Raw genomic sequence first — 72089 nt, forward strand, 5'->3', positions numbered from 1 at the left:
GTCCGGAGAGAGCTTGCTCAGGGACCGGAACTACAGGCATTGGTGGTGGGGCTGAGGATGAATTCTCATTTCCTGCCTCACAATCCCTGGTAACCCGGGAATGACCTTCCTGGGCAATGTTAGAAACACGAACGTATGAAATGGAGAAGTTAGACTGCAGTCCCCTGGACCGCATCCAGGACACTGAAATGATTGTCCTGCTCCTATGAAATGCATTAGGAAAATTATCTGCTGTTCTGAACGTAATTCGAGGTGAAGCAGGTCTTCCGTGGAGGGTCCGAGAGAATCCCAGCCCCCTGGACCGTGACTTGCAGTCAATGTCAACAAAGTTTCAATCACTGCAATGCGCAGGGATGGAAGCTGTATAAAAGAACCAAGATAAGACGAAATTTCACTTGGAGGAACAGCATGGGGATGGCTCCAGAGATAAAATTTCAGCCCCCAACCTGGCGTGAAGCAGCCCGTGTGCATGTCCCACATTCCGGCTGGCATCTCAGGAAGCCCGAGAGCTGTCCAGTCACCTGCGGCAGCTACGGGAGCCTCCCTGCCTCGTTCTGGAGCTGCTCCCACCCCTCCCCAATTTCAAATGGCTCCTCCTTTCAGGCTCCTTCTTCTGCCCTGGGACCTGGGGTTGGTGTGTGTGGTGTGGTTTCCCTGCTTTTTGTTCTCAAGGATTTGGGTATGGACTCAACCCCAGGCACATGCATGCTCTCTCTCTGTCTCTCTCTCTGTCTCTCTCTCTCTCTCTCTCTCTCTCTCTCTCTCTCTCTCTCAGGAATCTGCTTCTTCATTTCCCTCTTTCATGACCATGCCCCAGCACTGAGTCCCTTGCCTGGGTGCCTGAGGCATGTGTGGGGCAGGAGAGGGACAAGGGACTCCCAAGCTCTTGAGTGAGTGCAGCGTCCTGGTAAGATGGTGGGTGACTCCCTCCTGGACTCAAGAGGCTCTGTAGAAGTGGCTCCAGCCCTCTAGCTGACCTCTTACTTATCTCCCTGACTCAAGGTCCCACTAGTCCCTGAACATCCCTGAGCCCCCTCAGTGCTCCCCTGGGGGTGGCTGTGCTCCCACCAAGTCCAGGTGTGGGCCTGCACAGGTCTCAGAGCCTCCCAGCCCCAGGGGGAGCCCTGTTCCCTCTCGCCAACTATACCGCCTGAGGTGTAGATGCGTAACTTTTCTGGGATTGCATTTTGGGGGTGGTAGATCAGCAATCCCTTCTACATGTGGGTGTACTGAGAATCCAGCCATGTGCTGAAGCCTTTCCCACATTCTCTTTCACACTCACGCAAAGCCTGTGTGCTGGGCCCATTTCCTACTTGCTGAATGAGAAAACTGGGTGGCTCATGGAGGTTATGGAAAACCGAACTCATGTAACTAAGTGATGGACTAGCAACTGAGAGACTAGGATGAAAATCCAGATAAGCTGCATATCCAGAGGGTGCCGGGGGTGGGGGGGCTCAGTGGGTTGAGTATCTGACTTCAGTTCAGGTCATGATCTCATGGTTCATGAGTTCGAGCCCCGCATCAGGCTCTGGGCTGACAGCTTGGAGCCTGGCACCTGCTTGGGATTCTGGGTCTCCCTCTCTCTGCCCCTCCCCAGCTCATGCTCTGTCTCTCTCTGTCTCTCAATAATAAATAAATGTTAAAAAAAAATAGAAGCTGCATATCATTCATTCAAAAACAAGGATGATGTTGTTGTCATTTTCGAAGAATTTATGATTTACCAGAGAGGATGAGAGAATTGATTGGGTTTCTCCAAAAAAGGAGAAAGAAGGAAAAAGAAAGAAAGAAAGAAAGAAAGAAAGAAAGAAAGAAAGAAAGAAAGAAGGAAGGAAATAAGGAAGGAAGGAAGGAAGGGGGAAGAAAAGAAAAAGAAAAAAACCTCTTTATCATATGCATACTAGAAAATGCAGAAGCTTGCACACGTTCTTTCTATAAAAGACTGTATTGGTCGAAGGTGGATGTAAAGTTGTGGTAAGTTTTGATGGATTTTAGTTCCATGGTGGAGGAAATGAAAATGTATATAGATGAGAATAAATGTTTGCTTGCCTTTCTAATGTAGCAGACAGAAAGCTCTATAAACAGGCTTCGCCTAGGGCAGATGGGAGGGAACCAACCGTGGAGAAACAGAGGATTTATAAGGATATTTGTATTAGTCAGTTCAGGTTGCTATAACAAAATACCACAGACGGGGTGGCTTAAACCACAGAAATTTATTTTCTCACAGTTCTAGAGTCTGGAAGTCTGAGATCGACGTGCCAGCCTGGTCAGTTTCTGGTGAGATCTCTCTTCCTGGCTTGTAGATGGCTGCCTTCTCACTGTATCCTCACAAGAGGGAGAGAGAAAGAGAGAGAGAGATTGATTGATTGTAGATGACCTCATCTACACCTAATTGTCTCCCAAAGGCCCCCATCTCCAAATACTATAACACTGAGGGTTAGGGCTTCAACATATGAATTTCGGCAGGATGCAATTAGGTCCATAGCAAGTATATAAAATTATTTTGTCAAATATCAGATCACAGCTAAGTTTCTCCAACTTTGCCTAAGGGTCTGCTATTTGTTATTGAAATCTCATTTGATACAGCTTTACACCCCAGAAACGCACAGGACTATTCTCCTTGTGAATTGCCTATTTATGTTGGCTTCATTACCAGCCATTGTTTCAGTGTCTATAATCACTTGAGAAATCTCATCAGGATGTCTGGAAGGACAGTTAACTTTTCTCTTCCCACTTCATTTGCGTGACCTTCAATAGTAAGATAATTTAACTGTGTGGAGGACTGGGGGGAAATGATAGTTGAGATTTTAATGGGCTTTCCAGATACTAAACCACTTTCAGAAACATTACCTAACAATTTTTGTCACAACCTTGAGAGGGAAGTATTAGGGTCCTGTTCTCTTTTGAAATGGGAAACCTTGGCGCAAAGGGATTAAGTGCTCAAGATCACCTAACAATGAAGAGGCAGTGTCTGGACTCCACCCAGGTCATCTCAGGTCAAAACCAATGCTCTTCTCCTTAATCCACAGTTGCCTTTTAGAGCCAACAAAACTCTTCAGGACTACTGAACAGCATGCTCCCCATTAGAACAAACATCAACCAGACACACGGGCAGTGACAGGAAACTGAGTGTGGGACGGCACATCTAGTACTAATGGACGTGTTCTCCCATGCATATCCTCCTATACATTGTTCATTTGTACCCTCAGTAGCTTCCATAATCCAAACACTGCGGGAACAGGGAGCAAGGACACCAGACCCCTTGGCTTCAGAAAGATTTATCCAGGCATAAGACAGAAAATATATGAAAGAAGCTGTGAGCAGGCAGCACCCATTTCTTCCACTTCTGAGCCAACAGAGGAGCCTCTAAGCTGAGTAGAAAGAGGAGAGCTGATGACAAAATAGGAGGGCAGGTGCAGCATAGAAGTTGTGCATCCTTCCAATCTGTCCACTCCCATAGCCAAATCACAGGTGTGGCTGTGTCTGGTAGGGACACACAAAAAAACCCTTTCTAAATCAGGGATCTGAGAATGGAGAAGACCCGTGTCTTGCTAGCTGCATGAAGTCTAGGGAGACTACAAGCACGATCCATTGTTACGTAGCAACGGTGGAGTAGAAGTGGTGGCCAAGTACAATGGAGACAAATGCTACCCTGAGTTTTTTTGTATCCCCAAAGGGCTGTGGATGGCCATCTGAAAATACCCAAGGCTCCTGTGTGAGACACGAAAGATGGGAGACAGCAAGCCTGTGGAGACTTGGGACCAGAGCAAGAGAACACATGAGAAGTGAGAAGCCCATGTACAGGACCGCTGGAGTTCTGGAAGGATGCAGCTGTATCTCAGAGGATGGCTGGTGTGGGGGAGAGTATCTTGGGTGGATACAGGACAGAGCTCATCTGAAGCAGCAGGTCATAAGGGCGCCAGAGCAAACCACTGAGAATACATAGGTTACCCAGCCCACAACACCAAGTTGGCAAGTGTAACAGTGGCCAGTCAGTGTGACAGCCCTCTCCCTAGTGGAACAAAGACCAACCAGGGACAAGAAGAAAGAGGGAGAAGGAACTCTTGACTGTGACTCACTTATAGCGGATGATAGCTGGGAGATCACTGAATTTAACTGTGTTTACCCCCCAAAATAATTACATTAACTTTTCTGTATCTTTTTGAATGAGGACTCAAGATAGGAAGTCAGGCTAGAAACAGGAAAAATAAAGAAAGGTATTTTTTTGTCCACCCGAGTCTGTGTTTTATGAAATGAACAGGCGTTAGTTACATTAGCTTTTATTTGTGATTATTGAGTATTAATATTATGCCAACTACTTTACACATATCATCTCATTTAATCGTAACAGCTCTGTGATGTTTGGAATTGGAGGGAAGAATTTATCCAGGATAACATTTGTACCTTTGAATTTTAAGCCCTGTGACTATATTGATACCTATGTAACAATAAATATAATTAAAATAATAAAAACTGAAATTCACATGTTTTTTTCTGACACAACTTTCCAGTCTCTATGTCTTTCCTGCACAAAAGTACACTGATGTTCACCAATCATTGAATTCCTTTCACAGCTCTTTGTTATAATTGTCCATAAGGCACTGACCCCTGAGAACCAGACTCCAGCTGGGCAGAGCTGTCCTTTCCCTTTTCAAACAGGGGTGAGCCGGCAGTGTGGGCTGGGATGGCCTCATGCCCTGGTGAGCAAACAAGACCATTAAACTTTGGATACACGGACCCCATCAAAGGTCTGATGGGCTTGAAATTTTTCCTTGCTGGTTAAAAATGTTGCTCATTAACCTATGTGACCCCAGACTTTGGACAGGGTGGGGCATGGAAGAGGTACCCCGGAAGACCCCATGCACTGGGGAAGGGAGGGCGGTGCAGGCAGAAGAATATCCTTTCCTATCCTTTTCTCCTCTAGACACATAGCCAGCCAGCATCACCGGGTTCCTGTCAGCTTGCTCATGGCCTTGTAGAAAGAACAGAGTCTTCATTTGAACAAGGAGCAGGAAACAAAACCATTGCCCTATTTGAACGAAGACTTCAGGGCTAGATTTTTCATTACATATTTGACTGTGGGCTATCCAGGAGATTATCCTAAAACTGATTTTAGGAAGGGGAGGGAACACAATGATACTTCTAATTTCTCTCATCCACAACACTGATCATTTTCCAAATAGGAATCATGACCCCTTCCTCAATATCTGTAACTATCTATAAACTTTGGAAAATTAGGAAGAAAATAAGAAAGTGCAGGGAGGAAGAGGAGAATGGCAGATGGATAAGGCAGATCCATGTGTGAGTGGTTTTCTTTTGTACATGAAATTATCTGCATCATCAACTCAGTGTACATTCATGGCCATATCTCTATTAATTTTCCAGAAGCTGTTGCATATTGTGTTACCGGGGAGCCCAGAATATTATTTTTCAATCCTTCCCCCAATAGCTCACCCACAAGAGTTCCAGGTGCTCACACAGTTGCAAAAAGGTTTGTAATTATTTTCTGGGATGAGAACCTGGCATCCACCACAATCACTGGTGGCTCTTCATGACTTGACAGCTACTTGTCCTCTATGTAAAGATTACAACTCTTTTGAGCTCACATTGCCTTGTTCATCCATCAGTCTCCAGATCACAAACATTGGTGCCGGAGCACTGTGTCTGGAGGTGCTCCCAGTATGAACCTTACCAGGATGTGCCCAAATCACCCCCCAACATGGATAGACAGCATCATTGGTCCCAAGTCTCCACCTCTCCCTACATTCATATTCATGTCCTTTGCCATGTATCTTGGGAGTTTTCCTCACTAAAGGGCAGAGTCTATTAAATTTGCCTCTTAAATTTGGATTTGTCCATGTGACTTGCCTTGGCCAATAAATAAAGAGCAAGTGATAGTGTACCAATTCTGAGACTAAGCCATAAGAAACCTCATGCGTTTATGTTTTTGTGGAACTGAGTTGAGCCACGTCATCCAAGACCAGTCTAGGTTAGCTGAGCTCCAACAAACCAGTATATACTTGAACAAGCCTACTGGGGATCAGCAGAACCACACAGCTGAGCCCAGTATAGATCATTAGCCCCTAATCAACCAGCAGACTCCTGACCTAAATGGGGCTTATTGGTTTTTCCACCAATATTTTGGGGTTGTTAGATAGAATTAGTCTTGTCCTTGTTTACTGACCCATGGATCACTGGCTTTATGTTGAGTTCAGGCAATCAACCTCATTCCTCCTTTCCTCAATATAGTTTCATTTTGAGGGACTTCACAGACCTTCCCTATCCCTGGCTCTGGTTATGGCTAATTGGTCCACCTCTGGTAGATCACTATAACTTTGATCCTTGGGACACAGGGTTGAGATCTCAGGCCTTGTTTTCTCAGAAGGCCCCTGAGATCCTTTTGCAAATAATTCTAGACCCTTGCCAGAGTTTCCATTTCCAAGGAGATAGGCAGTTTTATGAAGGCTCAAAAGAGGTCCAATTATATCCTCTCAGAAAATGATAACCTGATCAGCCATCTGTTATGTAACTAACAGAGACATTCCTCAGGATCTGCCTGTACAGAGCCCTGGAAGCTTCTCTGGCTGGAAAAAAGTCTCTTATTATATAAACATAAGCCTTGGATTGGCATCCAATTACACATATAATTATGAGGTCATGATTTTATGAGCTGGTTTCACATTCAATAAGACTGAAGCAGTGTAAGGTTATAGATCTGCCCAATTTCAAACATGTAAGGAAAGACAGAGCCAGGATCAGAACTAAATGTTCAAGTTCTCATTCATGTTTCTGGACATTTAAGCCATGCTGGGGTATCTGAGGGAGCCCAATATAGAGCACCCTCTTTTCTGTCCATGCTCTGTACAGATTAACTGGCAAATGGAGATAAAAATACCCTTTGTTTCTAATAGGGTCCAGGTCTGCAGGATGTGGCAGATCAAATGGATCTGCCAACACCGGACCCAGTGAGGAAAATAATCCCTCCCCTAGAAGAGCAGAATAAAATGCTTCCTCTGTGTGAACAACTCAGTCCAAGAGGAACATGGGTGGCACTGAGCTGAGCACGCCCAGATATATCAGGCAGTTAAGAGACTCCATCCCCCCTGGGGGAAGTATGAGTAATGAACTGAAAGAACCCAGGAGTTACACTAAATGAGCTCCCTTTAACAAATGGAAACACCATGAGCTGAGCAAAAATGTTCCTGTACATCAGATTTATCTGATATCAGTCTAAGTTAGGTTTCATTAGCAGGGCCTATATCTTACCCCACATCCATAAAGCCAGAATGATATGCCCTCTGTCTCTATGTTAACAAAGACAGTAGTAATATTTCAAACCTAGAACAAACCCTGAGGTACCGTAGAGTGGGGTAAGATGGAGTATCTACTGAACCATCGTGAAATCCCACCACTATATTCAACCATCAGTTCTGCTTCCGTGTAAAGTAGACCTGGCTAAGTCTGTCTGACACAGGAAAACCTTCTGTGTTTCATCAATTTGTTAGCTAACAAGACACTATTTTAACTCTAGTAAAGTTGTCACTTTCCGTCCCAACCCCACCTTCAAATGTAGTAATGTTTTGTTTTTAGTTAGCCAACATAGAGTTGGCAATATTGGTTTCAGGAGTAGAAGATGGGTGATGAGTAGTAGCGTTCTTTTAGGCCCAAACTGGTTCATCTTCTTCTAGAAAAACCATCCGTGAGAAGAATCTTGATCTTAAATAACTTGCCATCTCTGCATATTCACAGTACATTACCTATTCTGGCTGCTTATTAGCTCCTTGCATCCAATTCATAATGCACAATGAATGTTGAAAGAATAAGAATTGAGAGATAGATTCCCCAAACCATGGCAGCAAAGATTACCAATTGCCAAAGGCTTTTATAAAGTAGGTGAAGAGCAGGGATGGTTCTCATCATATCCTGTCTCCACCATCTTGATTCATCTGCAGTGAAAAAGGAGGAGGGTATGGTGTGGAAATGTGTGTGTGTGTGTGTGTGTGTGTGTGTGTGTGTGTGTGTGTGAGGGGGGGAGAGAGAGAGAGGGAAAGAGAGAGAGAGAGAGAAAGAAAGGGATTCAAATTGCATTTTTTGGCTACATCTTGAGTAAGATGATTAAAGAACTTTAGCTCTTTGCAACCATCCCAGCCAAAAGTTTGACTATGCTTTGCTTTACAAATATGGTTCTCATTTGCTTTCAACCTCACTCATTTCTTATTTGTCTTTTAGAGAAAAAGCCAGCAAGAAAAATTAACCTTGAGCTTCGTTAATTAAGGCTTGCATTCTTGCTAGTGTGTTTCAGAAAAACAATCGGTTCCTTTTGTCCCCACTCTCTGGAGAACCTTATAATGTGGTTCTATTCATTTATCAGGGCTCCGTATAGCTCTGGGGCCTGTCCAGGTTTGGTGGTCCCTAAATTCATTTTCGTGTGGAGTTGTAGACATTGTATCAGTTTATAAAATTAGTATTTCTCTCTGCAGCGCTCCAGCAAACAACCCCTAGGATAACCTCATAAATCTTCACTGGGAAGAAGCAGAAACAAGGATTTTTATCTGACCGTGTGATTTCCATAATTAAGAAAAAGAAGAACGGTAAGTATTAGCGCTTTCACTCCCTACCCCTAGCTGGTCCAAATACCAAGCATTCTAGTTCTGATTCCCTGTTTACTTGTTATATGAGGTCCTGGTTCATTGCAAGCTCGGTCTCATTTAAAAAAAATTTTTTAATGTTTATTTTTGAGAGAGAGGGTGTGAATGGAATTGGGGCAGAGAGAGAGGGAGACACAGAATCTGAGCTGTCAGCACAGAGCCTGATGTGGGGCTTGAACTCACGAACCATAAGATCATGACCTGAGCTGAAGTTGGACGCTTAACCGACTGAGCCACCCAGGTGCCCCACTCAGTCTCATTTTACATGATAAACAAACCCCCAAAAAGACAGGGAACTTTGGGGGTATCTTCCAGAATGTGGAACCAGACAGAGTCAGGGAGAGAAGCCATATGTCTACATTCTCAAATCTCTTTTCTCTTCACATTAATGCTTTCTGGAAAGAAGGCTGATGTGGTTCAGTCGTTTTACCCAAGCCCCTTTGTCATTTACACCAGAATAAAACTTTCAGCCTGGATTCAGACTAAAGATAAAAATGGGTCCTTAAAGAAAGTTCTGTCTGTTTAATCAACAGACACTATTCTGCTCAAGACAGTGGTATGAGTATTACGGGGAATCAGAGATGAACTCACTGTGCATACTAAGGGGTCCATAAAAAGGACAGATATGGAACAGAGAAAGGAGAAGTCAAAGGGATGAGGGGGAGGGCAGGTGAAACACGCCCCCTTGTGAACTTGAATCTCACTGTCCTTGGTTTAGTTGACTCTGCACACATCATCATAATTCTAAACTGCTTCTCCTCTAGTTCAGAATTCTTCTACACTGCCTCATTGCTTCCTAGGAACAGGGAAGCAAAATCAGCAAGAAAAAAAAAATCACAAACCCAACTGGCTGAAAACAAATGAGCCAAGAAAATCAGTTTTGTAAAATCATTAATTTGTTAAAAGATCAATTTACCAAACTAGTAATTACCAAAAAATGTTTTTATTTTCCATTAGCTTCTCAGAGAGTTTATTGCAATTCACATTGCTTCAACAGGCTTCGTGGACTTTTCCTAAATTTGCTTTCTGAGACTTTTCCACAGCCAAGGCCACTAGGTATTCATAGAAGATTTCTACATATATGAGAGCTTTGTACATGTGTACCCTTGATGAAGGAGTGGTCCCCCACTTTCTGGGGTGTTTGAGTGCACAGCTGCAAGAAGGATGCCTAGGAGGCAATGAGGGGTGGCCATGTAGCCAAGTAGCAAAGCCAAACCGGCCAGGATCATGCTTCTAGGGACAGATGTGGTGGCCCTCACTGGCAAGTCCGGGCTGGACACGAAGAATCCTAAATGTCAAGTGAGTAAGTGTGAAATTCCCAGGAGGCTCAGATGGATGTCTGAGTACTAGAATGACAAGAATGTAGATGACACCTACAACACTACAGGCCACACAAAGGCACTCAGGACGCACCTGTTGAATGAACAGCTCACCTTAAGATACTCCATTTTCCTTTGCTTCAGCTTGAGCAACGAGGCTATAGGCAACCCCCTCTTTAAAACAAAAGCCAATGGCACTGGGGCGCCTGGGTGGCTAAGTCAGTTAAGCCTCTGACTTTGTCTCAGGTCATGATCTCACAGCCCGTGAATTCAAGCCCCACATGGGGCTCTGTGCTGACAGCTCAGAGCCCAGAACCTACTTCAGATTCTGTGTCTCCCTCTCTCTCAGCCCCTCCCCTGCTTTCAGTCTGTCTCTGTCTCTCTCTCTCAAAAATAAACAAACATTAAAAAAAAAAAAAGCCAGTTGCACTGATAATAGTTCTGCTTTGGTTAGGTAGGGGCATAGCTGTATCTTTCTCATTGGAATATGGGACTGTCAATGGTTGTGATATTGTAATTTAATTAACATCATCATTATCATTTGATAAATAGCCACGCTGTAGAATGGAGCATGGAAGGTGCTGGGCCCATGACTCAGAGGATGACCGCTCAAACTATTCCCTACTACTACTATTTAAAACCTAGGGGGAGGGGAGGGTTCAAGATGGCAATGTAGAAGGATCCTGAACTTACCTCATCCCAAGAACACAACAAATCTAGAGGTACATATGCGACAGTTCCCTCAGAAAAGGACCTGAAATATAGCTGAACAGTGTCTCCACAACAAAGGATAAAAGGGCTACAATGAGACAGGTAGAAGAGGTGGAGACACGGTTTTGCAAGAAACTCCACCCCAGGAATGGCCACCCTCAGTTGGGAGGGATCTCATAACAAAGAGTTCATCTCTGAGGAGTGAGTGTTTTGTGTCCCACGTGAGGCACCCCAACCCTTGGGAGCCACACGGGAGAGATAAGCCCCCAAAGTGTCTGGCCTTGAAAGCCAGTGGAGCTTACTTTCAGGAGTATAGGAAACAGGAAATCTGCTCTTAAAGGGCTCATGAACAGACTCATTCACCCCAGAAGCCCAGTGCAAAAGAAAGAGTTTGAAAGGCAACTACACCATATGCAAAGGACACTCATTTGCTTAACTGAAAGCATCTGCAAGACAGACAGTAACCTACTGGGACTTTCTCCAAGGACTTAGGCACTGATGGATGCCAATTTTGCATTCACCTCTGCCTTTTTGATGCTGGTGCTGGTAGGTACCATTTTCATACTCCTCACATCCACCCAGCCTGCCAGCTCCAGTGGTAGTGCCCAGCCCCCCATGCATCACAGCCACTGCTGGTCCCACCGCAGGGACCAGCTGAGATCCCCTCCCCCATGCTGCCACAGCCAGCAAGCACACACAGCCCACCATAAGTCTGGTGGCCAGGGGGATTGCATTTCTGGGCCCCAGGGGTCTGAAACAATCAGAGAGACAATTTTTGGCAGGCTACCATGCCCTAAGCACTGCACAAACAGCAGACTGAAATACACCCTCATTCTTCATGTGAAAAAGGCCTATTCCTTGTCTTAGTGCTCAGCCTGAGGGGCAGTTTCAGGTTTGCCTTCAGACTACAGAGGTGCTCCCAGGGAATGTAACTAGAAAGACACCATATTAGCACCCTCCCCTGGCCTCACAACAGCTCGCCGATACTTCCCAAAAGGAGCTTAGACATATGTGTAAAGCCATGATTTTTGCAACTGTCACCCAGGGGACACCTTCAGTTATCCTGGTCTGGAGGTCAGCACAGTGTTTAATTGCCAGCCCACAGGGCATACATACTTTAAAAGCTTCTGCCTGAGGATCTGGTTTATGATTAACCTGAAACTAGGCACTGTCTGTGATCCTTCCCTTTGGAACACTGACAGATCTTGGCACATCTTCAACAACTGCAACCTCTCAAGGACAAATAAGGTGACTTAGATAATCACAAAAGTTCAAGAAACAAACAAAAGCTAGGAAATGGTTGAATGGTAAGTTTCATCTCCGACACAAGGCCACTCCTTCAAGACTAGAAGAGACAATTGTTTTGCCTGATATGTGGAAACATAGAGTCAAGCAAAATCAGTAAACAGAAAAATATGTTCCAAATTAAAACAAGACAAAATCTCAGAAAAAAGACAGAAAATAAGAAACAGAAATAAGTAATCTACCTGATAGAGATCAAAGTAATGGTCATAACAATGCTCACTGAACTCAGGGAAAGAAAGAATGAACATAGAACATCAACAAAGAAATAGAAAACATTAAACAAGTACCAAACAGAAATCACAGAACTGAAAACTGTTCTACAGCAGATTGTTGTTGGATGAAATAGAAGAATGGATAAGTGACCTGGAAAACAGGGCAGTGGAAATCAGCCAAAACAGGACAGCAAAAATAAAAAAGAATTTTAAAAAGTGAAGACACTTAAGGGACCTGTGGGACAATGTCAAGCAGTGTAACATCTGCATTATAAGGGTCCCAAAGGAGAAGAAAGAAAAGGGGTAAGAAACTTATTTGAAGAAATAATGGCTAAGAACTTCCCTAACTTGGGCAAGAAAACAGACATTTTACTCTAGGAAGCACAGAAAGTTCCAAATAAGATGAACCCAAAAGATCTACACCAAGACACATTATAATTAAAATGTCAAAAGTTAAAGACAGGATAGTAAAAGCCCCCCCCACCCCCCACCCCCACACACACAAGACTACCAGTTCATTTTTCAGCAGAAACGTTGCAGGCCAGAAGGTATTGGCCTGATATATTCAAAAGACTGAAAGGAAAAAACTTCCAACTAAGAATATTCTACCTGGTAAGGTCATTCAGAATGATCTCACAGTTTGTGGGATCGAGCCTCATGTTGGGCTCTGGGCTGACAGAGCCTGCTTAGGATTCTTTCCTTCTCTCTCTGCCCCTCCCCCCACTCTCTCTCAAAATAAATAAATAAGCTTTAAAAAAAAACTATTGTATAAGAGTTTTCCAAACAAGAAAAACTAAAGATATTCATCACTACACCAAAGCAGCTTTAGAAATGTTAAAAGGACTTGTTTAAGCTTAAAATACAAGGTACTAACTAATAACAAGAAAACATATGAAAGTAAAAATCTCACTGGTAAAGGTGAATATATAATAAAGGTAGTGGATTAACCACTACAAAGTGACTAAGAAGATTAAAAACAAAAGTGATAAAATTAACTATATTTAAAAGATAAACAAAATAAAACAATGTAAAATATGACATCAAAAATAAAACAAGGGGTGAGGAGAGTAAAAAAAAATTTGGAATGCATTCAAACTTAAGGTGCTATCAACTTAAAATGGATACATATATAATATTATATAATGTTATATGTGAACCTCATGGTAACCACAAAACAAAAACCCATAGTAGACACACAAAAGACAATGAGAATGAAATATAAACATAACACTAAAGGAAATCACCAAACCACAAGGGAAGAGAGCAAAAGAAGGGAACAGAGAGGAACTACAATAACAACCAGAAAACAAACAAATGACCATAAGTATATATCTATCAAAAATTACTTTAAAATGTAAATGAACTAAATTCTCCAACCAAAAGACATAAAAGTGGCTAAATGGATAAAAACAAACAAACAGGGGTGCCTGCATGGCTTGGTTGGTCGGTTGGGCATCCAACTTCAGCTCAGGTCATGATCTTGCTCGTGGGTTCGAGCCCTGTGTCAGGTTCTATGCTGATGGCTCAGAGGCTGGAGCCTGCTTCAGATTCTATGTCTCCCTCTCTCTCTGCCCCTCTCCTCCTCACACTCTGTCTCTCTCTCTCTCAAAATAAATAAACATTAAAAAAACTTTTTAAAAAACAAACAAACAAAACAAAAAAACAAGACTGATCTATATGTTGCCTGCAAGAGACTCACTTCAGACCCAAGGACACACACAGACTGAAAGAAAAGGGATGAAAAAAGATACTCCATGCAAATGGAAGTGAAAAGAAAGCTACAATTATATCAAACAAAATAAACTTCAAAATAAAGACTGTAAGAATAAATTAAGGACATTATATAATGATAAAACTGTCAATCCAAAAAGTGTATATAACACTTGTAAATATTTATGTACCCAACGTAAAAGCACCTAAATATATAAAGTGAATATTAACAGACCTAAAGGAAGAAACTGAGAGCAATACAGTAATAGTAGGGGACCTTAATACCCTCCTTTCATCAATAGATGGATCATACAGAGAGAAAATCAATAATTAAACATCAGCCATCTGACACATTATACCAGATGGACCTGATAGATATATACAGAAAATCTAATCCCAAAGCAGCAGACTACACATTCTTTTCAAGCTCACATAGAACATTCTCCAGGATAGATCACGTTAGGTCATAAAACACAACTCAATAAATTCAAGAAGATTAAAATCATATCAAGCATCAATTACAGAAAGAAAAACTGGAAAAAATGACAAATGTGTGAAGATTAAAGACTATGCTATTGAACAACCATTAGGTCAACAAAAAAAATCGAAGGAGAATTTTTTAAAATATTTATTTTATTTTTGAGTGAGAGACAGAGACAGAGTGCGAGCAGGGAGGGGCAGAGAGAGGGAGACACAGAATCTGAAGCAGGCTCCAAGCTTTGAGCTATTAGCACAGAGACTCATGCGGGGCTCAAACCCATGAACCACAAGATCATGATCTGATCATGATCATGATCATCTAATCATGCTCAACTGACTAAGCCACCCAGGCACCCCTCAAAGGAGATATTTTTTAAAACACTCAGAGACAAATGAAAATGGAAATTTAGCAGTACAAAGTTTATCAGATACAGCAAAAGCAGTTTTAAGAGGGAAGTTTATAGCAATATGAGTCTACCTCAAGAAACAGGAAAAATCTCAAATAAACAATCTAACTCTATGCCTAAAGGAACTAAAAAGAGAAGAAAAAACGAAGTCCAAAATTAATAGGAGAAAGAAAATAATAAAGATCAGAGTAGAGATAAATGAAATAGAGACTAAAAGAAAGCGAAACTAAGAGCTGGTTCTCTGAAAAGATAAAGCTTTTCTCTGGAAAGCAAAATTGACCAACTTTTAGCTACACTCACTAAGCAAAAAAGAGAGAGGATTCAAATAAAGAAAATCAGAAATGAAAGAGGAGAAGTTACAATACCAAAGAAATACAAAGGCTACTACAAACAATTATATACCAACAAATTGGACAACTAGAAGAAATGGATACATTCCTAAAAACATACAATCGCCAAGACCGAATCAGAAAGAAATAGAAAATCTGAATAGACTGATTACTAGTAAGGAGATTGAATCAGTAATCAAAAACATCCCAAAAAACCAAAGTCAAGGACCAGATGGCTTCACCGGTGAATTCTAACAAACATTCAAAGAAGATTTAATATCTATCTTTCTCAAGCTCTTCCAAAAATTTAAAGAGGAAGGAATGCTTCCAAAACTCAGTTTACAAGGCCAGCATTACCCTGATATCAAAACCAGACAAGGAGAGAAAAAAAAAAAAAAATTACAGGCCAATATTCCTGATGAATATAGACTGAAAAATCCTCAACAACAACAAAATACCCCCCACAACATTAAAAAGATATGCCATTATCAAGTGACATTTATTCCAGAAAGGTAAGGATGGTTCAACGCCCACAAACTGATCAACATGATACACCACATTAACAAAATGAAGGATAAAAATCAAATGGTCATCTCAATAGATGCAGAAAATGCATTTGACAAAACTCAACATCCATTCATGATAAAAACTCTCAACAAAGTGCATATAAAGGGAAATGTTCCTTAATATAATAAAGGCCATATATGACAAACCCACAACTAACATCGTACTCAATGGTGAAAAGCTGAAAGCTTTTCCTCTAAGATCAGGAACAGGACAAGAATGCCCACTCTCACCATTTTTTATTTAACATTTATATTTAAACATATTTAAATATTTAAATATAAATATTTATTTAGTATTGAAGTCCTATCCATAGCAATTAGGCAAGAAAAATAATAAAAGTCATCTAAATCAGAAAAGAAGAAGTAGGGGCGCCTGGGTGGCGCAGTCGGTTAAGCGTCCGACTTCAGCCAGGTCACGATCTCGAGGTCCGTGAGTTCGAGCCCCGCGTCAGGCTCTGGGCTGATGGCTCAGAGCCTGGAGCCTGCTTCCGATTCTGTGTCTCCCTCTCTCTCTGCCCCTCGCCCGTTCATGCTCTGTCTCTCTCTGTCCCAAAAATAAATAAAAAAACGTTGAAAAAAAATTAAAAAAAAAAAGAAAAGAAGAAGTAAAATTGTCACTATTTGCAGATGACATGATACTATACATAGAAAATCTTAAAGACTCCACCAAAAACTGATTAGAACTAATCAATGAATTCAGTAAAGTTGCAGGATACAAAATCAATATACAGAAATTTGTTGCATTTCTATACACTAATAATGAACTATCAGAAAGAGAAATTAAGAAAATAATCCCATTTACAATTCCATCAAAAAGAATAAAATACCTTGGAACAAATTTAACCAAAGAGGTAAAAGACCTGTCCACTGAAAACTATAAAGCATTGATGAAATTGAAGAAGACATAAATAAGTGGAAGGAGCTCCCATGTTCATGGATTAAAAGAATTAACATTGTTAAAATGTCTGTCCTACCCAAAGCAATCTACAGATTCAATGCAACTCCAATCAATATCCTAATGGCATTTTTCAAAAAATTAGAAGAAATAACTCTAAAATTTCTATGGAACAACAGAAGACCCCAAATAGCCAAATCAATCTTAAGAAAGAACAAAGCTAGAAGTATTATGCTCCCAAATTTCCAACATACTATGAAGCTATAGTAATCAAAGCACTGGCACTGGCATAGAAACAGACACATAGATCATGGGAACAGAATAGTGGTCCCAGAAACAAACTCACACAAATACTGTAAATTAATTTACCGAGCCAAGTACTTGCAATGGGGAAAGAACAATCTCTTCAGTAAATGATGTTGAGAAAACTGGACAGCTACATGCAAAAGAATTAAAACAAACCACTACCTATACACCATACACAAAAATTAACTCAAAATGGATTAAAGAGTTGAAGGTAAGACCTCAAACTATAAAAATTGTAGAAGAAAACATAAGTAGTAAGCTCCTTGTCATTGGTCTGAGCAATGTTTTTTGTTTTTTGTTTTTGTTTTTTTTTTGGATCTGACCCCAAAGACAAAGGAAACAAAAGCAAAAAATTTTTAAATAAGACTATAAAAAAATTCAAAAGCTTCTGCACAGTGAAGGAAAATATCAACAAAACAAAAGGCAGCCTACTGAAAGAAGATATTTGCAAATTATATATCTAATTAGGGGATAATATCCAAAATATATAAATAACTCATATAGCTCAATAACAAAAACAAACAACCTGATCTTAAAATGGGTAGAGGATCTGAAGAGACATGTTTCCAAAGAAGACATACAGATGGCCCACAGGCACATGAAAAGATGTTCAACATCACTATCAGGGAAATGTGAATTGAAACTACAATGAGATATTGCCTCAATTTGTTAAAAGGACTATCACCAAAAAGACAAGAAATAAGTGTTGGAGGGGACATGGACAAAAGGGAACCCTTAGATACCTTTGGTGGGAATGTAAATTGGTACAGCCACCATGGAAAACAGTACAGAGATTCCTCAAAAAATTAGGAATAGGAATACCATATGATCTAATTATCTCACCTCTGGGTATTTATCTGAAGAATATGAAAACATTAATTAAAAAAATATATGCACCCCCATATTCATTGCTGCATTATTTACAATAGCCAAGATATGGAAACAACCTAAGTGTCCCTCAATGGATGAATGGATAAAGAAGTTATGATATATATACAATGGAATACTACTCAGCCATAAAAAAGAAAGAAATCTTGCCATTTGCAACACTATAGATGGACCTTGAGAGTTTTATGCTAAGCAAAATAAGTCAGAAAGACAAATACTGTATGATTTCACTTATATGTGGAATCTAAAAAACAAAACAAATGAACAAACAAAACAAAACAAAGATAAACTCACAGAGAATAGATTGGTGGTTAGCAGAGGGGAAGGGGATTGAGGGGGAGTGAAACTGGTGAAAGGGCTCAATTATATAGTGATGGATGGTAACTACAATTACGGTGATCACTTGGTAGTGTATATATATATCAAATCATATTTTTGAACACCTGAAACTTATGTTATATACCAACTTTATTTCAATAAAAGTAATTTAAATATAAAACAAAACCTAGGGGGAAAAACTATTTGATATCTAAAAGTTACTCAAGGGGGTTGTAAAAAACAACGTCTATAAACATTGTATGTCAATTACACCTCGATAAACAAACAAAAGAAAAAAAACCCAATGTCTATAAGATCTTAATTTCATATTCTTCTCCAATCATGTGACTATTTGTTTATTATAAGCAAGAATGTGCAAATGTTTAGAATGTGTTTAATTCCACTGAATGTGAACACTAGACACAAAATACTAAGATCTTGGTATAAAACTGAGGTCTGCTTCTTCCTAGTTGCATGCTCTTGAGTAAGCTTCTTATCTTTTCCGAGCCTCAGTTTCCTCAGCTGTGAAACCCATAACACCCACTACAGAATGTTGTTCTGGAGATCCAATGGCACAATCCATGTGACTTTTGAATGAGGTGCTTCTTCTCTGACCTCACCGATGGATTCCCTCCCAGAGTACCCTGTATATTACTTGGAATCAGTATGGTCCGACTGCCTTTCTTACTCTCCTAATAAGAATTATAAGGAACTTACATGGGAGATGTATTAAACCAGTAGATTTCAATGGTCTTTGAAAATTCCTCTTGCTGCCCAGTTCTGCATGCCTTGAGTCTCACTCAGGTGCTGAAGGAGTGAACACGCAGGCAGCAGCTTCCACTGATGTCTGTCCCAGCTGCCCCCACGGCACCCACCTTCCCACCAGAAGGAGGGCTTCCTTCTTTTTCCTTTCCTGGACTGCCTGCCCCAGCTCTTTTTGCTGTATTTTTGCCCCTCCACTTATCCCTGAAATCCACCATCCTTACAGAGAGGAGGGGCCTTGATAACCTCAGTTGTCTTTCTTTGGTCACCTCCTTTTGTTCCTTCTCTGGCACTTACATCCTGACTTCTCTCTTTCTGGTGGGGAGGGACTCCTTTCAATCTCTGTGTCTTAAGAAACTCCTGGCCCCAACCAGTTGGCTCATCATATTCTTTACGGCAGATTCTCCTTCCCTCGTTGTCAGCCTATCCATTCCCAATGACATTGTGGCTTCTAGTTCCAGGTCCAACTTCAACCACCTCTCTGAGGGTCGGGTTCTCACTTACATATATTTAAATTACATGCAAATCACACATATGCGAGTTACGTATGTATTATATAAAATACATACACATAGGCATCTACACATCCAGTATAGCATTTGACACTGTGGAGTCCTGTGATTTTTGCCTTTATCTCATATCTACATGCTCAATACAGTAGCCACCAGTCACAGATGGCTATTTAAATTTTAATTAGTTAATATTGAGTAAAACATAAAATTCAGTTCTCAGTCACACGAGCTACCCTTCAGGTGCTCACTCACCACCTATGGCCGGTGGCTCCTATAGGAGCATCACTAAAGTTCTCTCAGACAGCACTCCTCCATATCATTTGTCCGTGTCCTCTGGGTCTCTGGGTCATATTATCATCACATCCTTAGGAACCCAGAGGGAAGTATTCTTACTTCTAGAAAGTATTCATCCTTTGTTGATTCCATTCAGCAAAACCCAAGGCCAAGATGGGTCTTGGAACAGACAGACAGCCTCATCCCAACTTCTGGTTGGGGTCAGGATGCAGAGGACTGCTTTCTAGCCATTAGAAGGAAATGCAGGATCACCGTTTCCCCTCGCCAAGCTCCAGCCCTGGCTTGTGCGTGGCGCTCTTGATACTCTGAGTGAATGGCAGTGACGACATGTTTAATGAAAGGTAAATATTTATGGTCAGTCTCCAGCAGATGTACTCTGTGGGTGGGTGAGGGAGCAGGTGGGTCAGCAAGGCCATCGGCATAGACGCTGGGATCCCGTCGGTGGTTACCCTCTGGGTCCCACTTGATGTGTTGCTGTGTGCCTAAGCTTGACCCTGTTGTTCTGGAACCGGAGCAGGTAGGGAACTGGGCAATCAAGATGCTATGAGCAGCCAGCCAGCCAGAGCAACTTTCCTTGTGCTGTTTTGGAAACTCCCAGAGCCTTACAGCACAGCCATCCAGTCTCCTGGGGTGCTGCTGGCATCTAGTGGAAGACCAGGAAGTGGCCGGTATGCAGAAATACTTGGGGCTCACGCAGGGTCCCAACCAGACCTCACCCTGTGCTGTGGGGCTCACATCCGACACCCCTACTCTAACCAGAGCAGTTACCAGAAGCCATAGGCATGGAAAGATATCGCTCCATTTCACCCAGACAACACCCACAGCACTGGTTCTCAACACTGTCAGAACCAATGCCCCCTTTTTGTAATATAGATTTGGGTTTTGCCCCCTTTTCTCATCCCATAATTAACTCCACAGGTAATATACCTACCTGTGCACATTATTATAAAAATCAATATGATGTCCTGACTTTAACGTAACGATGAAAACATGATAGCATGTGACCTGTAAAACTGTGTTTTGGTATGTGTGTATCCACAGGCAAACAAACTAGAACACATCATTGGGTCACATGCGTGCACCTACGTAAAATGATTGTGAATTTAAGAGAAGTAAGAATATCAGAAGCCACTCTACGAGAAGGGCAGGAAAATACAAGAGCGAAAATACAGGTGCACGCTGGAAGAAAACCTTGTATTCAGATAAATAACAGCAGACCAACCTGGTTATTTGCATGTAATAAGATAGGAGGAAATAACTTTCACGGAAGACAAAAGGAGACGGTAAAATCCCTGCTGGGATCAGTGAAGAATGAAAGTGGGACAGTGTCAGGAGGGGAGACACAAGTGAAGTCTGAGAATTCAGCAGAAGCCACCGAAGAACCTAAGAACCGAAGAACTCGGGAAGAACCAGAAGGAAACGGAAAGGTGCTGAGAACCCACGGAAGCTGAGAGGGGAGGCATGAGAACTCCCCACTCACGGAGATGGGAGCCAAGAGCAAGTTTATCTGCTATCCGAGTTGGAAAGAGGGTGGCGGCATGTGACTCGGGTTACATCACACCCCAGGCACTGTGGCTGTCACCTTGCGAGCCTTCTCAGCAGGACATCGTGCCTAGTTGGACAGTGAGTTGTCGGCTGAGTGGCTGTGCCGTTTGAGAAAGCTGCCTTTTGGTTGAGGGCGCCCGTAGGCGGCTAAATAGGTGCTTTCCATACATCACCTGATTCTTGTAACTACCTTGCCAGGTAGTCACTTGTTATCTTCACTTTACAGAGATTAAAACCCAAATTTGGGAAGTTAAATAAGGAACACAGTCAAGGTTTGGTAGGATGTGGCCAAGTCAGGGTTTGAATGCAGCTGTATCTTATTTGAACCTCACACCTGTCCTAGCAGGAAGGTGGGTAGAAATAGGAATCACCGTTCCCACTTTGGTTTTGGGGGACCTGACGCCAGAAGAGACATGACGTGCTAAATGCCATGCAGCTGGCGTGCAATGCGTCTCTATCCTGACTGCAAAGTCTGTACCTTCCATTTACCTATCACCTTGTGATCTTTACCCAACATCTTGTTTTAGGGATGTCAGAAATCAGCCGCAAATTAAAGCGACCCTCCAGGCAGGATATGAGCATGGTAAATTATCCACTGTTTCATAACAGACTAGAAATGTAAATGTCATTTAGGGCATTTCGTTAAGATCTGTGCTCAGTATGGGAACAATTAGCTAACGGACTGCAAATAAATTTCTCTGATTACCCAGGAATGGGATAGTGACTTGTTGCAAAGCCACTCTTGAATCTGAGGGTGATCTGGCTTGAACACCTGTCATCAAATTGCTTGTTGGGTTTGATCCTGCATGGTGGGCTAAGCTGTATTGCCTTCCTCCTTTATTGCCCCTTGGATACCCTTCCTAATTTTGCATGCTGCTTCTAAGGTCCAAGAGAGTGGCAAATCCTTTTCCTAACAAGTATGAAGCATCTCTTGGGGACAGAACACTCTGAAATCTGTTTATAAGAACCAATGTTACGGTTCTTTGAACAGTTCCAAGTGGTAACTGTGCACTAGCAGAACAAAGCCTATATGAAGCCGAAGAACTAAAAATTTCATACTGTGGGGTTGGGAATGTGAAATGGTATAACCACTTGGAAGAAGTTTCTGTAACAAAGTCAAAAATATGCCTACTCTGTGACTCAGCAACTTTGCTTTTGGGCATCTATGTAAGAGAAGTAAAAACATGTTCACAAAAAGAATTGTATGGGGGGGGTGAGGGGGCGCCTGGGTGGCTCAGTCGGTTGAGCGTCTGACTTTGGCTCAGGTCATGATCTCACAGCTCTTGAGTTCGAGCCCCGTGTCGGGCTGTGTGCTGACAGCTCAGAGCCTGGAGCCTGCTTTGGAATCTTGTCTCCCTCTCTCTCTGCCTCTCTCTCTCTCTGTCTCTCTCTGTCTCTCTCTGTCTCAAAAATAAACATTAAAAAAATTAAAAAAGAATTGTATAGGTATGTTCATAGCACTTCCATTCATAATAAACCCCCAAACTGGTCACAAACCAAATGCCCACCTACAGGGTCATGGACAGCATATGTGCGATATGCTAATACAACAGAACAACACTAAGCAACAACACAAAAATAAACTACTCATACAAGCAACAACAGAGGAGAATCTCCAAAGCATTTTGTTGAGTGAAAGAAGCTAAACATACATAAATACTCGTTTCGGGGATTCCAAAAGATTAAAGTTCTAGAACAGGCAAAACTCTCAACCAAAGTGATAGAAATCAGAGCACAGCTCACTGCTGTGGCTGGGAGGGCACTGACTGGGAAGAAATAGGACATCTTCTGTGGTGACAAAAATATCCAACATCTTGAGTGTGTCAGTGGTTACACCAGTTTTGTCAAAACGCACCCAACTGCACGCTTCAAATGAGTTTGTCTTATTATGCGCAAATTATATTAGAATGTTTAAAAATGAAACCTAAGACTGTTTCAGCAACTGGGAGACCATAGCTGTGTCTACCTCTGCTCCTGCTTTCTCTGGCACTTTTCTCATGCCTCAGGCTTTAAGGGACCAAGAATCACAGTCAATCCTTAGTGGAAATCGTTGGGGTGGGGGCCTGGGGCATTGGGGTACAACTGCAGCTTAATGTTTAAAATGATAACCAACCCATGATTCTACGAAGCAGATCCAGCTTGTGGACCAAAGAGGTTCAAAGCCCAACAAGTGTTTGCTGTCACCCCCCCAGCAGAACAGCCAGGTGGCACATTCATGGAGCCTGAATTCCCCTACTTCACAGAGGGAGCCGTGAGCAGGCACAGAACACTTTCAGGGAAAGAGCACTTGCAAATTCAGTGTGGCAGGGTGGAAGGCGAAGGGCAGTCTCAGGCAGCCGCTTTCCAGAGGCACCAAAGACTCCTCTTACCCATAGTGGCGTGGCAAGCCTAATGCGGCTCATTCAGCGTCACCGTGGTGGGCTCCAGTGGGAGTCAGTGGTGTGGAGGTATGTGAGCGAGGGGCCAGGGGGCCGATCAGAACCTTAGGACTTAATAAAGCGACCTCCCAGGAAACTGATTGCATCAACAAAACCTGGTGCGCTCACTTGGAATTTGGCCCCTGGATCTGCTGAGGTTATTGCAAGTTCAGGAATGTGAACATCAGTCAGCAGTCCAGGAGCCAAAGATATCCTGACCTTTGCATTAAACTGGCCACACTCCTCCAGTGGGACCCGTGGTAGAAAGGAGGAAGAGGAGGGCGAAGCGGGTAGGAATGGGCACGAATGATGCTGACTGCATTCTTTGCCTGCGTCTTTGAGAATTCAGGTTGTAATATCTGTTCCCCAATCCTACAGCACATAATCGTCATGTGCCTACCGTGTGCCAGGCTCTGTGCTGGGCATTGGGATTCAAGAATGAATACAACATGGTTTCTGGCCTCAAGGGACTCAAAATCCTGCAAATGCTACCACTATAGTGGGCCAACTGGAGTGCAGTGTGGTGAGTTTCACACACACACACACACACACACACACACACGCGCGCGCGCGCGCACATGCACACAGCCAGCTCTGCCTGGAAGCACTGGGGAAGGCTTCATGGATAGGTAGGCACATCAATTCAGTCTTTGTTTTTTAATGTTCATTTACTTTTGAGAGAGAGAATGAGAGCGGGAGAGGGGCAGGGAGAGAGAGAGAGACAGAGGATCCAAAGCAGGCTCCAGGCTCTGCGCTGACAGCAGCGAGCCCGATGCGGGGCTGGAACTCACGAACCATGAGATCATGACCTGAGCTGAAGTCGGAGGCTTAACTGACTGAGCCACCCAGGCGCCCCCACCGATTCAGTCTTAAGGACAAATGGGAGTAATGGGAATATTCCAGGAAGAAGGAATAGCAGAGGCGTGTAAACAATGTGTTTTCGTGCAAGTAGAGGCAAAGTTAGCCAGTGAGGCATGAACGTTTTCCTGGTACCGCGGCCGGTCTCTAAGAGGCCCTCACTAGTGGGGACAGCACGAAGCCTGCTTGGGATTCTCTCTCTCTCTGCTCCCCTCCCCCCACTCTCTTTCTCTCTCTCAAAATAAGTAAAAAATGTAAAAAATAAAATAAAATTAAAAATAAAGGGCCAGCTGAAACTCCTGTTTATTCAGATCACTCACTTCCTTGGTCACCCCAGCCAGAACCTCTCTCTTTCTCTTCCGGTCTCTTCTCAGCTACTGTCTTTGGATTAATTAATAGCCAAATAGTTACCAGCGTGAACTCTGAGCCCAGATTGCCTAGCTTTGGATCCTGGTGCTGCTGCTTGTTAGCTATGTGATCTTGGACAACTTATTTTACCTCTATGTGCCTCAGTTTTCTCATCCGTAAAATGGGGATAAAGATGATCCCTACCTCGTGAGTTAATACCTTAGAACACTGTCAGGCATATAGCCAATATTCTGTAAATGTTTTATTACTATTATTGGCAATAATACTAACTACCATTTATTGGGCACTTACTAGTACTAAGCACAGTGCCAGGCCCTTTGCACACCGTATCACAGGTCAGCTATGAGGCCCTCTGGTGGTCTCAGCAGGAGGATGTCACAGTACGAGGTGACCGTAGGGAGGATATTGTTGCTTTCTCAATAGAAGAAACTTCCCAGCTCCAACCATCCCTCCCCTGCCACCTAACTCATATGTAAGTTATGGTTGGTCCTTGATCAACATAAACCTTCCCAAGGATGCAAACCCTCTTCAAGATGCCAATGGCTCTCCCCTCAGTGCTCTGCTGGTAGAATCCTGCATCATCTCACATGTGGCCCTCGAGCCCTCCACTGAGATTGATGCTCTTAGGCTAAAGCAGTGAAAGCTGACATGACCATGTGTCACTTTGGAAAAGAGGAGGCTCCTTAGCTCAGTGATCAAATTCAAAATGTCCCCCAAACCCTGTTTTAGGTTCAAACTTGAAAAATCCACTTTCAACTAGACTCAAACTACAAATCTAGTTATGAGACCTATATGTTGTATCTATTAACAGACCCTGAAAAGCAGTAACCCACTTACTTCTTAGTAAAGTGTGGGAGATGTTACGAGGAAACTGAAACACAGAGAAATGAAGGAAGGGATCACCGATTTGAGCTTGGGTATTATTCTCCGGTGTCTGTGTTCTGACCACTACGCTAGTGTCTCCTGGAAGTTAGGGACGTGATTCAAGATTGGAAAACCGCAATGGAAAGTCCGGTTCAGGGGACAATGAGCAGGCCAGGTGTTGGAAGAGCTGACTGTGGGCATGGCCTAGAGGCTGACTGTGGGGGAGTAAAAATTGCTATGGAATTTCCAGATCCCAGGGTATGGGCTCTTTGAAAAGCATTTCTGAGGTAACACTGCCATCTGGTGGTAAGACAACTGATAGCAATTCCTCTCCAAGCAAATCTAGTGTGGAAGAGCCGGTGGGCAAGGTATAGCAAATCAGCAGGGAAGTTATTTTTTTTGCTCTAAAAGAGGTCTAAAAGACCCTAGAAGACAGACAAATTCCACTGCCCTGGTCCACAGAATTGCCTGCAATTTCCACGTGTCACTGAATGGTGGCTGCAGGCTAGAGTCAAATCCCAACTCTGCTCACTATGGATAACAGGGCAAGTTAAATAGCCTCATTTTCTCTTCTGAAAAAATGGGGAAAAAAACATCTGCCCGTATGACTGTGGTGAGGATCAAGTGAAATAATGCAGGCAACACGTCAAGCAACATTGTAAGCACTTAAATGTTCATTGTTGTTACGGTACTAAGGAGATGTGACAAGGAGATGGGGACTGGCCCAAAGGGAAGGACCTGGACAATTATTAATTGGACTTAATTACTGACCTTCAGTAAACTTCCCCAACCAAGCCTTTCCTTTACAACACAGAGGCTTTTGTAATTCTCTACCTGAAATCACCTGCTCCCTTTTCTGAACCATCTTTGATGAATTGGGAACACACATGGCTTGGGAGCAAATAGGCAACTATTTTATTTTGCAGTCTAATTTTGTAATGAACTCACTTAAATTGGAAGTGACCTTGCAACGCGCCCAGAGTTCATTTCAAAATTAACCTTGGTCTGGCCTAGTTGCTCATTTACTTCCAAGCTGGAAGATTAACTTGTAGCCTTGAACCTCTTCTGAACTCATAGAGTTATAGGTAGTGACCTACTGCTCCCTACCACATCCAGCAGCAAGCCAGGCTCCCACCAGCTTCCTCTGGACACCACTCTTCCCAAGGACTGGAAGACGCTAATCTCAGGTTTGTTACTGGGTGTCTTCTGTGTGCTTGCAACAGGAGAAGGAGACGAAGTCGCAGGAGATCTAGGAGAGAGGTCAGAGACTATGTGAGCATCATAGGTGCTGACTGTGAGTTTCCAAGGTGAATGATCCAGCAAAAAGGGGCTGTGTAGAGACAGGTAGGTAGAGGGACTCCAGGAACTATCAAAGGAAGGCTTTGCTTCAACGACACTACAGAGAAGGATATGTTTAGCAAAGTTAAGTCTTAACTCAATGGAATATTTATGGGTGTCCTTAAGAGGGAAAAGTCTCAGCCCTCGGGCATGTACTTTGTAACTTGACCATTGCTTCCTGACCACCAGCAGAGGAAACCAGTGACATGGCTATCACTTCTAAAAGGCAAAGAAGTTACCTTCTCAAACAACTGGACCAGGGTAGTTTCTTTGAAAAATAAGCTTGCATGGAACTAGATACCAATTCCCTCCAATGCAGAGCCTTCTGGGAGTGTGATTGGGTCAGACGGAATCTATAGATCAATCTGGAGGGAACTGCCCAAGAACAGTGATTAAGTCAGCATGGTATTGGTAGAAAGATGGACCAATGGATCAGTGGAACAAATTAGAGAGTCTAGAAATAGCATCAGAGGAGAAATAGCTTTTTGTGATCTTCTACATCCAAACAGGAAGCAAAACTCCCAAAACTTGACTCTTAATCACTAGGCTATTCTGCATTTTATAAGATCCTTTTAGTCATGCAAGATCTCTATTAAGATAGTCATATCCTCATTTTATGGATAGCCAAGAATTGGAGCTTGTCTAAACTAAATGGTAGTAGAACATCAGCTGTGAGACGTTGAGAAATATTATTGAGAAAAAAATGGGAATATTCCTAAATCCCCGGATAGTTACCCTTCCCCCAGAAAAGGACTCCTGTTACCCTCTATGCCATAGCAACTAACCGAGAATGAGCTATTGAAATCTGTCTCCTTCAACTGTAAGCATCTTGGGAGCAGAGATTGACATCATGTAAGTTTTTCAATCTCTATTGTTCAGCACAACACCTGGATATATTAGGTAGGTTTGTTGTGCTGTCATAGAGAATAAACCCTGAAATTTTAGTGGGTTAGCACATAAATATTTATGTCTTGCTCATATAAAATCAACTGATCTACAGGGATACTCCTGTCCAAATGGTGCTTCAGAGACCCAAGCTGCCTTTATTTTATAGCTATGTCTTCTGGGGAACAGGGCCTCCACATTGTTGTAGCAGAAGAGAAAGATGAAGGGGCACACATCGGTTCTTAAATTCCTGGCCCAAGATTTGACACATGTCACTTCCACCCCAACCCACTGGCCAGAATTAGTCATATAGCCCTGTCTCTCTTTTAGCAACTGGGAAGGAAATGTCAGAGAACATATGATGAGTAGTAAACATCTCTGCCTTCCTGGCTGACAGTGTGTACTCAGTGAATCTTGTTGGATAAACTGATAAGTAAACATGACACAGGGTTTAAATGATGCTGTCACAGAACTGAAGCAACTTTCACCTCCAGAGCCTCAGATGAGAATGCACATGCCGGCGACATGGAGAGTAATGCACTTGGATCTACCATTTATTAATGACTACTCTACACAAGGCACTTGTGACGGCACAAGAACTTGACACGGACTGTGGTGTTTAGTCCTCATATGGGCCTTATGGGATAGGCCTTAATATTCTTCTTTCACAAATAACTTTGTCATGGAACCACGGTGAGCAAGTAGCAGAGCTGAGGCTTGAGCCCCCGTGGGCCAAGTTTCAAAGCTTATGAGAGTCCATCTTCTCGACTCCATGGACTCCTTCCACTATGAATGCCTTTCGGAACATCATGAGCAACTGAAAGCAATGGCCTTCAGAATTCCAGTCCAGAGTCATTGCCCCAGTGAGAGTGCTAGGAGGAAGGCAAAGAGAGACAGGGCCATTCCATAGCTGGTTTTCCCCATTTCCAATGGCCTTGTCCTTTCTCATCTCTCTCCTGCTGCCTCCTCTCAGGGACTACCATCAGACAGAAATGTGCCTCTGACACTTCAAGTCCATGGTGAAAAGAGTAGAGGTCAGAGCTCATTGTAATCATTTGTGTAGTTTCTGAGATCTGTCTGTTTTGCACCCTCCATCCTGTTTGAACAAATGAAAAGGTGAGAGCAGTGATCTCCATCCGGGACACGTTTCCCGATAGCCTAGATTGTGTGGGAACTGTGGCCAAGCCCACTTTATGTAGCTCTCCCAACCCTGCAAGACAGAGACCTGAATGTCTCCTAAGGCACCACTAACACTCCACAGCAGCACCACTATAGCCACGGCAAGTCAAAAGGATTCCTGGTCAGACTTTGTTCTTCTCATTGTGTGAGCATAGGTAATTCACCTGGATCCTCTGGGTTTTAACTTTTTCATCTATAAAATGGGATTGTTGTACATCTACTCTCTGATCATGATCTCACTGGGTTATGGTGAGCATCCAATGGAATAGTATATGTAAGAGTGCATTTAGACTGGTAAGACTGCTTAACTGCTTAACTCGTTATTGTTTATGACCAGCTAAATAATGAAATTTTCTTTTCTTTTCTTTTTTTTTTGGAATTTTCTTACTTGAATTGCATCTTATTGAGGGAAGGGAGCAAAGCTACATATACCCATGGCATTTAAATGCCAACTCTCTCACTCTATAAACCACACTTGGCTGTACACATTTGTTTCTCTTCATGATGTTTAAGCTCCAGGCTATGGAAGTCAGAACATTACCACATGAGTGATGTTGGGCAAAGTATTAACTAAGTAATCTCTCTAAGCTTCTGGTCTCTCATCAATGAAATGGGAATAACAACATTTGTGTTAGGGAATTATCGTAAGGGGTGAAATACTAACGCACATAAAACAATCTATATAGTGCATGACATCATGAAGCACGTGATAAACAGTTGCAATTTGATCGACATTTTATTATCAAGGAGCCATCATGCTGTCTCCAAGGGTCTTTGTGTAATCAAATGATCCCACTGCTTAACAGAATTAGAAAATCCCCAACCTTTCAAAACACCGTATGAGCACTTGGATCAATGTCTCCCCATGTGCTCTCAACAGTCTCCAACACCCCATAGAAAGCACACAACTTACAACATGGCTGTGCTCCAAAACTCTACTTGGAAGTCATTTGTTTGGGACTCAACACATATTTTCCCACAGAAAGAATGCTATTAAAATAGTGGTTGGATTCCCAGGTCACTGGAAATACCCACTTGATTTGCAAAGTAGCAGAAAATGGGCATATTTGCAATGCAAATGAGTATAAAGCAATGCTGTTGCATTGCTAGTCATTGGCCAAAACCGAAAACTAAGAATATTATGTAATAGATAGTTTCTTTTATTTTTCATAAATGATGGCAATAAGGAAAGCAAGCTTACTTAGAGAAAGAAGAGGGTGTTTGAATCAAAGGCTTTGAAGGCTCTTTATTTGGTCTAATGTGACTTCAAAAATTTTAAACTTTTTAAAAAATTTTTTAAATGTTTATTTTTTGAAAGAGAAAGAGACAGAGATTGAGTGAGGGAGGGGCAGAGAGAGAGAGGGAGACACAGAATCCAAAGTAGGCTCTGGGCTGTCAGCACAGAGCCTGACATGGGGCTTGAACTCACGAACCGCGAGATCATGACCTGAGCCAAAGTTCGATGCTTAACTGACTAAGCCATCCAGGTGCCCCAAACTGTTTTGTTCGTGATCCAAGGGACTATGTAGCACTAATCTTATTGACCACGATGGAGTTATTTTTGGTTTGCAAACAGAAAAGGTCAAGGAAATGGGAAAGATCAGGGAAAGGGAAGAAGTGAGAATGATTCCCTGGGGAAAAAAAATCAGCCAATGGTTTGGATACACTGAGGATGGAGGAAGAGGTATACATATGGAGTAAGATAGATATTACTAAATAGCTATGATAGCTATTTAGAAGAACAGCTTCTAAAAAGAGAGGCATCAAGGCTGAGAGGCAAGAGGGAAGGAAGGCTGTGAGTACCCAGCTACTTGGTGTTAGGAAACAAGCCTAATGATGGGCTCATTCCATCCTGTACTTCACTGCTATGAAGTCCATGGTGAACTAGAATGTTAACAGCCACGTCTAAACCAGGTCTTTGCATGTAAGGGCCAGGGAAGCACAGGATGTGAAAACCCCAAGGACCTCAGCCCAACCTTTAATTTCTGGTGCCTTCAAAGCTGGTAGAGATTAAATGGGAACATATGAAAACCTACAGCTTTCAAATGAGGAACTGAGGCCCAGGGAGAGGAAGTAACTTGCCGGCGATCATATCACTAGTAAGTGTCAGTAACCTCCCCAAAGCAGGCCGCGTCTCAGTCTGCTGCAGCCACTACACTAGTTCCCTGACCTGGCCACTAGTCTGATTTGTGCTACACCTCGAACTTCAGCTCTTTCGGGCCGCAGTGGGCTAACCAAGCCGGGGCAGAAGGAGTACAGGAGGAACTGGAATGATCCAGGGTAGATCAGTCTCTGGAAGGCTTAGGTCTAGGCTGAGAAGCTAGTTGTCAAATAAGAAGTGAATTCCAGGTACCACTGCCAGACTTACCCGGAAGGGACTGCGAGGGCACTGAGCGCGGAGATAGGAGACCTAGGTTGTTTTTCAATTCTGCTCTGGTATGAGCTTGCTCACATTTCTTCCTCCCTCTGAAGTCCCTCTCCGCTCTGATTGTCTACTAATCCTCACCAGGCAGGATCTGTGGTCCTTGTGGCCTGGGGAGGTGGGCCAGTGAGTCACTAATGACCTAATTAGGTCACAATAGCTCAGACCCCTTCCAGGTCATGGTGGCCATATTTTGTTTTGCTCTGTTCCGTTTTTTGCAATAATCATCTCTCTTCTTCAGCCCACCACCCCGCAACCACTCCTATTAGCTGGTTTTCCTTTTCAGTGATTAAACTTCTCCTGGCCTGTAGTCATGTTCCACCATGGGGAGTAGGATGTTTGGGCCACCGTGGCCTGGAAGGGGTCGTGCGTCCTTACTCATACTGTGTGAGGGCTCAGGGGAAAGGCCAGAACTGATCCCAGGCTGACAGAAACAACTAGGCTGGCCCTGTGTCCCCTCACTCCTACGCAGATGTAAGTCTTGGTTCCTTAGGCCACTCCAGGGGTAGGGAAACTCTGATATCTGGCCAGATATTTCTAGAATTCCAACTCCTATACCCTGACCTTTCTGCCCCATTTGGAGGACTCCCTGGGGACTCATGTGCCTCAGTTACTGGCATTGTCGTCACTGTGGCCCCAGCCCTGCGCTCCCCTCCCAGGGCTGCCGTTGCTATGGTGATGGCTGTAGGCTTTGCAGCCACTCTCCTTGAGGCTGTCACTTCATATACAGTGATTAAAGCACTTTCAGCCAACCTTGACTGGTGTAATCTCTCAGGCAAGGTCCCCAAAGTGTAGCCTTGATGCTATCTCTACCATTCCAATGAAAAACTTGGCTTAAGTTCTGGCTTGAGGACCAAGCCAGAGGGTCTTGAAGGACACCACCTTTCAGCATCAAGCACTTGCACCTGGAGCTGGGCCCTCAGAGGCAGACTTGGCTTCCCTTATATCTCAATGACCTGCCCTGTGAGTTCCGCCCCGAGATCTCTTAAAGAACACCTAGGGGTTTCTCACACAAATAGAAGCTCTGATATCCCAGAATCCTCAAGTGACATCAACATGTATTATGAATCATTTAAAATCTTCAAAGAAAGACAACTTGTTTACCTAACCTAACTGCGTTAGATCAAATGGCAATTATCTGCCTTGAAACGCCTACTGGTTATAGTCTATGTCATTCTTTCTTCCCCTGTCAGGGAAAGCTGTTTGAACTTCAAGTCATTAGCAACGGGTACCACTGAATGTCCTTGCTTTTATATTTGTGCTTTCTTATCACTCATATGCTAGTTGTACTTCACGATTTTCTACCAAGAGACAAAAAGCCTGAAGAAATTACATGAACTACAAGGAGCTAAGGTTCTTGGTCAGTGCACCAAAGACTTTTACCCTCTTTATGCTTCCTCTGCTTTCTCTTCCTCTTGGGCAGTTGGGATAGAGGAGAAAAGAAGAAAAGATAATGCAGCAGAGATCAAATAAAATGGGAATACAAGAAAACCATTAGATAACCTGGATCCTCGCTTGAATTCCTGGTGGCTTTAAGTCTGGTATTGATCAAACGGAGATACATAAAAACATGGAGTGCTAAGTCTTTCTTCCAGCTTTGGGGAAAGCTTTGAACAATGAAGTTGTCCTTCTGTTCAACTACAGGCCTTATATCGGACCTCTAATAAAAATAATGGGCTCAGTACTTTACTAAGCTGTAAAAAATTTCACCCTACAAAATTATTGTAAATTCAATAAAACAAGTAATTTATGTGAACCAACTATTTTGCCCGGCACCATGAAAGCAAAAAAGGAGAATGTCTATCTTTAGGGGCTACTGGAAGGCATGACTCTGACCCTTCCCTTGTCATAATTTACTGCCTGGTCTTTCAGAATTTATTCCATATCCTAGGCCTCATTCTCTTCAAATGCAAAATGAAGACACTAATACCTTCTCTGTCTACTTCACAGGGAAGTAGAAAGAAAATAGTAGAAAAAGAAACAGCAAACAGAAATGTGATAACAAAGTGTTTGGTATCTATAAAGATGCTGCCTTATTTCTTTCTTTCCAAGCAGCTTCCAGATGCTTTAATTCCCACTATTCCAGGCAAGTAATTCTGAGTGAGTCTAAGCCATTTCTCTTGGATTAGACTCAAGTGTTGTTGGGGTTTTATGCTAGAAAGCTGCAGAAGAGCATTTCTGTGAGTGTGTAATATATAGAATATGGGGGATTTGTTGAGACATCAGGAGTAGAAACCTGGTGGAGAATTCTCATCCAACAAGGCAGAGAAAGGACAGACAGGAGAATGTTAAATTCAAGTAATGAACATTCATGAACAGCAACTCACTGTCACATACTATCCTAATGCCCGGGGATTCAAAGCATGTTGGCGGGGGGAGGGGGTCCCAATCCAGTGATTCGCTAGGAAGACTCAGAGGACATAACATGTAGTTGAAGCTATGATTAATTACAGAGAAGGAATGAGAAGCAAAATTAGCAAAGGGAAAAGGCTCATGGGGCAAAATCTAGAGGGAAACAGGTGTAAGCTTGCAAGAGTCTGCTCTCAGTGGCATTACACAGGATGCACTTAATTCCTCCAGCCGTGAGTTGTGACAACATGCTGAAGCATTGACCACCAGGGAGGCTCATTTTAGAGACTCATTGCCCGAGGCTTTTTGTTGGGGGCTGGTCATATTGACATTCTCTGCCAAACTCATGCCAAAACTCTAGACTCTCAGAGAGAAAGCAGATGTTCAGCATAAACCATGTTGTTTGTACAGTTTAGACACAGTGAGCCATGCCATTCTTATCAGGGAGTACTGGGAACCTTCTTGAAATCCAAGTTCCCAGACTCCAACCAAGGTCTAACTTTGCAAGCAGGCTTTTCGAGGGATAGCATTCTGGAGCCTGTTATGTTAACTCTTTTGTGCACAGAGAGGTTTAAATCAGTGATCACAATACAGATGGATAAATACAATGATTAATTCATTTGGCCAAAGTCACTGAGACTTTGAAGGGCCGGACAGGGATGAGATAAATTAGATATGGTTCCTGTGCTTTGTCAAACTCAACTCAGCACCTCAACAACTCCCTGCCCACCCACTGACAAAGTGTGTTGCTTATAAAAAGCTCTATGGCTGTGCTCCAAATTCCTGCTGCTATCCTCCCCATCCAGAACCCACTGCACATCCCAGGGGCTTTGTTTTCTGCCTGCCATAACTTCTTTCTGCTTAGCCCCTTGGGTAGATGTTTGGGGCTACTTCTCTGTTTGACTTGACTAGATTCTGGTGTGGCCCTGGATGCCTTCCAGCCAGTTCTGCCCCATCCCTGCCCCCACCAAGATCTCCAACACTCCATATTTCATCTGGCCTCCTTGGCCCCTTGTCCACTAGAGGAACCACTCCATTCATGTTTGAAGCCCTAGGTCCTGGGGGCAATCCCTATCCCTCAGTCAATGATTTAAAAGTCATTCCATTTCTACTCACAGACTTTTTTGGTTAATTTTTACCCCACTGCCAGCTGCCAAGGAGATGCCCAGGACCATGAAGTACAGATTTCTCAGCCTTTCCTACTGGAATCCTCTTATGAAGGAGCTCCACATGCTGTCTCTGACCGCAACCAGGGCCTTTAGCATCTCTGCAGCTAGAGTTACCCCTGTCCTTGCCCCTACTAGAGGGATTTACCCTCAAACCCTACCTTCTTTCCTCTTTTAGGGGAGTGAGGGGTTTATCAGAAGCACCGGGTTCCAGGTCTGCTGCAGATTGGGGGTCACATAGGTTGAATGCAGGTCACATAGTTGTTTTCTTGGTCTCAAAGCGAACATGTTCGGTGACCCAGCCAAGGAGTCAAAAACAGTCAGCTTTCTCCCTGATGTCAAGCAGAGCCCCAAGCAATTAGTTCACCCAGAGATGCCTGGGAACTCCCAGGTGATAGTTATCAGTTCAGCCCCAATTTCCCCAGGCTGATGGATCTCCTCCCCCAAAGGCACAGAGGTAGGAAAGAGCCCTTGGGCAAGTTCAGGAAATGCTCATAGTGACTCAAATGACAAGGAAAAGCCACATAGAGATGAAGTTGGTGAGACGGTTAAGAGCTGGTCCAAGAAAGCTGTGAACACCATCATAGGGGCACTTGATCAAACTCGTGTTTCAGAAAGATCCCAGAAGCTGGAGGGAGACAAGATAGACAGTGAATCTGGAGGCTAGGAGACAAAGATAAGAAGCTTTTATAATAATCTTACAAGAAATGGCAAGGCCTCAACTGGACCTGAGGTGGCGGATGTAGAGACGAGGGGACAGACGTGAGGGATATTTAGAAAGCCAGACAATTAGCAGCTGGGAATGGGGGTGGGAGAATAGAAGCAGGGGGATCGGCATCTTTGGCAGTTACCCTCATTGAAAGAAGGAATCCAAGGGAGTTAATGTTGAATCCAAATAGCACCAGGCCATACAGAGCCCCCCACATTCACCCTGTCCTCTATTTCTGACATATTCTGACTGGGTCTTTGTTTGGTTTTGGATTTTCTTCTGAAGGTCCAGAAATGCCTTTGGCATGTTTGACAGACTTTCAGGCTTTTGCCCGGGAGCGTCTGCCCAAGTCAACTTGGGATTTTATTGAAGGCGGAGCAGATGACAGCTTCACGCGGGATGACAACATCGCAGCCTTTAAAAGGTCTGGTCTTCTGTATCCTTTCTATTGTTAAGTTCATGTGCACCAGTTGAGAGGTCCTTGGAGCATAGCAGCCCTGCTTTTTGCCTGCAGAGGACACAAAGTAGTCAAGATATATTCATTTTGGGCTTTGCCAGAGGCTAATTTTTTTTTTTTTTTTTTGGTGGGGAGCGGGCAGGTGGTTGGGAAGAGGATGGATGGAGAGAAAACTTATCTTAGTGGCTCTGCAGAACTAGCGTGAGTCACCCTCCCTCTATATCCCAGCAACTCTGCCACCTGACAAGATAGGACAAGAGTCCAGGGTCCCCAGTTACCTGGGCCCGGAGGAGAAGCTGGTTGGGTAAGCCTAAATCTCCTGAGTTCCTAAACTTCTGGCTGGAAGGAGAGACTGTACATCGAGAAATATGTCCATGGGACATATGGAGACCCAAAGAGTCTTAGGGGTGGAAGGAGGTTGATTTCAAGGGAAAAGAACTGGGCTGGAACAGCAGCAGGTAGAACACGGGGCAGCAACAAGCCCACAGGCCACATTGGGCCCACCACCTAATTTTGGATGGTCCACAAGCTAAGAGTTTTTGTTTCCCATCTTTAAATGGTTGAAAAAAATCGAAAGAAGAATGATAATTTGTGACATGTAAAAATTATATGAAATTCAAATTTCGGTGTTTATAAAGTTTTATTAGAACCAACCATTTAAATTACATTTGTCATCGACGTATTGGCTACAGCTGCTTTTGCATCACAACAGCAGAGCTGAATAACTGTGACAGATGCATGGTCCACAAAACCCAAAATACTTACTATCTGGCCCTTTACAGAAAAAGTTTGCTGACCCCTGTAGTAGAGAGGTAAGGAGAAAACTGAAAAATGGGATACAAGGTGAACACGATGTTCTGTATTTTCATACTTGTTTAGTACTACCTTTAGGCCCCTTCCTTGCTTTATCTCATTTTGCTTCCGTGAGACAATGATGAAATTTGGATTACTACTTCCATTTCACGAAGTAACAAAAGTTTGTACAACCAGTATTTCTAGCAAACCTTTCTACGTTTGTGTATGATATTTTGTGAAAAACAAGCATTTTTGGACCCTGAGGCTAAGTATCTATTGGACTTAAAAGTGTGCTTTATATATTTATGATTTATGAATTTCCCCGCCTTCTTCTAAAGAAGTAGTCAAGTCAAATCTTCAAATGAATTAGCCTCTAGCAAAAAACAAAAACAAACAAAACAAAACAAAACCTCCGCCATGATCGTGCTCTGGGATTTGTCCTCCTTCGGTGACCTTTTCTTACTTTATAGAGGCTTGTTTGTAACCCATGAGGGAAGATCCTCGAACTCCTTCCTGCTTATTCTTTTCCTTTATAATTCTTGCTAGGTATGGTAAATCAACCAAAGCATCCAAGTGCTGAGAGTCTGCTCAGACAGACAAAACTCAAAGACACAGACCTGTGCCAGAGCAAGGTCAGAGGCAATATGAACCATAGGTGCACTGGGGGTTTAGAGAAAGTGGGGTTAAGGTGGGCCAGGGTGTTGGGAAAGGCTTTCTGAAGGAAAGTTGGTCTATGTAGCCTAATGAGCCCACTGAGCCCCCACCCCCAGAGGTTTCTTGGGTCCCAGTCTGGTGTATTCCTGCATGGGAATCTGGAGGCCCGACACCAGGCAGCACCTGCATATAACCCCACCAACAGAAAACTCTTTGTTGCTGAGCACAGAATCCGCCTCCGTCCCCGGTACCTGAAAAATGTGGTAAACGTGGACACCCGGACCACAATCCAAGGGGAGGAAATCACTGCCCCCATTTGCATCTCACCCACGGGTTTCCACTGCCTTGTCTGGCCGGATGGAGAAATGAGCACAGCCAGAGGTATGAACCAACCGCACCTTGAGTCTCCCTTCCCTGGGGGCCCCGAAGCATGCAAGTGTCCTTCAGAGCAGTAGCAGGATTTCTCTTAGAAGGAGTTCAGGGACAGCAATCTGGCCACAATTAAGGAGTGTGTGGGAAAAAGGATGCTTAACGCTATGTTTGTATAGCATTTCACCTAAGAGTGAGAAAACATCCATTTCCATAACATTGGGTGGTTAGAGAGGGGGCTAAGGATAAGTGGATGTGGAAATCGAGCAAGCCATCCTTCAAAGGAGGTGTGGTACAGGCCACCGTAGTCTGTGGGGAAAGGGGTTCTCAGTGTGACTTCAAAGACAGGGCTCTCTTTGACCTCTCGTGGGTCAGGGCTGGAGCTGAATGGTCTCTGGATTTCGGATGAGGAGGGATTCATGGCATGATGTCCTAACAAAGGCCCTGACAGGTGTTCCTGCCCCAATGTTGTGCTTCCCTTCTCATTGACTGATTTCATCATCTTATATGACAAAAAGGCTTTTATTGGGTGTGTCTTCTTCTTAGGAACCCCTTATTCTCTTCTCTCATCCCTCTCTGCCAAAGAGAGAGAGAAAGAGAGAGAAGAGAAGGAAGAAGGGAGGTGAGAGGCTAAAAATAGTCTTATGACTCCCTTTATAATCTTTACTATAGGCCAAATCTAGGAAATAATTTATTTGCAGGTTTCCCGGGGCCTCTCTGGGATCTTTTCCTTTGACTCTGTGATAGAGGAAGTAACGAATCCAAGGATTCTAGAGTCGCAAATGACATCTGTCTGGTTAGGAACCCAGTCTGGTCAGGCTGAAATACGAATGTCCCACAGGACAATGACTACTTTCCCAAAAGTTCATGCTTGAACGTGTGGTGTTGTTGTTAGAGTGGGGCAAAAGAATGGGGTATCTCCTGTTGACATTAGGGATTGAAAATATTAAACCTTTTTTATAAAGTTATTTATTTATTTATTTACTCACTCATCTATTTTGAGGGGAAGAGAGGGACAGAGAGAAGGAAAGAGAATCCCAAGCAGGCTTCGAGTCGTTAGCACAAAGTCCAACGTGGGGCTCGAACTCACCAACCGTGAGATCGTGACCTGAGCTGAAATCAAGAGTTGGCCGCTGAACCGACTTGAGCCACCCAGGTGCCCCAAAATATTAAATCTTGATTAGGCCAGATTCTCTGCCCTTGGGCTGCTGAATGGTAGTGACATTAACCTGCTGGAGAATCCTACTGAAAACAATGATTAAAGTAGGAAATGAGAAATATGCCGCAGTGTCAACATCACTGTCACCACCACCCTCGCCAACCTCGTTATCACTACCATATGTACAGCACATCACTTAGTAATTTTAAAAATGCTTCCATGTCTAGTATCTTGTTTAATATCCCAACAACTCTGTAGGAGAGGTAGTAGTAGCCCCCCCACCCCCATTTTACAGACGAAGAAAATGAGACCCAAGGCCACACAACTAAGGAGGGGAGGAGTCAACATTTTTCTAACTCAGATAGCATGCTTTTCCCAGGACAAAGCTCAGCCTTCTCCACTGGAATTACATTTCCTCACCCTTGGTTCCCTTCCGTTTCCTTAACAAGTTCACGAGCAGCCTGTTCTCCCATCTGAAAGCTGTAGCAGGTCCAACATGGTTCTGGGGACTAAGTGACACCTCCAACTGGAAATACCGACCATGGACAACAGGGTTTGGAAGACAGGTTATACAGCAGGGGATCCAGACAGGATTGGGCCTCCCAGCCTGATCTAAGGCCCCCTCTCCCTCCTGCCCTAGCAGGAAGCAGAATGAAGTCAAGCTTTACCTTCACTGTCAGGGCAAGCTGGTCAGAGCGGCACAGACTCGGAGGGCTTCTCAGCCCCTTCCAGAATCCTGCACTCCCACCTGAGCTGTACTGTTTGCTTTGCAGCGGCCCAAGCAGCCGGGGTCTGCTACATCACCAGCACATTTGCCACCTGTGCCCTGGAGGACATTGCTGCCACTGCCCCCAGGGGCCTCCGGTGGTTCCAACTCTACGTGCATCCAGACCGGCAGCTCAGCAAACAGCTGGTCCAGAGGGTGGAATCCCTGGGTTTCAAAGCTCTGGTCGTCACTGTGGATGTGCCCAAACTGGGCAACAGGCGACATGACATCCGAAACCAACTGGACTTAAAGCTGAACTTACTGCCCAAAGACCTTCGCTCGCCTAAGGAGGTAGGAAAGATACCAGATCCGACGGGCAGGCATTACAGGAGGCAGATTTCCTCTTCTCCTTCCTCCCTTCTCTCTTTCCACGAAAGTGCATGGAATGCCTGCTCTTGCCAGACGCTGCAGATGCCACGTTTCCTGCTGTCCAGGGCTTCCAGGAGAACAGAACGTAACACACAATGTCCTCACTGCTGGCGCTATCCACTTGTCACCAGAAAGAAGTGTTCAGGCCAGGGCTGGGCGCTAAGAAATAGGAAAGCATCGGAAAGGATTTCTTCATGGCATAGGAGAGTAAATTAAATAAGTTCTTCCTACATTTTCTACTTCATGGGACACTTAGAAAATGATAATTTGGGGGACGCCTGGGTGGCTCAGTTAGTTGAGTGTCTGATTTTGGCTCAGGTCATGATCTCGGGGTCCATGAGTTGGAGCCCCGAATAGGACTCTGTGCCAACAGCTCAGAGCCTGGAGCCTGGGGCCTGCTTCGGATTCTGTGTCTCTCTCTCTCTCTCGCTCTCTGTCCCTCTCCCTCTCACACTCCGTCTCTCTCTCTCTCTCTCTCAAAAATAAATAATCATTAACAATTAAAAAAAAGAAAATGATAATTTTGGATGACACATTTAAGTTAACTAACCCCCTGAAGAGGCTGCTCGTAGACAGGGTGACTGGCCCATGGAGTGTAGTCAGCCCAGGCCCCAGCCTGCTGCCTTAGGAACTGAGGGTCAGAATCTCTCTACACCTGGAACTCATTCCTGGAGCTGCAAAAGCACACTTGTTTGGAATCTCTGAAATAGGTGACTGCAAAGGCCACTTCCCCATTAAAACCCTACAGTCAGGGGGACCTGGGTGGCTCAGTCAATTAAGCATCCGATTTTTGGTTTCAACTCAGATCGTGACCTCATGGTTCGTGGGTTCAACCCCCACGTTTGGCTGTGTACTGACAGTGTGGAGCCTGCTTGGGATTCTCTCTCTCTCTCTTTCTCAAGAATAAACATTTTTTAAAAAATCCTAGTCAGATGCAACGGAGTGCCCCAGAGACAGAAAATCATGGGAACATTGGAATGCCTTGGCTGCATCAGCAATAGTGATACCGGGCTTTTCAGCTAGTGAATGGCTGTGATACAGAGCCAAGTGAGTTAACAGTTCTACTCATTCACCACAAATTAGCCTTGGATTTTCTGGAATCCTTATATCAGATCCCAGAGACACATTGGGATTGATGGATATTTTATTCACATGGTAAGCCAAGGTTAAATATGAGGTAGTATCTGACTTAGGATTATTGAAGTATTTCTTAGCGCTTATAACCTTGTGCCTATCTCAAACATAACACGTTACACAGTCCTAGACGTGCCTTTGCTTATCCACCTCATTACTGTATTCTAAGTTCTTTTAAAGTAGGGATTATGTCTTATTTGCCTTTGTATCTGCAGATTCCGGCATAGTTATTGATCAGGGACACAATTAAGGGTTAATGAATAAGCAGTTGAAATAGCAGTTCTTTTGCACAAAGTTTGTTAGGAAAAGGAGCCGGCAGTGTTGTTGATTCTGTGGCTCCTCTTTTAAGGCTAATGAAAGGTGGCTATCTGTCTCATTTTGGAATGGATCAAATAATCTTAAAGGAGCTCAGGTCTAAGTTCTCTTTTCTTGGGGCGCTTGGGTGGCTCAGTCGGTTGAGCGTCCGACTTCGGCTCAGGTCATGATCTCATGGTTCGTGAGGTTGAGCCCCGCGTCAGGCTCTGTGCTGACAGCTCAGAGCCTGGAGCCTGCTTAGGATTCTGTGTCTCCCTCTTTCTGCCCCTCCCCCATGCTCGCTCGCTCTCTCTCCCTTTCTCTCTCTCTCAAAAAAAAAAAAATTAAAAAAACCAAAGCTCTCATTTCTTCCCCACAGAGAACTTCAATGCCTTATTTCCAGATGTCCCCCATTGACTCATCCATCTGCTGGAATGACCTCTCCTGGCTTCAGAGCATAACTCGATTGCCCATTATCCTTAAAGGGATCTTGACAAAAGAGGACGCAGAGTTAGCCGTGAAGCACAACGTCCATGGCATCATTGTTTCCAACCATGGTGGGAGGCAGCTAGATGACGTTCTTGCTTCTGTAAGTAGGGTAACTTCAGAGGCGTGTGTGTGTGTGTGTGTGTGTATGTGTGTGTGTGTGTGCATGCGTGCCCACAGGAAGGTACCCTGTGGAGTTTGGCCTACGCTCTCTCGTCTTCCTTACTAGGTATCCGCATATACCTGTGAATTGCAAGGACTTTTCATCATTAACAGCCTACAGTGTACCAGGTTCTTTTTCCAAACTTCACATACGACATCTCTAAATCTCACAATGGTCCTACAAGAATAGGATCATTATCACTCTTTTACAGATGGGGATCCTGCAGCTTAAGGATGTTGAGTAACTTATCCAAGATCACACAGTTAATTAGTGGTTAAATGTCAATAGGAGAGACGTTCCAAAGGCGCTGAGGTTTCCTACCTTCTGGAAGAAGTGTTCAGTCAAAGACCGCCTGTGTGCATGGAGTATAAGGACATATTTTCTCATGTCACACATCCTGGGAAGGAACACTGCCTCACTTAAACTAATAAATAACCATCTTTCACAGTAAAACTAAAAAATGCCATACGAACCCTCTTCTAAAAATCTGTGACAGTCTGTAATTCCCCCCCATCTTTTGAATGTACGCCCATTACGGAGGAAAAGGAGGCAGGCAGAGAAAGTATCTTTAAATGGGAATGAATTGTTGATTTACTTTCATGGACATATATCACTTATATTTTTCAAGAGATTCTTCTATTCCTACTTGATTTATTTTAAGAAAGGGAAGTGGGTTTTTTTCTCTCTTTCAGGCCTTTTTATTATGTAAATAAAACATGTTCACTGCAGCTAAATTATAAAATATACATATGCAAAAAGAAGAAGATAAAAACCACCCCTAATTTCATCACTCTCATTAGCGACAATATTTTGGTAATGGTTTTCATCTACTTCTTAAGGCAAGATGACATCTTGGGTTTAAAAAGCTACATACGGTTTTGTAATTTTTCTCTTTTCACTTACCGATGTGTTAAGAGCATCACTTCAGTTCAATATATATGTTTCTCTCATTTTTAATGGTATAGAGTAGGAATGGGCAATTTATACAACCAACAGCCTATCGTCGAACATCCGACGACTTCCAAGCTTTCACTATTTTAAACAATAGCATCAAACACTGTCCTTAAATCTTTAGCACTCTCTCCGTCTTGAAGATGAATTCCAGGAGATGTAGAAGGTTGATTAGCCAATCCGTACGTTTCAAGGCTTGTGAAGCTTGGAGGTTTCAGGTGCCAATCACTTGCCCCTTCTTCCTTTCCAAGGGAGAACCCTCCAGGTTCTCGCTGAGAGAGAACAGACACAGGATGGCAGGCCCACATGGAGAGCAAGGGGCACCGTGTGCCGTGCCTCTCCGTAAGAGCTGATTGAAGGGAATAGTCGGGCCTCCTACTTCTCATCCCAAATCTTGACCTATGACCCTTGGAGAAAGTAGATCTGCAGAGCACATGCTAGCTCTCTCACCCAATTCCTGTGAGAATGCCCACAGGTTTCCTCCCACACACCCAGGAACTGGCAGAACAGGCTGCAAAAGATTATAGCAGGTCCTGGGCAGTCACAATCGTGTCTATAGATAGGAACAGAAAGCAAGAAAGAGCCCATCACCAGCAAGCAGCAAATAGAGTCGAACGATCACCCTTGAAATAACTCTAATAAAATACGACGCAGTAGGCTCTCTCTCATGAATCATTTAGCCACTCTTGCTTCCTTGGGGAGGACTGAGTAATACGTGGTGATAGAGGCTACACTTCTCACTGCACTTCTCACTGCACTTCCTCAAGAGAGAATGCCTGTTGGTAAAGGCAGGAGCCAGAGAGAGAATTTCTCCTTTCCCATCATGCTGATCCACATGTCCTTCTCCCAAGACATCTGACTGAACAACCAAAACCAAGGTCATCGGGGGCCAGTGCCGAGATTAGTGTGAAGCTAGTGAAGTACCCACTTCTGGCTCAAAATTTGAGAGGGTGCCAGAAAAGCTTAGTAAGATAAATAATAGTTTAATGCACTATTTAAAAAATTTAGGGGCGCCTGGGTGGCGCAGTCGGTTAAGCGTCCGACTTCAGCCAGGTCACGATCTCGCGGTCCGTGAGTTCGAGCCCCGCGTCAGGCTCTGGGCTGATGGCTCGGAGCCTGGAGCCTGTTTCCGATTCTGTGTCTCCCTCTCTCTCTGCCCCTCCCCCGTTCATGCTCTGTCTCTCTCTGTCCCAAAAATAAATAAACGTTGAAAAAAAAAATTAAAAAAAAATTTAAATTAATGCCCAATAATCCATGGTGAATAAAATATCAACATTTTCTTGATGTTTATTTTTGAGAGAGAGAGATAGAGACAGAGACAGAGAGTGAGCAGGGGAGGGGCAAGAGAGAGAGGGAGACACAGAATCTGAAGCAGGCTCCAGGCTCCGAGCTGTCAGCACAGAGCCCAACATGGGGCTCAAATCCATGCACCATGAGACCATGACCTGAGCCGAGGTCAGACACTCAACCGACTGAGCCACCCAGGTGTCCCTGAAATGTCAACATTTTAAATAAAGATAGGATCTGTCTTTGTATTTGCATAACCTACCTCCACTCATCTCACCACTGGCCTGGCCCCAGATCCAGTAAATTTTATTTACAAAAACAAGCACACGCGTGCACGCACACACACACACACACACACACACACACACACACACCCGCTGCCCTTCAGCTCACAGGTCAAAGTTTGCCATTTGATTTTTTAAATATTGCATTCAAATGTTATTTATCTGAGTGTTTGGGCACACTTAAGTTTTGTGCCTGAGGCCAGTGCCTCACTGCGAGGGGTATGACTCTTTGAAGTTCCCATTTCTAGAAGGTTCCATATCTAACACTCCTTGTATTTCTTCCTGAGACCTGGGAAAAGGGTAAGCTAGCTGTAGCCAGAAGGCTCTAATGAATGTCCTATCATGACCTATTGAAAGTAACTCTAAAGCAATACTGTATCCGAGGCTCAAATTCACTCCTTTGTTCTCAAATTCCTTCAGCTCCATTGTCCAATACGGCTCATTGGAAGAGTTTGCACAGATTTATCTCTTTTTCACAACATCATAGGAATATTCTAAATAATACCACACTGGGGCTATAAAAATACCCCTTATTTGGACATGCATTCTTGCCAGTTAGCACATGTAAGTCTAAAATGTATTCAGTTCAGGGCACCTGGGTGGCTCAGTCAGTTAAGCGTCCAACTTTGGCTCAGGTCATGATCTCACAGTCCATGAGTTCAAGCCCCGTGTCGGGCTCTGTGCTGACAGCTCAGAGCCTGGAGTCTGCTTCAGATTCTGTGTCTCCCTCTCTCTCTGCCCCTCCCCTGCTCATGCTCTGTCTCTCTCTGTCTCAAAAATAAATAAAAACATTAAATAAATTAAAAAAAAAATGTATTCAGTTCTTCTCCACTTGTAAACTAGAGTACAAAGTCCTTTCCTCCCTGATTTCATATTCTGTTCAGTCTAGGCCAAAGGATCTCATAGAGGTAGAATTCCCACGGATTCCTTTGGCAGCAGAAGTCCCCCGAACGTCCAGTTTCTCCTCCTCTCCAGTTGTCCCTTCAAGAGGCACAGAACAGGAGCCCAGAGGCAGTTCCAGAACACTGTCCTCAAGGACCCTCCTCCCAGACTCTCCCATCACCCCTCCTCTTAGACGTAGAGACGCTGAGGGGCGCAGCCCGGTCTGGGGCACCATGGGTCGTTGAGGCCGGGGACTGAGGAGGCAAGGTGGGAGACAAAGTCTGGGGAGAAGCCAGGCCAAGTGATAAGCTGCTTTAGTTTTGCCTTTCCGTACTTCTACAGTACTGCTGCTTTTCCATCCCCACCCCCCATGTCTCCGATAACCCACATGGGAGCCAGGAATAAGTTGTTCATGTGTGGTGTGCAGGGAACAAGGTGTAGCCCAGTTACACAAGACAGCCTGGGGTCCGGACACTTGGGCCAAGGCTGGTCACGTTCTCTTTGCCAACGACACCCACTGCCTCAGTGATGGAGAACACTCCTGCCTGTGCCGCCGTAGAAACAGAGAAGGTAGAAGAAAATCAAAAGTCAAAACGTCCTTTAGAAACAAGAACAGGAAAGGGACGCCTGGGTGGCTCAGTCGTTTAAACGTCTGACTTCGACTCAGGTCATGATCTCATGGTTCATGGGTTTGAGCTCTGCGACGGGCTCGCTGCCGTTGGTACAGAGCCTGCTTTGGATCCTCTGTCCCTCTCTCTCTCTGCCCCTCCTCTGCCTCACACATACTCTCTCTCTCAAAATAAATAAACATCAAAAAAAAAAAAAGAATATTAAACTGAACACCATAAATGGAAATGTCTCCTTTAGGATGTGAAGAGGAACCAAGAGTTTCTTCCAAGCTACAGAAAGCTGAACGAGTCAGAGAGGAGCTGTGCTCTGTCAGGGCAGAAAATGGCAAGAAGGAAAGCCTGTAGGAAGTCCCTGCGGCTTGGGGACACAGCTGCACTGCTCTGGGAGGGGAGGGGAAGCACAGCTGGGGCATGGGAAGGGAAGACACTGGTAGACCTCACCCACACTTGGACTTCCTGTTCCTAAGCCACGGTGAGGGGCCCTCTCTGTCCCATGACCCCCAAGAGTGAAAATGGAACTCCCTCCAGCCCTGCGTGTCTCTTTTTCAGATTGACGCCTTGGCAGAAGTGGTGGCTGCTGTGAAAGGGGCAATGGAAGTGTATCTGGATGGTGGGATCCGAACTGGCAACGATGTGCTCAAGGCTCTGGCCCTTGGGGCTAAGTGTGTGTTTCTGGGGAGACCAATCCTGTGGGGTCTTGCCTACAAGGTGAGAGTGGCAAAGTGAGACCCAGCCAGAAGATACTGGGCTTCTTGTTTGTTTCCACACTTTTCCTGTGGTCTGCCCTCCAAGCTTAGCCGTTTCTCAAGGTGCCACAGATTTCTGAGGGCCAGTCCCCCCTTGCCCGGATCCCCACGCCTCCTCTGCCACAGGGTACACATTCTCAGGCGCTCTCACCCCATCTTTTCCTCTTTGCTGCCCCGTATTCCCAGCATAGTTCCAATTCCGCAGACATCCCTGTTCTGCAACCCCCCCCCCCTCCCAGCTGTGAGCACACCCAGACCTGATACTCAGCCCATGGTCAGAATGTTCTTTCACGCTTCTTTTTGTGTCCCCCCCTCCCCCGCCCTCATTCTTGGGAGCAGGGTGAAGATGGTATTAAGGAACTTTTGAACATTATAAAAAACGAGTTCCACACTTCCATGGCCCTCACAGGTAAGTTTTTTACAATTATTTTTGTTGTTGTTATTGTTGTTTATTTATTTATTTTCAATTTACACCCAAATTAGTTAGCATATAGGGCTACTATAATGATGTCAGGAGTAGATTCCAGTGATTCATCCCCTGTGTAAAACACCCAGTGCTCACCCCCACAAGTGTCCTCCCTAATGCCCCTTGCCCATTTACCCCATCCTCCCACCCACATCCCCTCCAACAACCCTCAGTTTGTTCTCTGTATTTAAGAGTCTCTGCTGCTTTGTCCCCCTCCCTGTTTTTACATTATTTTTGCTTCTCTTCCTTATGTTCATCTGTTTTGTATCTTAAATTTCACATATGAGTGAAGTCATATGATATTTGTCTTTCTCTGACTGACTTATTTCACTTAGCGTAATACCCTCTAGCTTCATCCACGTTGTTGCAAACAGCAATCATTCTTTTTGATTGCCGAGTAATGCTCCATTGTGTGTATATATATATATATATATATATACCACATCTTCTTTATCCGTTCATCCGTCAATGGACATTTGGGCTCTTTCCATACTTTGGCTATTGTTGATAGTGCTGCTATAAACATGGGGGTGCATGTGTCCCTTTGAAACAGCATACCCATATCCTTTGGATAAATACCTTGTAGTGCAATTTCTGGGTCCTAGGGTAGTTCTATTTTTAGCTTTTTGAGAAACCTCCATACTGGTTTCCAGAGTGGCTGCACCAGTTTGCATTCCCACCAGCAGTGCAAAAGAGATCCTCTTTCTCCGCATCCTCGCCAACATCTGTTGTTGCCTGAGTTGTTAATGTTAGCCATGCTGATAGGTGTGAGGTGGTATCTCATTATGGTTTTGATTTGTATTTCTCTGATGGTGAGTGATGTTGACTCTGTTTTTATGTGTCTGTTAGCCATCTGGATGTCTTCTTTGAAGAAGCGTCTATTTGTGTCTTTTGCCCATTTCTTCACCGGATTATTTGTTTTTTGGGTGTTGAGTTGATAAGTTCTTTATAGATTTTGGATACCAACCCTTTATCTGATATGCCATTTGCAAATATCTTCTCCCATTCTTTTGGTTGCCTTTTAGTTTTGCTGATGGTTTCCTTCTCTGTGCAGAAGCTTTTTATTTTCATGAGGTCCCAATAGTTCATTTTTGCTTTTTTCTTGCCTCTGGAAACATGTTGAGTAAGAAGTTGCTGCGGCCAAGGTCAAAGAGGTTTTTGCTTTCTTTCTCCTCTAGGATTTTGATGGCTTCCTGTCTTACGTTTTGGTCTTTCATTCATTGTGAGTTTATTTTTGTGTATGGTGTAAGAAAGTGGTCCAGGTTCATTTTTCCGCATGTCGCTGTCCGGTTTTCCCAGGACCACTTGCTGAAGAGACTGTCTTTATTCCATCAGATATTCTTTCCTACTTTGTCAAAGATCAGTTGGCCATAGGTTTGTGGGTCTATTTCTGAGTTCTCTAGTCTGTTTCGTGATCTAAGTGTCTGTTTTTGTGCCCACACTTTTACAATTCTTTTCCTGATTTGGAGCGGAAGGCATGAGGGCTATTGAACAGGCACCTTCTGGCTTAGCTTTCCCCGGCCCGGTGGCCACCCAAAAGAGAGAGAAAGGAAGAGATATTCCAAAGATGGAGCACAAACGCAGAACGTGATACCTTTGCTACAAAAGCAGATGCAATTTCAGGTTATGGGAAAGAGGGTCCCATTATACTCTGGCCTGTTCAGGTCACATCAGGCTTGTTGGGTGTGTTTCTGTGAATCATCTTTTAAGCAATATTCATGGACTGTGAGGAGTTGAGAAATTATGTCCAGGAGGAGGCATGGAGGAACTGGGGAGATAGATACAACAGGAGGAGAGAAGGGGGAGAGGGAGAAGTGTCATCCTGTGTGACCACAGCTGGACAAACGTGAACGTCTCGAAGCTACATGCGGGTGGATTTCACTCAAAAACGAAGTTATTGTAAAGCAGCGCTCATAGAAATGTACAAGTTTTTAGCAGAGCCTGGGATCCCAGTGACCTATAAAATAGTAGTTTTTAAACTAAGATGATGACTGCTGTCTTCAGAAAGATTTGGTTTGGAGTTTTTAGTTTCTTTCTTTCTAGTCGGCACAAGATGGCAAGGTGGGTATTGCAGGTAGTTAGTGCTGGGGGACTAGAGGTGCTAAATGTCCTAAAATGCCTGGAACAGTCTCACAGAAGAGAACCACCTACCCAGTGCCAACGGCCAATGGCTGTGTCTTTGATTGTCTTTGTCTGCTAAGGAAACAATTAATCAAGAGCTCTGATGTGAAATCAAGACCATTTTCTTTCATTAACTTGTTACCATAAATGTTACAGAGCGTCTGTTGTGTGCCAGGCACAAGGCAAGGCATCCAGGTTCTTCTCAAGTCTGGCTTTGGTCTGATATTTAGACAAGTGTCTTGCCCTCGAGCAAGACAAGTTGTGTTAGTAGTGCCCATTTGGGCTGCGGACTCAACCTTTTGGGCTTGAATGATACAAATTAGAAAACTTAGATCAGCATTAACGCCAGCACCAGCCTCCTTTCCGCTGAGCAGATTAATTCAAGAAAAAAAAATTCAGCTTTGAACTGGAACCATACTGTTCAAAGCCTATGAAGATAAGTCAGTAAATGACATGGGTCACCAAGATCCCTCCTCATGGGCATGAGCCCATGAGGCACGAGTGTGAATAGATATCATATTGGTGTGTTGTGCCCCTGGGACGGAAGGAGGTGAAAGATGGGAAGACCCATGAGCTTCTACAGATTCCGGGAGGTTGAAATGACTTCCACTGCTCCCCCAAATTTGTTTTTCCATCCTTGCCAATGATGTCTGATCTTCTTTTAACAGAAAGAAGCCTGTTGGGGGGGATTCACAATAACAAACCTCTTCTATTCTGCCCAAAGTTTACACTTCACAATCACTGGGCTAGAAATGGTGTCTGGAAAATCTTCTGAAATGGAGTGGAGAGCACGCTTTTTTAAAGGGGGCAAAGAAAGACACCAAACTGTGAGCACGTTTATGGCAGACAGTTTATACTCCCCTCCTAACTGTTCCACAATGAGAATGTATGGTTTTAAGTGTAGATACAGAAAAATTAGTAATCGCAACCAAATGTGGCACAGGGAAGAAGGAAGAAGAGAAAGAATAAGAAACTGAGGCAGAAGGGCTTCCATTGGCATCCTCTGCATAAGAGTCCCTCCCCCAGAGAAGACCCCCAGACTAGTCCCCGGGGTGAAGGGATCTTGAGCAGGGATTTTGGTAGAACTCACTAAAATGCAAAATCACAGCGTGAACCCCCTTAGATTCTGTCACCCCCTAGCCCTTCCGCACACAATGTGCGTTGAGACACCTGACACAAAACCAGCACTCAGGAGGGATCAGTTAATATGATTTCTCTCTCCCAATTCCCCTGGAGATGTGCGATATTTTCCCTTATGACCCTGTAACATACAGTCTCGGAAGGAGAACCCTATACTGATAGCAAAATAAGTTTAAGAGTCACGCTTTTTTGGGGTGCCTGGGTGGCTCAGTCAGCTAGGCGTCCAACTTCGGCTCAGGTCACGATCTCGCGTTTCGTGAGTTTGAGTCCCGCCTGGGGCTCTGTGCTGACAGCTCAGAGCCTGGAGCCTTTTTCAGATTCTGGGTCTCCCTCTCTCTCTCTGCCACTCTCCCCCTTACTCTCTCTCTCTCTCTCTCTCTCAAAAATAAATAACTATAAAAAATTTTTTTAGGTCATGTTTTTCTCACCGTGAGACCAATTGCTGAAATTATCTTACAGAAAGGTTAGAACCAGGACCGGTCTTGGAAAATGTCCACATATAAATCACACCAACACGAGGCTGCACAGACCTCACTAAGGCTTCGTCCTTCATAAGGGGACGAGGCTGAATTAAAAAGTCTATGAACCTTCTTGAGGTTTATTGTTTGTCATTACCCACTCCGGGTTAAAGTAGCCAGAAACATTTTAGTGTAAACAGCCTCCTAATTTGCAGTAATGAAAAAGCAGGAAAAAGTTATAAATATGCATTCTCTCCCCACCTTTCACGGAGTCTCTGCCAAGTGCAGGGCGGTGCCCTTGGTACTGCATGAGACCCAGAACCCAATCTGAGGAGAGTCGAGTAAGTACAGAAGCATTACCAAAGCTTGTGTGTCCAACTGTCCCAAAATGCAATCGCAGCATAACTCTGAGGCAACTATGGAGACATTTTTACATCGTTTGCATATGATTTTTATTACAATATGTACCGGCGATTCTGTTTTGGCATCTCTGTGCTCCTTGAGTAGGTCTGCCTGCTGTGGACACCCACTATCCTCTGCTCTGGGGAAACCCAAAGCTCTTAAGACCACTGTCCATCCTCAGGAGAGCCGCCTCTGGCACCGAGGTCCTGCTTCTGCTGTATGAGTTCAGTTTGTGGGCTATTTATGTATCCCATGCCTGACACTGCTGTCCACTACCATCAACCCAGGCGTGAAACCCAACTTTTTCCTATGTTTCCTTTTTTAGGGGGAAAAAAGCCTTTCATGGGTGATATTTTGGTGAGCGATACATTATGCTAAAGCTGTGTTTTGAGAGGTGAGGGTACACACATCGCCCATGTGGAAACAGCTTAAATTAATCATTACACAACCCGGCCTTCAAGTCCTTCTGCTTCATCATCACCAGAGATTTCCCTTCTACTCAAGGCCACGACTCCCCGGTCTGTACCAACATGCTACCCTCTCTTCCTCCCCGCTCCTCGTGCTTCTTGTCTGATGTCACTGTCTTCACTCACTCCCTGTGTCTAATCTCATCTACAGTTCTAATTTTGCATTTTAATGAAGCTCCTCCACTAAAGAAGTACGTTTCGTCTTGCAGAGCTTTCCCTTGGAAGGCAACTGCTGTGTGAAATATTCATCCCATCTCTTATTTCTGACTCATACTTTTCCCTGAAAGATACTTCCTATATCCATGAGCCTTATCAGCACTCAGATAAAGGTCAAGTGTATTTATGGCCCATATGAATTGATTCTTTAAATACTAAAATGGTGTTTACATATTTTTACTGTGCCATTTTGACATGGCTGTGTTGAAAGAGGACACGGGCACAAGCTCACAAAATAATTCTCAAGGCAATCAGAATAACATTACTCATCCGGTATCTTCATCTACCTTCTTTTTTTTATTTTTATTATTTTTTTTTTTTATTTTACAGAGGGAGAGAGAGCGTGAGCAGGGGAGAGAGCAAGAATCTTAAGCAGATTCCATGCTCAGCGTGGAGCCCCACGCGGGGCTCGATCCCACAACCCTGGGATCGCGATCTGAGTCGAAACCAAGAGTCGGATGCTCACCCGACTGAGCCACCCAGGTGCCCCACAGAGAAATAAGCTTTTTAACTGCTTTGTTCTTTCAGGTTGCCAGTCAGTTGCAGACATCAATCAGGACATGGTCCAGTTCTCCAGGCTGTAAAGGAAGAAGGCCAATGAGCAGACTGCTGAGGTTGCCCACAGAGAGAAGACAAACTCACAGCACGGTGTGCAATGCCTTCCTGCCTTGCCCCTATCCGACCCAGAGGCTCATCCCCTGCACCTTCAACCACTCCATCCCTTGTACTTCAGGCCCCAGACCCTCCTCTTCCTCAAAGGTGACACGCTCTCCTTTACCTCACTGTTTGTTATATGCTCTTGCCGGAACTCCTCCTCTGAAAGAAAAAAAAACCCTTAAAAACATGGGCCAATAATGACTGAAATGGCTAGCAGATTTCTTTTTTTTTTTTGAGTATCCTATATAACTCCGTGAACCAACTATGTAAATTGACACTCTGTACAGAAGAGCTATATGTATAAACCGTTCTCCCACAAAAATCCTCCTCCTGCGTGTAGATAATAGGGAAACCATATAGGTAAAAACCTAGGCTTTGGAGCCACACAGGCCTGGATTTAACGGTCAGGACTGGTACTGACCAGCTCTGCAATGGGAAAGTTTTTTCAATCTCTCTACCTAGCCGGCGAGGTCGAGAGAAAGAAATGAGATAATGTGTGTCAACCTTACAGCGCAATGCTTAGCACCCAGTAGAAGTTTAGGAAATGGTAGCTTTTATTGTTTGGCAAATTTCTATTCATCTTTCAAGACCTTGCACAAATGTCACCTATCCTTACTATGGGCTACTTTCTAGGTATTTCTTCCTATTGTACTTCGCACATTCCGCTATTACAACACCTATTATAATACGATATGTTTGTGTATTTATTTAGTTAGTTGCATGTCTTTTTCCACAAGTAGATTGTACATGGCTCCAGGCAAGAAGCTGTACACTTGATACTGGGTTTGGCATTTGGCAGAATCTTGATGGATACCTGTAAGATAGATGGATGGATGGATGGATGGATGGATGGATATGTGGGTAGACAGATGGATGGGTGGACAGACTAAAGATAAATGGATGAAAGGAGAGATGAAAAAAAATGAATAGATACCCTCGCAGGGTAACTCCCCACACCAGTAGTCAGCTAAAATAGCCTCCTAAAGCAGGGGCACCTCACTAAGATCTGACATTGTAGACTTCAAGAAAGTTAGGGATGGAAATCAACATTGTAAATAAATAGCCCCCAGACTCATTTCTCTGTGGTCTCACTTGCTCCTTTTTTACATTCTGTTCTCTATCCAACAACCAAAGAGATTGTTTTTCAAGTACAAGCAAATCCTCTGTCTCGCTTGTTCAAAGCCTTTCTGTGGCTTCCCATTTCATTTAGTGGAAATGCAAACTGATCCCCAGCTCTCCCCTGGGCACTGCATGTCCGGTTCTTGCAGACCCTTCCAGCACTCTACCCTTTGCTCACCATGCCCCAGCCATACTGTCTCCCTCTTAATCCTTAAACAAGCAAAACTCTTCCCTGCCTCTGGACTTTCACACTTACTCTTCCTTCTGCATAAAATATCCTTCCCCATCCTCTTCCCATGGCTGTATCTTTCTTGACATTTAGATCTCAGCTTAAATATCACCCCTCTCCTGTGAGGTGAGACTTCCATGACTATCCTATCTAGAGCAAGCTCCATTTGACCCATGCCACCCTGGCTTCCCCTTCTCAGCACTCACTGCAATCTGCCATTAACTTATTCTTTGTTTGTGTGTTTACTGTTCATCTGTAGCAGCACAGGGACTTGGATCCATCTTGCTCACCACGACATTCCCAGAGCCCCAACCATGCCCAAGGCCATAGCAGGCTTTGAGGACATATTTTTTTTAAAATAATTCATTCAGAAAGGAGAAGCTGGATCAAACTGCATTGTCACATCTGGAGAACGATGGCACTCCCCAAGGAAGACAGTGTGTTAGGACAGAACCAAGCTGCATGGGTCACTACCTAATCCGGAAGACACGGAAAGCTTCCCTCCATTTCTGGGCTGGACACATTTCTGCAAGAACTCATGCCATAGTACAGCCCCACTTTTGCCCAACTTCTCCCACGTACCCAAGGGCCCAGTCAAGGGAGCATTAGATGGCAGGGAACACACTGAAAGAGAGAGTGGTCCCATAGCAACCTCCCGATCATAACTCCTAATGCTGTAGCTGTTGCTTAACCCAGATATATGAGACACGTGCCACCTACATATTTAGAAAGGAAATAAACTATGTGTTAATAGACAGTCCTGCCCTGGCCTGTATTCAGAACCCAGAGTCAAGGGACATGAACACCCAGACTCCCATATCACCAACCCCTTTGATTCTTCTCAGAATAAAAGATCTTAAAAGCAGATCAATATAATATGCTAGGTATTCAAAATAATCTGCTAGTTATTTCAGTTATTGAAATTACTAGCAGATGTTTTGCACACTGTCTATATCTCTATGAGATAACTATGAAATTTTGCACTCTCGACAGAAGAGCTATCCCTAGAAAAGATTCCCTCAACAAAAATCGTACTGTCTGTCAAACAGGGCAAGACAGGCCAACCAGATGAAAGAAGGAAAGTAAAGCAAGTGTGGGGTGCCTGAGTGGCTCAGTCAATTAAGCTTCTGACTTCGGCTCAGGTCATGATCTCGTGGTTCGTGGGTTCGAGCCCAACATCGGGACCACTGCTGCCAGCGCAGAAACCGCTTTGGATCCTCTGTCTCCCTCTCTCTCTGTCCCTCTCCCACATGCACTATCTCTCTCTCTCAAAAATAAATAAAAACTTTAAAAAAAAAAAAAGAAACTAAAGCAAATGTAGTTAGAATACTTAGAAGAATACTAGGTACGCTACAGAATTGTGGTCTTTGAAAAGAGGCTTGAGCGGCTGATTTGAATGTCATTAATGGAAAGAAAAAGGGTAATTGACCATGATCCTTGTGTTAGACCCTAACTTTTTATTCAGTTAAAATTTTGAACTGGCCCCTGCACTGGCGTGCTGATGGTCAGTTTGAGGCCAAAGAGCAGTCCTAATTTGCAGCAAGGATGGGGTGCTTGTGCTGAAAGTTTAGGGACACGCTAAGGAAGTGGCACGTCTGGGGGCAACCGCCTGGCAGTCGCAGTTTCACTATGGGACAAGAAGCCAAGATTACCCTCAACGCACGGATCAGAGTAGCACCGTGTGCCTTGGAAAAGATGGAAGTTTCACAATATCAAACAGGGATATAGGTCAGGGGTGATCCTGGTGTGGCCCAACTCATTTACTGCTACCAGCGGTCTCGGGAAACTCTTTTACTTTAGTTCACAGAGCCAAGGCCAGAGACATGAGAGACCAGAGGAGCAAAAAAAGCCTAAAATATTTGTGTTCATGACCTACGATACTACAGGATCTTCCAACCCATAAAATAATGTCTTTCTGGGCAGTGCACTGACCTCCAGGAGAAGCAGCATAAAGAGAGTTTTGACACAAGAGATTGGAGGACTCTGGAAACAAATTTTAAAAGACCATAGAAGTCCTTTGCCAGTAAACGAGAGAGATCTTTACTTCAGTCATATTATATAATCCTACTGGACAGATGTAGGCTTTTTCAATAAAGTACCAAAGAGCTAAACCACCTGAAGAGATTAAAGTCTGAGAAAGATTCTATTACTCAACGGTTCCCAAGAACATGGACTCTATCTATGGTGGGCAGGCTGTAGGCAGACTCAGGAGAGAAGTGTATAACCCATGTTATACATGGTTATAACCCACTTCATGTAGCATGTGATCTCACCCAGATAGATTTTGCTCCTCTCTGGCCTATTCCTCAGCCCTCACACCCCTGTCACCCATTAGGACTCAGCATCAGATACAGTGGCACTTGGTGCTGATGACCAGATCATCTCTTTAACCCTGAAATCACCTGCTGGGGGCTTGGCTGTGTCATCCCAGATTGGTTTGGGAGAAGAGCGAAACAAATCACAATGGCATATGGCACTCAGGCAATTTGGTCTGCAGAAAATGGAGGTAGCTTCCTTTTCAAGAGAATCTAGTACAAGTTCTCCCTGTATATCCATCTTGGTGATAACTGCACAGACACGTGTGTGCTATTTTTTAGGTTGTTTTTCCTTCTGGATTCAGAGAGCTAGATCCAAGATTCCATGGGCAATGAGCAAGATAGTAGAAAGACAGTACCAAAAGGCTGTTCTCATTGCCTCAGAAGCGTGGACAGAGGAATGTCTATAGTCATCTGAAGAGATGCATATTCAGTCTCACAAGGGACTCCTTGACTCCCAAAAATGTTCTACATCAAAACGGATGGGTAAGGAAGGCAAATAAACCTTCTCCAATGGAAAGCTTTGAACAATTGAACAGAATACTGGGTATCTAAGAGATAAGCACTGTGTCCTGATAAAGAGAATCAGTTTCAGGGTCATCCCAGGGCCAGGCTGCTTGGACTCAGACTCTGGCTCCACTGTCCTCAAGATGTTTGGTAAGACTCAAAATGTCTTTGTCTTTACTTATTAAATAATACTAATCTTCTTGGATTCTCACTGTGAAAATAAATGATATGGGGGGTTCTGATTCTCAGTCCAGGGTGTAAGGAGCTTGGAAGTCACCACTCCATTTTAGCCAAGTAAAAAGCTGAACAAACTGAAAAATCAACAATTCCCCTAGATAACTTAGAAGAGTGAGGTCATAGGGAAAACCACTGTCCCCAAAGTGGAGACACAGGCAAATACAGAGAAGCACAACTTATTTGAGCAGAAACCTCCATGAAAATCAGTACTGGGGGCGGAAAACCTGAACTGTAATTGATGAAATGCTGGAGGCTCTGTGGGCAATTCCAAGAGTTAAAAAAGGTCCCTTCCCTCATACTTTTGTTCTACCTGTAGGAACGCCACCAGATTCTCACAGTAACATCCGAGAAAAATCCCCTCGGGCTTCTAGCAGGTGGAGGGAAAAAGCAACCATTTTGCAATATGCCAGAACATTATGTTCTCAACAAGCCTACCCTCACGAGAAACCATTTTCCCACATCCTAACCTACCAGGGTTTATCAGAACTTATCTAACCTGGAAGGTGCGAAATACCCAACTCTATCTTCCTCTAGCCACCCTGCCCCACATTAAGGGGAAGGTAGGAGACTGAACAACACTAGTAAAAGTCACAGTCCAGGGGCACAAGCCCACCAAAAGATTGAGACCAGTCACAGAACTATAGAACACTCCCCCACGCATACACATACCTTACCACCACATCACTATAGGCCTATTTACCAGAGGTCCTTTTACCTATCACATCCATCATTACATCATATCTGGCTTTAATCAAAAAAAATTTCTGGGGCCCCAGGGTGGCTCAGTTGGTTAAGTGTCCAACTTCAGCTCAGGTCATGATCTCACAGTTTGTGAGTTTGAGCCCTGCATCGGGCTCTGTGCTGATAGCTCAGAGCCTATAGCCTGCTTTGGATTATGTATCTCCCTCTCTCTCTCCCCCTCCCCCCACTCACGCTCTGTATCTCTCTGTCTCTCAAAAATTAAAAAAATTTTGAACAAAAAAATTTCAAGGCATACTGAAGGCAAAAGATACTATCTGAAGAGGCAGAACCAGACTCAGATATAGCAGGGATGTTGGAACTATCAGACCAGGAATTTAAAATAACTATGGTTAATATGCTAGGGACTCTAATGGCAAAGTGGACAACATGCAAGAACAGATGGGTTATATAAGCAGAGAAATGAAAATTCTAAGAAAGAACCAAAAAGAAATGCTAGAGCTCAGAGACACTAACCAATGTGGAGAGTATCTTTGATGGGCTCATTAATAGACTAGACATGGCTGAGGACAGAATCTCTGTGCTTGAAGATATGTCAACAGTAACTTCCAAAACCAAAAAAACAAAGAGAAATAAATGTTGAAAAAAGAACCCAGAGCAGAATATCCAAAAACTGTGAGACAGCTGTAAAGGGTGTACTGTATGAGTAATGGGACTACCAGAAAAAAGAAGAAAGAGAAAAAGGAAGAAAGAAATATTTGAAGCCATGCTAAGGATTTCTTCCCAATTAATGTCAGACACAAAACCACAGATCCAAGAAGCTCAGAGGACAACAAGCAGGCACATTATCTTCCGGTTTCTGAAAATCAAAGATTGAAAGGAAAAATCTTGAAAGAAGCCAGGGTGGGGGCACATAATAGTAGCTCTAGAGGAACAAAGATAAGAATTCCATCCAACTTGTCCTCAAAAACCACACAAACAAACAAACAAACAAAAAAAACATACAAACAAAAAGAGGGTGGAGTAAAATATTTAAAATGTTGAGAGAAAAAATAAAGCACTGACATAGAATTCTATGCCCTGTGAAATTATCTTTTCTAAGTAAAAAAGAAATAAAGGCTTTCTCAGACAAACCAAAATTGAGGAATTTGTTACCAGGAGCCTCACCCTGGAAAAAAATGTTTTAAAAGGAGCGCTTGGGTAGCTCAGTCAGTTAAGCATTTGGATCTTGGTTTCCGTTCAGGTCACAATCTCACAGTTCGTGAGTTCGAGCTCCACGTCAGGCTCTGCGCTGATAGCACTGAGCCTGCTTGAGATTCTCTCTCTCCTTCTTTCTCTGCCCCTTCCCCGCTTGTGCTCTCTCTCTCTCTCAAAATAAATAAATGAACTTTAAAAAGTGTTTTTAAAAAAGTTCCTCAGGGGTGCCTGCCTGGCTCAGTTGGTAGACTTCATCTCAAGGCCATGAGTTCGAGCCCCATGTTGGGTATAGAGATTACTTTTTTAAAAAGTTCTTCAGAGAGAAGGAAAATTATATAGGTCAGAAACTCAGACCTACACAAAGGAAGAAAGAGCATTAGAGAAGGAATAAGTGAATGTAAAATAAAAACTTTCATTTTTCTTATTCTTAATAAATCTAATAGATAAGAGCTTGCTCAAAATAACAATAGTAACAATGTGTCCCATTGTTTTAATATATATGCTTGTGTACAAGTGAAACGAATGACAGAAATGACAAAAAAGACAGGAGGGAGGAATTGGAAATATTTTGTTATCGTGAAGTACTCACACTACCCATGAAATGGTATGGGGTTATTTGAAAGTAGAGTTGGATTAGTTGTAAGTTAATGTATATTACAAACATTAGGGCAACCACTAAAACAAGAAATATAATTGATATGCTGAGGAAATGGAATAATATGGATGCTCAATTAAAACCACAAAAGGCAGGAAAAGAGTGGAAGACAAAAATAAGAACAAAGAACAGAGGCAATAAATACGGTATGTGTGTACATGTAGACACGCACCCACACACATACACACATAGCTATTTTTATACTGGACTGTTGAGTAGGAATGGAATGACAATTTGCCTAGGGCAACAGGATGATTACAACTAAGTTTTTTGTGTTAAACAGATATTCCATAGTCACTTGAAATGACACAGACCACCATGGGCTCCTTACTATTTAACAGATTTTCTGTTAGAGGACTGTACGTTTGCGGGGAACTAAAGGCAATTGGACAGAGCTTGAAATTTTGAGAGCTTTGTTTATCAAGTGTTGGGGTAAATAAGCCTTTTCTGAGTTTCAAAAAACAATTTTCTCCCTGGCTCGTTATTATTTCAAAGAGCGCTTAATTTAAAAATCTGTTTTTTAAAGTAAAAGCTTTGGCTATTCAAACACACAAAAATAAGTACTCCGAGAGCAACATTTGGCCTACTTTTTGGACTTCAAGAAGAAGCCACAATCCCATCTCCACCTGTTATTAGTACTAAATGGACTTTGTATTCAAAGGTTGCCATATGAGTAGTAACCATATGCATGGACATCACGAACTGGGCATAAAAGTTGCCTCACGAAAGACTACTACTCTCTTCAACAAGTTCTGTTTAGAGATAGACCAAGGTCAGCACACTTCTCTCCAGAGGACCAGATGGTAAATATTTTAGGCTTTGTGGGCCATACAGTCTTGTATCTACTTAACCCTGCTGCTGTAGCCTGGAAGCAACCATAGACATAGACAGCTCGTGAACAAATGCGCGTGGCTGTGTTCCAATAAAACGTTACTCAAAAGACAGATGATGGGCTGGACTTAGCTTGCAGGTTACAGTCTGCAACCCAATTTAGACCAGTAACGAATGATATAAAATATTAAGCATACTCAGCAATCAAAAAGAATGAAATCTTGCCATTTGCAACTACGCAGATGGAACGAGAGGGTATTAGGCCAAGTGAAATTAGCCAGTCAGAGAAAGACAAATATCATGTGACTTCACTCACATGAGGAAATTAAGATACAAAACAGATGAACACAAAGGAAGGGAAGCAAAAATAATATAAAAACAGGGAGGGGGACAAAACAGAAGAGGCTCTTAAATACAGAGAACACAGGGTTGCTAGAGGGGTTGTGGGAGGGGGGAGGGGGTAAATGGGTAAGGGGCATTAGGGAGAACACTTGTGGGGATGAGCACTGGGTGTTATACACAGGGGATGAATCGCTGGAATCTACTCCTGACTTCATTATGGTAGCACTATATGCTAACTAATTTGGGTGTAAATTGAAAAACAATGAATTAATCAATCAATTAATTAAAATATTAAGCATAATCCACAAAACGTCTGTTTTCATGCTCTTTCTCCTCTTTCCTGTCTGGTGTCCCGCTAATACGAGATAATCCCTGCCACTCTGTCTTTATTATCATTATTTGGAGGACTATCACCCTGGACTTTGTGTTGGGCTGTGGGTGCTGCATTTTAAAAGGTTAATGCGTTCTTTCAAGGACACGGGGCATTTCATGGAACTGTTCCCGGGAAGTTCTGACCGACTGGTCGTCTGTAATAGTCCTGACAAGTGGGAGAGAGTGCTGCAGATCGGGCAGGTGTCTGCCCTTTCCCTCAAACATGTGGCCTGCTGGCCATCAGGGACCTTCACACCACCCACCGTGTGCCAGCTCCAGGGGGCAAAGTATGCGTATTATGACCTGTCACAAGCTGTTTTTCTCCTGCCTCTTATGAAATCAGTTGAGCACAGCATGGAATATGGGGTGTGAGTTTGAACCAGAAGGTTCAATGGGCTTTCAGGGGTATCATGACCCAGACAGTGGCGGTAGGACCATGATCTGTGTGCCTGGGATGAGGTCTGGAAAGAGGGCGATGTGATCTTTCCTTTTATCTCTCCTGAGCCCATGATCTTCTCTCCACCTCCATACCGTGACTTTAACGCAGGTTACCATCCTATCTTTTAGACTTCCAAAATTCTTTCTCTGGATTTTCCAATCAAATCGCATCTAATCTGATCTGTTCTCTGTATAGCATCCAGAGTGACCTTTTAAAAATGCAATTCTCTTCATGCCACTGCATGACTTAAATTCCCTCTGGGGCTTCACTCTGCTCTTAGGGAAAAGCCAAAATCATTATGACGAAATTCTCTCAAGTTTGTGCATGCTCTGGCCCCAGCTCACTTCTGTGATCTCATCTAACTCCACTGTCTCCATGCTCTGGCATTTCAGCCACACTTGCATGGTTTAGCTCCTTAGACGAATTCTCCATACTGGCTCCCACCTAGGACCCCGTCATTTCTTTCACCTGCTATTGTACTATTGATCTTCTGTTTATAGTTTTGCTTCCTTAATTCTTTTCTTTTTTAACCTGTGGACCCCCTTCACCCATTTCTCCCACCCTTCCCCCCACCTCTGGTACTCACTAATCTGTTCTCTGTATCTATGAGCTTGGCTGTTTTGTTTTTGTTATTTAGATTCCACGTATTAGAGGATTTGAAGTAGTTGTCTCCCTCAGTCTGACTTATTTCATTTAGATAATGCCTTTGAGGTCCATCCATGGTATTACAAATGGCAAGATTCCCTTCTTTTTTTTTTTAATGTTTATTTATTTTTTGAGGGAGACAGAGTGTGAGTAGGGAAGGGGCAGAGAGAGAGGGAGACACAGAATCGGAAGCAGGCTCCAGGCTCTGAGCTGTCAGCACAAAGCCTGATGTGGGGCTTGAACCCACAAGCTGTGAGATCATGACCTGAGCTGAAGTCAGATGCTTAACTGACTGAGCCACCCAGGCACCCCAGATTCCCTTCTTTTTTGTGGCTGAACAATGTGTGTGTGTGTGTGTGTGTGTATGTGTGTGTATCACGATGTCTTCATCCATTCATCCACCAGTGGATTCTTAAGATTGTTTCCATATATTGGCTCTGTGAACATGGGACACACATATCTTTTTAAAGTTAGTGTTTTCATTTTCTTTGGATAAATACTCAGAAGTGGAATTGCTGGATCATGTGGTAGTTCTACTTTTAATTTTTTGAGGGGTCTCATACTGTTTTCCATAATGGTTGCACCAACATTACGGTCTCACCAGCTGCACCGTTTTCTCCACATTCTTGCCAACACATGTTATTTCTTGTAATATGGTAGACATTAATCCAACTATTATCAACACTCCCCTTAAGCAAAAGTGGTCTAAACAAACGAATTAAAAAAGAGAGATTCTGAGTGAATCAAAAAAAGAGACCCAACAAAATGTTATCTGCTAGAAATCTACAATATTAAAAGGAGGATCCTGAACTCACTTCCTCCCACGGACACACCAAAGCAACAACTATGCGTATTGCAACTCACTCTGAAAACGATCTGAAGACTGGCAGAACAGATCTCCCATAACTGAAGTCATGAAGAGAAGGCCACATTGAGAAGGGTGAAAGAGGCACAGTCAGAAACCGAAGCCCTGGTGCGGTGACCCACGGTGGGAGGGGCATCACAAGCAGCAGGAACAAGGGTATCAAGTCCCACAGTGGGCACCCCAGCTCTGGGGGCCTGCACTGGGAAGATGAGTCCCCATAGAGCCTGGCTTTGAAAATCAGTAAGGCTTGAACTCCTGGAGAGCAGTTGGGCTTTAGGAAACTGAGTCTTCACCCTTAAAAAGCCAGTATGCTTTATCATTCAGCCCAAGACCCAGCACAGAAGCTGCAGTTTGAAAGGTGCTAGCTTGTACACGAAGGGCTATACATACTGACCCATTTTAGGGTATGTGCCAGAGGGTCAAGGACCCGCAGGAGATCTCTCTAGGAACCAGAGTGCTGGGAGGTGCCATTTTCCTTGCCTTCCCTCGCCCAGATACCTAGATACCTAGATACATGTGGGAAGCAGTTTTGACACTCCCATCTACTTGCCAGTACTGCTTGCCCCACCCCAGTGCTCTTTTGTGGACTCACTTCACCCAAACCATCAACCCTTGCAGGTGCCCCTCCAGAGCAGCTCCCATTCTGTCACACCAGGTCAGGTTTAGTCGGGACCAGCATCCCCAGCCCTGAAGTGACTACTGCCCCACCACACCCAGTAGTCAGCTCTGGCCAGGACAGGCACCCTTCCAAAGCAATTCCTGCCCCAAAGGGGGACTGGCTAACTCCACACCTGCATACCAGGGGCAGTCATTACAGACAGCTAGGCTGAAGGCCAGCCCACCCACCAGTGTACCTACAAGGGTCACAGCTCAGCCATAACAGGTGGGCACATGCAGACCACACAGAGGACAGCAGGTTCTGGTGATGAGGAGTATGGCACTATGGCACTACAGGGCACTACAGGGCACCTTTTACATACGACTGTGACTTTCAAGATCAGAAGACATAGCTGATCTACCAAAGACATACACACAAACACAGAGAATCAGACAAAAATGAGAAGACCGATATGTTCCAAGTAATACATTCCAAAAGAACAGAACAAAACCACAGAAAAAGATAAATGAAACAGAGGTAAGCAATCTGCCTGAGAAGGAGTCTGAAGTAATGGTCATAAAGATGTTCACTGAACTTGAGAGAAGAATTGATAAAGTCTGTGAGAACATCAAAAAAAAAAGATAGAGAATATGAAAAAGCAGCAGTCAGAGCTGAAGAATACAATAATTGAAATTAAAAATACACTAGAGGGAATCGACAACAAATTAGAGGATGCAGAAGAATAGATCAGTGGTCTGGAAGACAGGGTAATAGAAAGCAACCAAGCTGAACAGCAAAATAAAAAAAATTAAAAAAAAAGAGGACAGGCTAAAGGATTTCTGTGACAGCATCAAGCATTATAAAGTTTCCAGAGAAGAAGGCAGAGATAAACAGGCAGAAAATTTATTTGAAGAAATAATAGCGGAAAACTTCCCTAACCTGGAGAAAGAAACAAACTAGGAAGGACAAGGAAGCACAGAAGCAAGATGAGCCCAAAGAGGTCCACACCAAAACACATAATAATTAAAATGTCAAACCTAGAAATAAAGAGAGAATCTTAAAAGCAGCAAGAAAAAGGAAACAGTTATATACAAGAGACACCTCATGTGACTATCAGCTGATTTGTTAGCAGCAGCTTTGCAAGCCAGAAGACAGGGGCATTATATATTTGAAATGCTGCAAGGAAAAAAAGCCTACAACCAAGAATACCCTACCTGGCAAGGTTATCATTCAGAATTAAGAGAGATAAAGAGTTTCGAAGACAAAAGTTAAGGAAGCTTATCACAACTAAAGCAGCCTTACAAGAAGTATGAAAGGGACTTCTTGGGGTGCCTGAGTGGCTCAGTGGGTTAAGCATCTGACTCTTGATTTCTTCAGCTCAGGTCATGATCTCACAGTTTGTGAGTTCGAGCCCCATATCAGGCTCTGCACTGACAGGGTGGAGCCTGCCTGGGATACTCTCCCTCTCCCTCTCTCTCTCTCTCTGCCCCTTTCCCACTACCCCTCCACTCAAAATAAACACATAAACTTAAAATAAATAAATAAATAAAGGGACTTCTTTATGTGGAAAATGATGAAGTTTTAGGGTGATTGGGGGGGGGAGCAGTTCATGGGGTCTGGAGCTGACAACCGAGAAAGAATTCTTAAAGACATCCTTGGTGCAAAAAAAGGTGATTTTATTAAAGCACAGGGACAGGATCCGTGGGCAGGAAGAGCTGGGAAGTCTGGGGAGATAAAGCCAAGAGGGAGTTTCCAAAGAGACTTTCACGTGCCAAAGACTTACTGGAGGCCTAGCTATTGTCAAGCTAATGTTGTCTTTCCCTCTAGCAAAGCATTAACATTAAAACAGTAGGGAGTTCCTGGACTTTAGGCTATTGAAGGGATTGCCTTTTTCTTGTAAACTGGTAGAGATTTTTTTTTTTTTTTTTTTGTCCTTTCTTGTTTTGGGGCTGTCAGGAGTGTCCAAGGAATATCATATATGTCCCAGCTGGGGGGGCAGGGCATGGTGTGAATACTAGCTTGTGCTTTGCCCCTCAGCCTGCCTCCAGCTCCTTCATCAGAAAAGAAAAGGCCATAACTGGAACTAAGAAAATTATGAAAGGAAACAATTTAACTAATAAAAGCAAACATATAGAAAAGGTAATAGATCAATCACTGATAAAGCTAGTATGAAGGTTAAAACATGTAGTAAAATCAATTATGTCTATAAAAATTAGGTAAGAAACACACAAAATAATAATATGTAAAATATGGCATCATATATATAAAACAGAGAGTGGGGGGTAAAAATGTAGTGCTTTTAGAATGCGTTTGAGAACTTAAACAAACATCAATGTAAAATAAATTGCTATGTTCATAGACGTCATATGTTAACCTCATGGTAACCACAAACCAAAAACCTATAATAGATATACAAAAAATAAAGAGAAAGCAATGCCAGCATAACACTAAAGAAAGCTATCAAACCACAAAGGAAGAGAGCAAGAGAAAATAAACAGAAGAACCACAAAAACAATCATAAAACAATGAACAAAAAGGCAGTACATACCTATCAATGATTACTTTAACGTTTATTTATTTTTGGGACAGAGAGAGACAGAGCATGAACGGGGGAGGGGCAGAGAGAAAGGGAAACACAGAATCGGAAACAGGCTCCAGGCTCTGAGCCATCAGCCCAGAGCCTGACGCGGGGCTCAAACTCATGGACCGCGAGATCGTGACCTGGCTGAAGTCGGACGCTTAACCGACTGAGCCACCCAGGCGCCCCTCAATGATTACTTTAAATGTAAATGCCCCAATCCAAAGACATAGGGTGACCAAATGAATAAAAAAACAAGACCCATCTATATGCTGCCTACAGGAGATTCACTTCAGATATAAAGACACATACAGACTGAAAGTGAAGAGATGGAAAAAGATATTCCACGCAAATGGAAGCAAAACAAAACAAAACCCTAGGGTAGCAATACTTAGACAAAATAATGGTGTGTGTGTGTGTGTGTGTGTTGTTTTTGTTTGCTTGTTTTTGAGAGAGATAGTGAGAGTTCATGTGACAGCACGTGCAGAAGAGGGGCAGCGGAAGAGGGAGAGAGAATTTTAAGCAGGCTCCACATCCAGCACAGAGTGCATTGCAGGGCCCAAGGTAGGGTCCAATGTGGGGCCCAGCATGGGGCCCAGAGTGGGCCCTGATCTCACGACCATGAGATCATGACCATGAGATCATGACCTGGGCTGAAATCAAGAGTCAGATGCTTAACCGATAGAGCCACCCAGGCGCCCCAAACAAAATTGAGTTTAAAACAGATGCTAACAAGAGGAAAGAGGGCAGCACATAGCAATAAAGTGATCAATCTACCAAGAGGATATAACAATCAGAAATATTTATGCATCCAACGTAGAAGCGTCTAAACATATAAAGTATATTAACAGATATTCTACAGAATGAGAAATTGACAGTAATATAATAATAACAGGGGACTCTAACACCCCATTTACATCAATGGATAGATGATTCAGACAAAAAATCAATAAGGAAACAGTTTTCCAATCAGAAAGTCAGTAAGGAGGGGCGCCTGGGTGGCTCAATCTGTTAACTGCCCCACCTTGGCCTAGGTCATGATCTCCTGGTTTATGAGTTCACAGCCCGCATTGGGCTCTGTGCTGACAGCTCAGAGCCTGGAGCATACTTTGGATTCTGTCTCCCTCTCTCTCTGACCCTCCCCTACTCACACTCTGTCTCTCTCTCTCTCTCTTTCTCTCTCTCTCAAAAATAAAAATAAATATTTTTAAAAATTAAAAAAAAAAAAAGAAAGTCAATAAGGAAATAGTGGCTTTGAACAATGCATTAGACCAGATGGACTTAACAGATATATATAGAAAACTCCATCCAAAAATAGCAGAATATTCATTCTTTTCTGCACATAGAACATTGTCATTCATTCATTCTGTTCTGCACATAGAACATTGTCCAGGATAAATAGATCACATGACAGGCCACAAAACAAATCTCAATAAATTTTAAAAGACTGAAATCATGTCAAGCATCTTTTCCAATCACAATGGTATAAAACTAGATACCAACTATAAGAAAAAACTGACAGAAATTCAACGAGGCCAAACATGTTACTAAACAATCAATGAGTCAATAAAAAAATCAAAAAGCAAACTTCAAAATACCTTCAGACAAATGAAAATAGAAACACAACATTCTAAAATCTTTGGGGCACAGTGGTCCTAAAGAGGGAAGTTTACAATGACACAGGACTAACTCATGAAACAAGAAAAATCTCAAATAATCTAACTTACAGGAAATAGAAAAAGAAGAGCAAACAAAGTCCAAAGTTAGTAGAAAGAAGGAAATAATACATATAAGAACAGAAATAAATAAAATAGAAACTAAAAAAGAGAGAGATAGAAAAGATCAATGAAACTAGCAGCTAGTTTTTTGAAAATATAAGCAAAACTGATAAAACTTCACCTTGACTCATCGAGAAAAAAAGAGAGAACCCAGATAAAGAAAATCAGGAATGAAAGAGAAGTCACAACCAACACCACAATAACACAAAGAATTATAAGAAAGTACTACGAAAAATTATATGCCAACAAATTGGACTACTTAGAAAAAATGCAAATTCCTAAAAACATACAATCTTTCAAAACTGAATCATGAAATAATAGAAAATCTAAAAAAACCTGATCACTAACAACAAAATTGAATCGGTAAACAAAAAATTCAACAAACCAAAGTCCAGAACCAGATGGCTTCAGATGTAAACTCTACCAAACATTTAAAGACCAGTTAATACCTGACCTTCTCAAACTTTTCCAAAAAATGGATGATGAAGAAATGCTTCCAAATTCATGCTATGAGGTCAGCATTACCCCGATGCCAAAACCAAAAACACTACAAAAACGAAAATTACAGACCAATATCCCTGATGAGCCTAGAGCAAAAAAATCTTCAACAAAATGTTAGCAAACTGAATTCGAAGATACATTAAGGGGCGCCTGGGTGGCTCAGTTGGTTAAGCCACCCGACTTCAGCTCCAGTCATGATCTCATGGTTCATGGGTTCGTGCCCCGTGTCGGGCTCTGTGCTGACAGCTCAGAGCCTGGAGCCTGCTTCGGATTCTGTGTCTCCCTCTCTCTCTGCTCCTCCCCCACTCATGCTCTGTCTCTCCCTCAAAAATAAATAAACATTAAAAAAAATTAAAAAAATACATTAAAAGAATCATCCACCATGATCAGAGGGGATTTATTGTAGGGGTGGAAGTGTGGTTCAATATACACAAATCAATCAATGTGATACATCACATTAATAAAATAAAAGATAAAATTATATGAATATCTCAATAGATGCAGAAAAAGCATTTGAAATTATTCAACATCCATTTATGATAAAAACAACAAAGTGGGTATAGAAGGAACATAGTTTAACATAATAAAAGCCATATAGATCAACCCACAGCTAACATCACACTCAATGTTGAAAAGCTTTCAGTTTTTTCTCTAAGATAAGGAATAAGACAAGGATGCCCATTCTCAACCACTCTCATCCAACGTAGTACTGGAAGTCCCAGTCACAGAAATCAGACAAGAAAAGAAAAAAGGTCAACCAAAGCAGTAAGGAAGAATATATATATATATATACATATATATATATATACATATATGTATATATATATGTATATATATATATACCACATATATATACCACATATATACATATATATACATATATATACCATATATATATATATATATATATATACACACCATATATATATACACCATATATATATATATACACCTATATATATATCATATATATATATATATATATATATATATATATATATATATAAGCCCTGGGGCACCTGGATGGCTCAGTTGGTTGAGTGTTGAAATTTGGCTCATGTCATGATCTTGGGGTTTGTGAGTTCAAGCCCCACATCAGGCTCACTGTTGTCAGCCTGTCAGCACAGAGCCCACTTCAGATCTTCTGTCCCCCTCTCTTGCCCCTCCCCTGCTTGCAATCTCTCCAAAATAAATATTTAAAAAACTCTACAGACTCTACTGAGAAAACCTGTTATAACTAATAAATGAATTCAGTAAAGTTGCAGGATACAAAATCAATACACAGAAATCTTTTGCATTTCTATACACTAATAACAAAATAGCAGAAAGGGAAATTAAGAAAACAATCTTATTTACAATATCATCAAAAAGAATAAAATACCTAAGAATAAATTTAACCAAAGCAATGAAAGACTTGTACTCTGAAAACTATAAGATAATGGTGAAAGAAACCAAAGATGCACAAGTAAATGGCAAGATTTACCATACTAATGGATTGGAAGAATTAATGTTGTCTAAATGTCCATACTACCCAAAGCAATCTATAAATTCAATGCAATCCCTATCAAAATACCAATAATATGTTTCACAGAACTAAGACAAAAAAATCCTAAAATTTGTATGGAACCACAAAAGACCCCAAAGAACCAAAGTAATCTTGAGAAAGAAAAACAAAACTGGGTATTTCACAGGCCAGAGTTCAAACCATACTACAAAGCTATAGTAATCAAAACATTATGGTACTGGCATAAAAATAGACACAGACCAATGGAACTCTTGAGAACCCAGAAATAAACTCATGCTTCTATGGCCAATTAATCTATGACAGAGAAGGCAAGAATATACAATGGGACAGAGACAGTCTATTCAATAAATGGTCCCGAGAAAACTGTACAGCTACATGCAAAAGAACGGAACTGGACCATTTTCTCACACCACACACAAAAATAAACTCAAAACAAAGTGAAGACTTAAATATAAGACCTGAACCCATAAAACTCCTAAGAGAAAACATAGATAGTAAACATGGACATCAGCCTTAGCAGTATTTTTTCTGAATATGTATCCCAGGCAAGGGAAACAAAAGCAAAATAAACAAATGGGACTACATCAAGCTAAAAAAATCTTTTGCACAGTGAAGGAAACCATCAACAAGACAAAAAAGCAACCTACAGAATGGGAGAAAATATTTGCAAATGATATATCTGATGTTGGGTTAATATCCAAAATGTATAAAGAACTCATATAGCCCAATACCAAAAAACCAAATGTTCTGATTTTAAAAATGGACAGGAGACTTGAATAGACAGTTTTCCAAAGAAGATATACAGATGGTCAACAGACAAGTGAAAAAACGTTCAACATCACTAATCATCAGGGCAATGCAAATTAAAACTACAATGAGATATCACCTCACACCAGTCAGAATGGCTAGTAACAAAAATACAAGAAATAGTAAGTGTTGGCAAGGATGTGGAGTAAAAGGGACGGTTGTACACTATTTGTGGGAATATAATTTGGTGCATCCACTAGGGAAAACAGTATGGAGTTTCCTCAAAATATTAAAAATTGAAGTATGTTACACAATAATTTCACTAGTGAGTATTTACCCAAAGAAAATAAAAACACTACTTTGAAAAAATATATGTACCCCTATGTTTACTGAAGCATTTACAATGGTCTAGATATGGAAGCAACCTAAGTGCCCACTGATAGGTGAATGCATAAAGAAGATGTGGTATATATACACAATGGAATGCTACTCAGCCATAAAAAGGAATGAATCTTGCCAGTCACAACATGGAAACCTAGAGGTTATTATGCTAAGTGAAATAAGTCAGACTGAGAAAGACAAATATTGTATGATTTCACTTATATGTGTAATCTAAAAAACAAAAGAAACAGACAAACAAAATCAGAAATGACTTATAAATACAGAGAACAAACTGGTGGTTGCCAGAAGGAAAGGGGTGGGGGGAGGGGCAAAATAGGTGAAGGAGATTAAATGGTTATAAAATAAATAAGTCACAGGATGAAAAGTACAGCATAAGGAATATAGTCAATAATATTA

At 43.0% G+C, this 72089-nt stretch overlaps 1 protein-coding gene across 4 annotated transcripts; it reads left to right on the forward strand.

Annotated features, from left to right (window-relative positions):
- Positions 1 to 26742: 26742 nt before the first annotated feature.
- On the forward strand, positions 26743 to 54187 carry HAO2 (hydroxyacid oxidase 2). Of its 4 annotated transcripts, none has more exons than XM_086717952.1 (9): positions 26762 to 26899; positions 33487 to 33622; positions 36046 to 36184; positions 37872 to 38047; positions 39968 to 40251; positions 42137 to 42346; positions 46989 to 47147; positions 47525 to 47594; positions 52984 to 54187. In XM_086717952.1, exons 2-9 carry the CDS (start codon positions 33562 to 33564, stop codon positions 53037 to 53039), a joined length of 1155 nt encoding a protein of 384 aa, XP_086574078.1. In that variant the 5' UTR covers positions 26762 to 26899; positions 33487 to 33561; the 3' UTR covers positions 53040 to 54187. The 4 variants fall into 4 exon arrangements, with proteins under 4 accessions (XP_086574079.1, XP_086574078.1, XP_025768040.2 ...); XM_025912255.2 differs by having other exon boundaries at positions 26764 to 26899; positions 37896 to 38047; XM_086717954.1 differs by having other exon boundaries at positions 26783 to 26899; positions 33592 to 33622.
- Positions 54188 to 72089: the final 17902 nt, after the last annotated feature.

Source organism: Puma concolor, chromosome C1 (genome assembly GCF_028749965.1).
Source record: "Puma concolor isolate L17-30 chromosome C1, mPumCon1.1.hap2, whole genome shotgun sequence".
In the NCBI taxonomy this organism is placed as follows: domain Eukaryota; kingdom Metazoa; phylum Chordata; class Mammalia; order Carnivora; family Felidae; genus Puma; species Puma concolor.

Excerpts from the sequence above, each read along its gene's own strand:
- HAO2 (XM_086717952.1), top strand. The coding sequence starts at position 33,562 with ATGCTGCCTTATTTCTTTCTTTCCAAGCAGCTTCCAGATGCTTTAATT. Across the intron at positions 40,252-42,136 it reads ACCTTCGCTCGCCTAAGGAG|AGAACTTCAATGCCTTATTT; the intron begins GTAGGAAAGATA and ends TCTTCCCCACAG. Across the intron at positions 42,347-46,988 it reads TAGATGACGTTCTTGCTTCT|ATTGACGCCTTGGCAGAAGT; the intron begins GTAAGTAGGGTA and ends TCTCTTTTTCAG.